Genomic DNA, 69,839 nt, shown 5'->3' with positions numbered 1-69,839 from the left:
AATTATGAAGCAGCCTGATGGCTATTACTGCCCTCCTCCCAACTCCTCTGCCACCCACTCATGATTCCCTGTGTCTAGGACACCCTGAGTCTACAACGGCTTATGCTGAACCGCAAAGGAACCATCATGTACCTTTTCAGAAATGTCCACTCATCCTTAAAGTCACAAATCAAGGAAGAGATGGCTTGCAGCTATGCAATTCAACTTGTGACACCAGCCAACCTTTATTCTGAAATGTTCCTGTTTTTCTACTACTTTCGTTGTTCACTGCTTCTGCTGGTTACGTATTCACTCAACTGTTGGGTAAACGACGTTCTGTTAGACCAGGAGGATATACTGATGAGTATTTCAAGGAACTTGCATTCTGTCACGTAACTTATTTCATAAGAAGAAGCAATAATAATTTTTAGTCATTAAAGTAAAAGAGAGAAACTTAGGTATAATATTGTGCTTAGTACTTGTTTTTGTCAGCTCTGTTTCTTCATCAACTTCTTAATTGGGAAAAAAATGGTCATCACAAAAATCTAATCTCAAATTTAGCCCTGAGTGTTGGATTTTTCCTTTTCTATCTAACTACATATCTCCACCTCTTCTTCTTCTCTCCATATGTCTATATCTTTATATATTTATCCTTAGATCTATATCCGTATAGATAAATAGATGTTTTCTATGTTTATATATCTATCTCCTTTTATCTATGTATATTAATACATGTAATTTCTTTTGAATGAGCTATATCTTTCACCTATGAGAAGTTGCTAATTAAGTCAGTAATTTTTCTAGTCATAATTTAAAATTATATGGGATTTGATACTTTTTAGAATGCCTTTATAATACATTATCTCATATAGCAATACGTGAACTGTGAACTTCCAGATGTTCAAGCTGGTTTTAGAAAAGGCAGAGGAACCAGAGATCAAATTGCCAACATCTGCTGGATCATTGAAAAAGCAAGAGAGTTCCAGAAAAACATCTATTTCTGCTTGATTGACTATCCCAAAGCTTTTGACTGTGTGGATCACAATATACTGTGGAAAATTCTGAAAGAGATGGGAATAGCAGACCATCTGACCTGCCTCTTGAGAAATCTGTATGCAGGTCAGGAAGCAACAGTTAGAACTGGACATGGAACAACAGACTGGTTTCAAATAGGAAAAGGAGTACGTCAAGGCTGTATATTGTCACCCTGCTTATTTAACTTATATGCAGAGTACATCATGAGAAACGCTGGACTGGAAGAAACACAAGCTGGAATCAAGATTGCCGGGAGAAATATCAATAACCTCAGATATGCAGATGACACCACCCTTATGGCAGAAAGTGAAGAGGAACTAAAAAGCCTCTTGATGAAAGTGAAAGTGGAGAGTGAAAAAGTTGGCTTAAAGCTCAACATTCAGAAAACAAAGATCATGGCATCTGGTCCCATCACTTCATGGGAAATAGATGGGGAAACAGTGGAAAAAGTGTCAGACTTTATTTTTGGGGGCTCCAAAATCACTGCAGATGGTGACTGCAGCCATGAAATTAAGACGCTTACTCCTTGGAAGGAAAGTTATGACCAACCTAGATAGCATATTCAAAAGCAGAGACATTACTTTACCAACAAAGGTCCGTCTAGTCAAGGCTATGGTTTTTCCAGTGGTCACGTATGGATGTGAGAGTTGGACTGTGAAGAAAGCTGAGTGCCGAAGACTTAATGCTTTTGAACTGTGGTGTTGGAGAAGACTCTTGAGAGTCCCTTGGACTGCAAGGAGATCCAACCAGTCCATTCTGAAGGAGATCAGCCCTGGGATTTCTTTGGAAGGAATGATGCTAAAGCTCAAACTCCAGTACTTTGGCCACCTCATGCGAAGAGTTGACTCATTGGAAAAGACTCTGATGCTGGGAGGGATTGGGGGCAGGAGGAGAAGTGGACAACAGAGGATGAGATGACTGGATGGCATCACTGACTTGATGGACGTGAGTCTGAGTGAACTCCGGGAGTTGGTGATGGACAGGGAGGCCTGGCGTGCTGCGATTCATGGGGTCGAAAAGAGTCGGACACGATTGAGCAACTGATCTGATCTGATCTGAAAGGTCTTACTAGGATGGAGATATTTGGACAAGTGATTTAAAGGAGGCAGAGAACAAGTCATAGTGGTATCTGGAAGAACAGTAGAAGGAATGAACAGTGTAGTGGCAAGGAAGCAGCATGTAGTTGGAACAGAGTGAAAAAGGGTTTCTTCAGGAGGTAAGATCTGAGAAGTCAAGTGTTGAGTGGGAAGGGACAGATGGAGGTGATGATGGTGGCCCTGGAGGTTATCATCAGAACTTTCACTTTTCTCTGGGTCATGTTGAGGTCCATGGGGTAGTTTAAGCAGAGGAGTAAGCATGCTTTATTGTCTGGCTTATTTTTAAAAAACATCATCTGGTAGATGCCTTGAGAGAAACCAGTGGACGGCATGGGTGGGCACAGGGGAACCTAGTTCTGAGGGTTTTGTAAATGGGGCGTATGTCCAATGAGCAGAGGACCTGTGGGATCAGGTTTTATATTCTAGTTGAGACTTTTCCTTCCACCAACTGTTGAGGCATCTTGGGACAATCACTTAGTGTTTCACTAGAAAGGGAAATGGGACCAAGTAGTTAGTATGCATTTGAGCCAGTTTCCTGTCACTCCCTATGACTGGTAGCCTACTAGGACCCCGAGTTTGGTTTTCTTTTCATGTCCTAATTCCAGAGTGTGTGCCTCTGCTCTCCCCACCTCTATCCTTTTTATTTTTCTGATGTGGACCATTTTAAAAGTTTTTATTGAATTTTTTTTACAGTATTGCTTCTGTTTTATGTTTTGGTTTTTTGGCTGAGAGGCATGTGGGATCCTAGATCCCCGACCAGGGATCGAACCCATACCCTTGGCATTGGAAGGCGAAGTCTTAATCACTGGACAGCCAGGGAAGTCCCCCGCCTCTTTCCTTACAGTCTCTTTACTATCCGTTCTCCTTTCCTGACCTTCCTCAGCACATGCAGGAGACCGGAGGCAATGGACAACAGTTTTGCTGGGTCTTGAGCTGTTCTGGAATTGTAGGTTGTAATGCACAGCCTATGTCTTTCATTAAAGAAATCAAAACGTAGTGTTGCTGCTGTTGTTGTTGTTCAGTTGCAGTTGTGTCTGACTTTGTGATCCCATGGACTGCAGCACGCCAGACTTCCCTGTCTTTCACTATCTCCCTGAGTTTGCTCAAAGTCATATCCATTGAGTTGATGATGCCATCCAACCATCTCATCACCTTCTCCTCCTACCCTCAATCTTTCCCAGCATCAGGGTCTTTTCCAATGAGTCCACACTTCACATCAGATGGCCAAAGTATTGGAGCTTCAGCTTCAGCACCAGTCCTTCCAATGAATATTTAGGGTTGATTTCCTTTAGAATTGACTGTCTAAGGGACTCTCAGGACTCTTCTCCAGCACCATAGTTCAAAAGCATCTATTCTTCTTGTAGAGATATTTTAAAAGTTTAAAATAAAAAAAGTCAACTTGAACAGCCTGCCTAATCAGTGAACTATTTAATATTACAAAATTTATGGTATACTGTATTAGTAGACGATAGACCACAGTGTCAGCAGGTAGGGGACTGCTGCTGGGACTTAGGTAGGCTATGTGCATACACATATCAGGTCTGTTTTGGTTTCATTTCATTTTAGCTATTTGCTTTGGTGTCTGCAAAACCCTGTGTGCACATTTTTATGAGCCTGGACAATTTACTGCCAAGCTTACTTGAATTCTAAAACGTTTCCAGTTTCTGAAAACCACAAATTATTTACCAAATAGGCAAGGAAATAGAGGTCATGAGTTCATTTCTTACATAATTTTAAACTTCCTTTCTGAGTCCTGACATCTCCCAGCAGGCAGAGTGATGTGTTTTTAAGCAGATTCAATAAGGGAGAGGAAAGAATGGGAAGTGATGAAAGTTGTTAACTGCTGTACTGCGCTATTTGTTTCTCTTGATGCTAAATGCCAAGAATCCAGGTTAGAATAGTGGAAGGGACATATGAAATAGCCCTCCCTTTCCAATTTTATTTTGTTCAGAAAGAGTTAAGTAGAAAGAGCTGACAAAACTTTTGGGATGTAAAATTATTAGTACTCTTTAAAATATTCATTTATTTATTTGGCTGCATCATGTCTTAGTTGCTGCAGGAGGGATTTTCATTGCGTCATGCGGACCTTCTGTTGTGGTGCAAGGACTCTAGTTGTGTGTAGGCTTTGGAACGCACGGGCTCAGTAGCTGTGGCACGAGCTTAATTGCCTTGAGGCATGTGGGATCTAAATTCCCAGAACCAGGGATCCAACCCATGCCCCCTGCAGTGCAAGATGGACTCTTAACCACTGGGCCACCAGAGAAGTCCTGGGATGTAAAATTATTTAAGATAAAAAGACAACTGTGGCTTTGTAGTAGAGCCTGAAGTCAGGTAGGTTTATTCCTCCAGCAATCCCTCTGCTGGGCATACACACTGAGGAAACCAGAAGGGAAAGAGACACGTGTACCCCAATGTTCATTGCAGCACTGTTTATAATAGCCAGGACATGGAAGCAACCTAGATGTCCATCAGCAGATGAATGGATAAGAAAGCTATGGTACATATACACAATGGAGTATTACTCAGCCATTAAAAAGAATACATTTGAATCAGTTCTAATGAGGTGGATGAAACTGGAGCCTATTATACAGAGTGAAGTAAGCCAGAAGGAAAAACATAAATACAGTATACTAACACATATATATGGAATTTAGAAAGATGGTAACAATAACCTGGTGTACGAGACAGCAAAAGAGACACTGATGTATAGAACAGTCTTATGGACTCTGTGGGAGAGGGAGAGGGTGGGAAGATTTGGGAGAATGGCATTGAAACATGTAAAATATCATGTAAGAAACGAGATGCCAGTCCAGGTTCGATGCACGATACTGGATGCTTGGGGCTAGTGCACTGGGACGGCCCAGAGGGATGGTATGGGGAGGGAGGAGGGAGGAGGGTTCACGATGGGGAACACATGTATACCTGTGGCGGATTCATTTCGATATTTGGCAAAACTAATACAATTATGTAAAGTTTAAAAATAAAATAAAATTAGAAAAAAAAAAAAAAAGACAAATGTTCCCCCCAAACAATAGGCTAACAATCATTAAAATGAAATTGAAGAGCAGTATAGAAAGTAAATCTTTCAAGCATCAATTGCTTTCAGTTTCTTCCAAGCTATTTCAAGAGTGACTATACAGAGTTCCTTGTGTGCTTGGGCTCGGTTGTGTCCCACTCTGTGACCCTGGGGACTGTAGCCTGCCAGGCTCCTCTGTCCACGGGGTTTTTCAGGCAAGAATACTGGAGCGGGTTGCCATTTCCTTCTCCAAGGAGTCTTCCCGACCCAGGGATAGAACCCGAGTCTCCTGTGTCTTCTGCATTGGCCAGCAGATTCTTTATGACTGAGCCGCCCATGCATAAGTAGCAAATACATTCAGCAGAAAAAAGAGTAATGATGAAAGAGCGATTCTATGAAATATAAGAGGAATAACTAATAACCTTAGGTCAAACGAGCAGGATTAAAAAGGAGGGACTGATAACTCCTGGGTGTCTAGTTTGGAAAGAAAATGGACTCAGTTGAATGAAGATACATATACTTGGTTTGAACGTTGAGGATTTCTTTATTTATGATAAATGGTACATGGGTCCACCCACAGGAACTAGGACAAAATGTCACTCTTCTGATTTTGAGAACCTTTCTCTTCCAAATTTTGATCTGGTTTTTTTTTTTTTTTTTTTTTCCTCTCAGGGGGAAAGGGAATGAGAGGGACTCAGGGATGATCGACATTTACCTTGGAGATTTCCATGTTTTGGGGGAAATAGCTTATAGACTGAGAGCAGAGACCTCTCCCGGGGATTCTACAAGTTGTGAATTGAGTGCCAGGAACTGAGAGACCAGATGTTTTCATGACACCAGCAGGATATAATTTAACCAAGGGATAGGATCCAGAAGGAAATTCAGTGACTGATACTGGGAAGCAAGATCCCAACTGAGCTTATTTACAATTTCAGATGCGAAGAGTGCTCCAGAAAGCACTGCACCAAGGATATTATGAGTTTTAAAATTTCTTTATGTTTATGATTTTAATTATCCCTGTTTCCCAAAGTGATCAGCAGAAACAATTTAGGAGGAAATGGATGTATCTGCTGGAAGGGAAGAGGACATTCTGGAGACTATATCCCATTTCACAGCCAAGCTTGTGGTTAGGAAGTGGATGATGATGGTGTTTAAAGAAGCGAGAGGGGCTGGCAGTTTCTAAATGAAAGAGAGGAGAACAGGCTTGGTCCAAGAAAAAAAAGATTCAGTGGGAATCCCACTTAAAATGGGATCAGGCTGATCCCATTGGGATCTACAAACGCCATACAAAATTGAGAAGTCAACAGCTAAGAATAAATGTTTATCTCTAAACAGAAAAAATGGACCTGAAGATATTGCACTGTCTGAAATGATTTACATAATGGAGGTTCAGGTGATGAATACATTCATTTTCATATACACATATGATCTATGTAAAGTTCATTTCACATCCATGATGATCTCTGTAAAGACTTTAGAATAATTCCAGGCACCTATTAAGAGCTCAATGAATGCTGATTCTTTACCTCTGAATCCACCCACAATTTGTGCCTGATTGTCTATTATTCTGGAATTGTAAATAATTTATGGCTCCCTTCAGGGGAAATGTGGAGTCTTAAACACTGGACCACCAGAGAAGTCCGAAGACTTTTCTTGAAAATGGTCTTATTTATCTTTATTATAGAGAAACTTCAAACAAATGGTTTCTATTATTTGTGTGTGTGTTCATGTTCAACTGCTCAGTTGTGTCTGATTCTCTGCAACTCCATGAACTGTAGCTGGCCAGCTTCCTCTATCCATGGAATTTTCCAGACAAGAATACTTGAGCATTCTCAAGTAAAAATACTATTGTTTTTGAAAAGCAGCTAAAATCTTCAGACAGTAAACACAATTTATGCATCTTTCATTTGCTCTTGTTTTAAAATTATGGAAGTTAATTTCCCTTTTAAAATTAACAGATAAAAAAATAATTTGCAGCACATTCCATTAAAATAAGGTCTGTGGCACAGTGGCCATCCAGCTTATTGGAATCAGGGAGAATTTATTGTCTTCAGCAGTTTGATTGTGATGTGCCTAGTTATGGCTTTCTTTATATTTATTTTGTTTGGGGTTAGCTGAGATTCTTGAATGGGAGGGTTCTTCTCTTTAAGAACTCTGGAAAATTCTTGACCATGTTTTCTTCATATATATTGCTTTCCTGCTTTATTCTCTCTTTATTCTTCTTCAGTGACCTCCAACAATAAGCACGTAAGGTTTTGCACTATGACCTACATATGACCCTTATGTGTATTTTTTGTTTTGTCTGTGCTTTAACCGAGTGTTTTATACTGATCTGTCTTTGGAAATCATTTAATAAACCTCCTGCTGTGCTGTTGAATTCATCCAATGAGGTCTTACTTTCAGATACTGTCTTTTTCAATCTTAAAATGATATTTTTATGGAGTCTAATTCTTTGATGGAATTCCACAGTCTTTCATCACTTTGGCCATCTTTTCTTCCAATTTCTTTGTATATTAACCATTATATTAAAGTCTTTGGATGCTTACTACAGTATCTATTTTTTTTTATTTGCATTTGCTTATGTTGTCTGTTCCCCTTGGTTATTGGTTACATTTTCCTGTCTCTTTTCAAGTTTGTTAGTGATTAGCAGATACTAAAAACAAACACAAGTGTCGAAGCTTTGTATGATGCTACTTCTGGCAGACAAAGTTAGGAGCTAATCCCCTCAACCCACAGGGACTGAGCTGGGTCAGCGATGCGAGTTTTCATAAGACTCATTCCACTTCCAGTTCTCCTTTCCCCCTTAAGCCCATCTCTCTTGCACTTTTGGTTGAGAGCGCTGAGAGACTGTAGAGGACTCTAGCATCTTGCTACACACTACTTCCAAATTTGTTCCTTGTTGTGGGGAGACTCGTCATGGATCTGAGCCAGGCCCCTTTTCTCAAGTGAGACTTTTTCTCCTAGTTTTTATGGGAATACTGGAGAATTAGTTTACCTTACAGAAGTTTGTAACGTTATGCTCAGCTCCAGAATTCAGCAAAGGTACTATGGGAAAAACTGGCCAGGCACTTAGGGATATTTTCGTTTCTGAATCCCTGTGGTCCCAAATTTGCATGCCCAAATCTTTACTGGTCTCTTTTTGTCATCCTACAGTTCTTCTGCATGCCAAGTTCTGGTCTTCAGACTGTAGTCAGAATTGCTAAATGACTCAAGGAAGAAAGCAACCTGTGAAAGACAGCTCACCCTGGAAACGCTCTTTGCTCTGCAGAATTTTTGTTTACTTAACTCCATTTCCACAGTCTGCTCTTTTTAAAGATGACTTCTTGAAAACAGTCTGTATTTCGGTTGGTATAGCAAGAATGTGTTTTGCTGCAGCCAACTGCAGGCTTCCCAGGTGGCGCTGGTGATAAAGAACCTGCCCACCAATGCAGGAGACATAAGAGATGTGGGTTTGATCTCTGGGTTGGGAAGATTCCCTGGAGGAGGGCTTGGCAACTCACTCAATATTCTTGCTTGAAGAATCCCAGGGACAGAGGAGCCCGGTGGGCTACAATCCATAAGGTTGTGCAGAGTTGGACACAACTGAAATGACTTAGCATGCACACACAACTGCATTCTGAGTCTGGAAGTCCTCTTGGGCAGCTATTTTGCTCTCATGTAATAGACTGTAAGAAGATCTTCATACGCTTTTCTAGGAGCTTCAGGTGAGACTGTAACCAAAAAAAAGTGTGAATGTATGTGACAGAGTTTAAAAATTAAATTTTATGCTAGAAGTTCACACAGAAGTCTATTTTCTGGCAATATACACTTCTTTAATCCAATAGCCAAATTTATCATTCATTTTCCTTAAAATATGGAAACTTTGTTAAGGTGAATACTGTATTAGTTAAGGAAATACTGTTTAATACTTGAGTCTTGCAGTTAATAGTGGGACCTTATAGGTCTTGGCATAAGACCTACTCACATAAATGTTTGACTATCATTTTTTTTTCCTGTATCGAGTAGACGGAGAACAGGGAGGACTGAGAGATATTTGGCTGTCCATGGAGCCTGTCCTGCAAGCTTCAGTGCAAGCACATGAGTGTGCTCAATCTTGTCTGACTCTTTGCAGTCCCATGGACTGTAGCCTGCCAGGCTCCTCTATCCATGAAATTTTCCAGGCAAGAATACTGGAATCAGTTGCCATTTCCTTCTCCAATAAGAGCTATCAATCTGGATGTGAATGCAGGAAGGTGTTGGGTCTGGGGAACGTCCACTGAGTCAGCAGACCAGTGTCTAAGAAAGTGGCTGGTCTTAGCTATGATGGCTGTGTTTATTACTTCAGTAGACGCTTTGGCACATCCTAAAGAAACATTCTTTTTGGAATCGAACTTCTGGAATCTTTTACTGAGCCACTCTGGCTTTCTTTCTGGTTTTTCTACCACCATGATATTCCAGCTCTGTTCTCTATGTAAATTTCCCCAGGCACATGGTTGCACCGTGACATTTTAAAACACTTACCAGATTTCATTTTATTTAATCCTTGCAATAAACTTATGTGGCGAGGCCTGGCTAAGTTCTACTTTATAGACAAGGAAATCATAACTTGAGAAATTAAGCACAATCAGTAACAGCAGAGATAAGATTTCAAATCAGGTCATTTTACTTCTTATTTTGTTTTTTTTTCTTTCCTCTATATCATTGTGTGAATCGATCCCAGTTCTGAGATGGCAGATGGCACAAGAGCAAAACAGTTCTTTACATCTGGTATATAGTTGAAAAGTGACGATTCTGCACAAATAAATATGAAGGGAATTTTTACCCTCTCCGATAACTTCCTTCCCAAGACCTGGCACTCTCCAAGCTTAGAAAATAGAAAGGGGGTTTATATAACTTAGCTCAAAGCAGAGACATTTATAGACTCACAGCGTCACGTAGCATGAGGTGAACATCGTTGAACGTCTGGAAGTTCTGATGGTCTTGGAGATGGCTTGACCTTGAATTGCATTAATGAGGTGCGAATTCTTCCTGCCTCTCCTTCAATTTCAGCTTCACCTGTGGACCGGATAACTTTTCTTCCTGCCTTGGTCCATCTAGAGGCAACTGAATGTCTGGATATCTAGGCTGAGGAAAGGATAAGAGGAACTCAGAGGAGTGAAAATTCTTTCTGGCCTGATAAACCAAAAGAAAGACAGTTAAGTGGGGGAGTTGAGAAGTGAGTGAAGAACTTCTAAGCTCACTGAGGAAAAGAATCATCTACAAGGGAACTCACTGGACACAATGCTGTCATTTGGTAATTTTGTGTCTTAAAAAAATTATAAAAATATTACCGGTTTTTATGATTTGACCCAATATTTTATAACTGCTTTTGCATTCTGCAATGATATTTTTTTACAATGTAAATGTACACATACAGAGTTTAAAAACACAATGCCCAGTTCCTGATATATATAAATACTTCCATCAGTAAATTTTTAGTCATGTCTCTATCTTCACTTGACAATGTGATATAAGCCAGAAGCTTGCTGCTGTGTGAAGATTACCCTGGGTGCCACAGCTACAATGCAGATGTCATTATGGAGATTGCAGTGATGAATTAAATAACACTAGTGTTTTGCCATACATAGAGCTTCCACTGGGCCAGCTCACATATTTCCTCATTCCACTTTCACTCTTTTCCTTATTTCTAACATCTGAAGTTCCTTTCTCTTTTGGGAGCACAGTTATTATTTTTTAAAAAATACATGTACTTATGTTTTAAACATGTCTTCTAGCAAAGGTGCTCTTTATTGGAAAGGCTTCCATGTTGCTGGAAGGAGGGGACATGCCAATTTGAAGTGAATAAAGTAGAGAGATTTCATAGATTAAAGATAAGCATGCAATGGCTTTCCCATAGGTAAGCTTTTCAAAATGTTTGTGTAGAAAGGAAAGAAAAGAATGAAATGCAAATAAGTTATTTTAAACTATTATTTTCAGGACTAAAGAAGAAGTCTTTAAAAAACATCATAAGCTGTTTGTCGGTGTTTTTAGTGGAAGTAATTTAGAGATGATTGGATATTGTTATTTTTAATTTGATTTTTTAGAACAAGAGTTTACCAAAATAGAAAGCTTTGTCTTTTCTTTTGCCCACAACTTTAAAAAGTAAACTGTGAGTCTTGGGTCAGCATCATTTTTCCTTTTTAGGTTCTTTTGCTTGCAAATCCATCCACCATCAAATTACATTGTGTCCTTCCTCTTTTGCCTACCTGTGGCTGAGTGTTTTATAAATAAATCCAAAGCCCTGTCTTCCTTTTGCCTGTTGCTCTGAGTAAACAGTAAGAAATCAGATGCCTGGGCCCAGTGATTTGATTTTATACAAGTGGATCTTGTTAGAACATTTCTTTACGCTTAGGATATCAGGAGATTTATTTGTAACCTTCCTCGCCAAGAGAAGAATGGTGGTATTTACTGTTTCTACTGTCTGTTGCTCTGTTGTCATTTCAAAGAATTTATTTGAATCTTGCCAAAATGACTGAATTAAGAAATGCTTAATTGACTGATCAAAAGAAAACAACTTGTTTAAATCATTCAGCTGTTTGGCCTGCACCAGTCCATACTTTCTATAATTATGCATTTTTTATTTGTTTTGTTCAATTTCTTGGCAATGCATAGACCCAGCTATTTTTTAATTTCTTTGCTAATTATATGATCCTTTGAACTCCAGTTAATCTATCTGTAAACTTAGATAAAAATTTATCATGTCTTCTTTTAAAAAAAAAAAAAAACACTCTATGTAAACAGAGGGTACTCAAGACCACTTGAGAAGTGGGGCAGAGATCTCAAAGGAACAGGCTCAACTGCCTCTAGAGAGACTGGATCCAACAACTTGTAGGGCTTCTGAGTAGGGCACACAGCTTTGGGAGCAAAGCTGAAATGCTCAAGGCAGTCGTCATGCAGCAGAACATCTTGCATGTCATTTTCTGCCCCTCTCTTACTTCTTCCTGGGCCCACCCCATGCAGTTCTCAGCCTCACCTCTAAATAAGTGCTGAAGACACCTTTTCATTGCTCTGTGTGTGTGTGTTAGTCGCTCAGTTGTATCCGACTCTGTGTGACCCTAGGGACCGTAGTCTGCCAGGCTCCTCTGTCCATGGAATTCTCCAGCCAAGAATACTGGAGTGGGTAGCCATTCCCTTTTCCACGGGATCTTCCCAACCCAGGGGATGAACCTGGGTCTCCTGCACTGCAGGCGGATTCTTTACTGTCTGAGCCACTAGGGGAGCCCTATTCACAGTCGAGGTATGCCAAAGTACACAGCTACTCAGGTTGTTCACATGTCTTGGTTTAGGCTTGGTCTCAGTTCTAGCCAACCTTGGTGTTAGTTATAGAAGGAAAGCTCCTTGGGAGGAAAGCTATGACAAACCTAGACAGTGTATTAAAAAGCAGAGACATCACTTTGCCAATAAAGGTCCATAAAGTCAAAGTCAAAATCACTTATGTCCCCAAGTGATTTAACAGTCATGTACTGATGTGACTCTGCATCAGGTGGTCAGTTGAAGGAGTAATGCTGAAGCTCATTGATACTGTGATTTCTGTCATTTAGTTCTCATGTGTCTTGGTGTTAATTTTTTTTTTTTTTTGGTTGCAAAATACTTTGGAACAATCCCTCTTTCCTCCTCTTTCCTCTTTCTCTTCTTTCAGAATTAGATGAGTTGGATGATGATAACTATAAAAATGCCATGAACGTATTTGTAGTCTTTTACCTGACGTGGGGTCGACTTCCTTGGGGAATCAAGGATTGGGTTAGAGATATAGTTGGAAGAGTGAGGAAGCAAGATTCCTCCGTTTTCCCAGTCTAGAGAAATTATGCTGCAGTCACATACCCTGAATGAAAAAGAAGTTTTTGCATTTCTATCATCTTTGAGATCTGATTACTAATGTAGTCATCTTTAAAGAATTCTGCTGTTTACAATAAAACTATAATCTCCCTCCTCTCTCTTGTGTTACACAGCTTCTGATTGCAAGTTTCTTCTTGGCATCTTTGAATTGTGCAGGGACAATTGCACTTTCCTTCCGCCCCATATATGCTTTATTCCTGATGATTCTCTTTACACCTTCTGCTACAGAAATGCTGAGCCTCTTGGTAGGGCACTTCTCTCAGTCAGTGAACATTTAGTAAAGAATGAAGACCTTCTATCCCACAAATCAGGAAGATGCTTTTTATAAAGCCACTGTATTTTTCAAAAAGCAGCTACAATTAGCTTTGGTGTTTGGCAGCAAAAAATGTCCCCAAGTGATTTAACATTGCTTACATTATATAGATATTCATTTACTGAAAGAAGACTTTGTGTAAGAGTGTGTGTTTGTTACTTCATACATACTGCTTGAGTACCTTCTGTGATGCCAGGTATGATGCTAGTTGACATACAGTTGAGAATAAGGCAACCTTGTTTCCTTCCCTCAACCAAGGATAAAATAGAATAAAATAGGCTTCACATTTTTCAAATCTATAATGATATGATTACCATATGATACTTACTGTATTTGATGAAAAGCAATAGAAAGTACATAGAACTTACAGTTTAACAGGGGAACTTTAGCTTAGGAATTAAGATACTCTTTTCTAAGAAAGTCAAGATGAGAGCTTAAGGACTGATAGGAACAGAAGAGATGAAATATGAAGCTGGGAGCTGGGAGGAGAAGTGAAGGAGAGGTGAGGTGAGGTGTATCATGAAGGTTGATAATGGAGAGAAAGGTCTTGATGCAGGGAGAATTGTTACCATGAGGGGCAATAACAAGGCAACTAGAAAAAGAAGAGGTTAAGGGTGGTATGTGTGTGATGGTGTGTGTATATATGTGTGCATGTGTTATTGTGGAAGTATCTCAAGTGTAGTTTCTGTTGTGTTGCTGTTCAGTTGCTAGGCCATGTCTGACTATTTGTGACCCCACTGACTGCAGCACGCCAGGCTTCTCTGCCCTTCAGTATCTCCCAGAGTTTGCTCAAATATATGTTCATTGAGTTGGTAATGCTATCTATCCATCTCATCCTCTGCCACCCCCTTCTCCTTTTGCCTTCAATCTTTCCTAGCATCAGGGTCTTTTCCAATGAGTTAGCTCCTCTCATCAAGTGGGCAAAGTATTGGAGCTTCAGCTTCTGCACCAGTCCTTCCAATGAATATTCAGGACTGATTTCCTTTAGGATTGACTTGTTCGATCTCTTTCCAGTCCAAGAGACTCTCAAGAGTCTTCTCCAGCACCCCAGTTCAAAAGCATCAGTTCTTCAGTGCTCAGTCTTCTTTATGGTCCAACTCTCACATCCGTATATAACTACTGGAAAACCACAGCTTTAACTATATGGACCTTTGTCGGCAAAGTGATGTTTCTGCTTTTTAATATGCTGTTTAGGTTTGTCATAGCTTTCCTTCCAAGTAGCTTTCCTTCTAGAAATAACACCAGAAAGAGATGTCTTTTTCATCATAGGGTATTGGAATGCAAAAGTAGGAAGTCAAGAGATACCTGGAGTAACAGACATATTTGGCCTTGGAGTACAAAATGAAATAGGCAAAGGCTACAGAGTTTTTTCAAGAGAACACACTGGTCATAGCAAACATCCTCTTCCAACAACACGAAAGATGACACTACACATGGATATTACCAAGTGGTCAATATCGAAATCAGTTTGATTATATTCTTTGTAGCCAAAGATAGAGAAGCTCTATATAGTCAGCAAAAACAAGACCTGGAGTTGGCCATGGAGCACTTTCTAGGTAAATGTGTAGAAAAAAGTGCTGCGGGTAGGGAAGTAGACTGGAAGGCTATTTTATTTAAAATTTTGAGAATGAGAATTTGTTTGTGTAATACTTCAGTTCAGTTCAGTTGCTCAGTCATGTCCAACTCTTTGCAACCCCATGGACTGCAGCATGCCAGGCCTCCGGTCCATCATCAGCTCCCAGAGTTTACTCAAATTCATGTCCATTGAGTCGGTGATGCCATCCAAATATCTCATCCTCTGTCATCTGCTTCTCTTCTCGCCTTCAATCTTTCCCAGCACCAGGGTCTTTTCAAATGAGTCAGCTATTCACATCAGGTGGTCAAAGTATTGGAGTTTCAGCTTCAACATCAGTCCTTCCAATGAATATTCAGGACTGATTTCCTTTAGGATGGACTGGTTGGATCTCCTTGCAGTCCAAGGGACTCTCAGGAGTCTTCTCCAACACCACAGTTCAAAAGCATCAATTCTTCGGTGCTCAGCTTTCTTCACAGTCCAACTCTCACATCTATATATGACTACTGGAAAAACCATAGGCTTGACTAGACAGACCTTTGTTGGTAAAGTAATGTCTCTACTTTTTAATATGCTGTCTAGGTTGGTCATAACTTTTCTTCCAAGGAGCAAACATCTTTTAATTTCATGGCTGCAATCACCATCTGCAGTGATTTTGAGCCCCCCAAAATAAAGTTTGCCACTGTTTCCACTCTTTCCTCATTTATTTCCCATGAAGTGATGGGACTGAATGCCATGATTAGTTTTCTGAATGTTGAGCTTTAAGCCAACTTTTTCACTCTCCACTTTCACTTTCATCAAGAGGCTCTTTAGTTCCTCTTCACTTTCTGCCATAAGGGTGGTGTCATCTGCATATCTGAGGTTATTGATATTTCTCCCAGCAATCTTGATTCCAGCTTGTGCTTCTTCCAGCCCAGCGTTTCTCATGATGTACTCTGCATATAAGTTAAATAAGCAGGGTGACAATATACAGCTTTGACGGACTCCTTTTCCTATTTGGAACCAGTCTGTTGTTCCATGTCCAGTTCTAACTGTTACTTCCTGACCTGAATACAGATTTCTCTGGAGGCAGGTCAGGTGGTCTGGTATTTCCATCTCTTGCAGAATTTTCCACAGATTATTGTGATCCACACAGTCAAAGGCTTTGGCACAGTCAATAAAGCAGAATCAAATGTTTTTCTGGAACTCTCTTGCTGTTTTGATAATCCAGCGGATGTTGGCAATTTGATCTCTGCTTCCTCTGCCTTTTCCAAAAACAGCTTGAACATCTGGAAGTTCACAGTTCACAAACTGCTGAAGCCTGGCTTGGAGAATTTTGAGCATTACTTTTCTAAGGTGTGAGATGAGTGCAATTGTGTGGTAGTTTGAGCATTCTTTGGCATTGCCTTTCTTTGGGATGGGAATGAGAACTGACCTTTTCCAGTCCTGTGGCCACTGCTAACTTAAAATATAAACACCAAATTTATATTTTTAAAAATTGCAAAAAAAAGTGAAAAATTAATTTCAAAGCACTGTATGATGTGTACTGTGGACTGAACTGTGTCCTTTCAAAATTTATGGGTTGAAGCTGTTGAGTAAAAACATATATTCACAACCTAAAAGTTCAGAGCTATGTTTTCTTCATGGGGAATTTTTGGGACTTCAAGCCCAAGAGGTAGCATCTTAAGTAACTCTGAGAGAACTGCTCCAAGAAGGTAGGGGGAGGGGTTGGATATACAGGAATTTTGCAACAAAGATCAGGTAGTAAGAATAAAAGATTCAGTTCAGTTCAGTTCAGTCACTTAGTCATGTCTGACTCTGTGCGACCCCAGAATCACAGCACGCCACTCCTCTCTGTCCATCAGCAACTCCCGGAGTTCACCCAAACTCAGGTCCATCGAGTCGATGATGCCATCCAGTCATCTCATCCTCTGTTGTCCCCTTCTCCTCCTGCCCCCAAATCCCTCCAAGCATCAGAGTTTTTTCCAGTGAGTCAACTCTTTGCATGATGTGGCCAAGGTATTGGAGTTTCAGCTTTAGCATCATTCCTTCCAAAGAACACCTAGGATTGATCTCCTTTAAAATGGACTGGTTGGATCTCCTTGCAGTCCAAGGGACTCTCAGGAGTCTTCTCCAACACCACAGTTCAAAAGCATCAATTCTTTGGCACTCAGCTTTCTTCACAGTCCAACTCTCACATCCATACATGACCACTGGAAAAACCATAGCCTTGACTAGACGGACCTTTGTTGGCAAAGTAAGTAATGTCCCTGCTTTTGAATATGCTATCCAGGTTGGTCATAACTTTCCTTCCAAGGAGTAGGCATCTTTTAATTTCATGGCTGCAGTCAACATCTGCAGTGATTTTGGAGCCCCCAAAAATAAAGTCTGACACTGTTTCCACTGTTTCCCCATCTATTTCCCCATCTATTTCCCATAAAGTGATGGGACCAGAAGCCATGATCTTCATTTTCTGAATGTTGAGCTTTAAGCCAACTTTTTCACTGTCCTCTTTCACTTTCATCAAGAGGCTTTTGAGTTCCTCTTCACTTTCTGCCATAAGGGTGGTGTCATCTGCATATCTGAGGTTATTGATATTTCTCCCAGCAATCTTGATTCCAGCTTGTGCTTCTTCCAGCCCAGTTTCTCATGATGTACTCTGCATATAAGTTAAATAATCAGGGTGAGATTACTATTAATTAAACAGATATCACAGATTAAGGAATTTAGTGCTTTTCTATGTATGGAATGATGCAAGAGCCTGAACTCACTGAAATGATTCCTTTGATATGCATCTCAGGTATCTGGGGCTAGTATCCTGAGTTTCCTCAGGGCTTACTGTAGGGAGGGCTGCTGTCTGATGGCAGATAGATGAGATAGATGGAAGGTATTTTTTTTCTCCTTCCTGAGCTACCTCAGGGCTCACCAGATCACTATCCATTTGTTACTGCTTCTCAGTGCTAAGTCACATCTGACTCTTTTCAACCCCATGGACTGCAGCATGCCAGGTTCCCCTGTCCTTCACTATCTCTCAGAGTTTTCTCAGACTCATGTCCATTTAGCTGGTAATGCCATCCAATCATCTCATCCTCAGTCACCCTCTTCCCTCTCTTCCTCCTGCCCTCAGTCTTTGCCAGCATCAGGGTCTTTTCCAATGAGTCAGTTCTTCCCATCAGGTGGCCAAAGTGTTGGAGCTTCAGCATCAGTCCTTCCAGTGAATATTCAGGACTGATTTCCTTTAGGATTGACTGGTTTGATCTCCTTGCAGTCCAAGGGAATCTCAAGAGTCTTCTCCAGAACCATAATTCAAAAGCATCAATTTTTTGGTGCTCAGGTTTCTTTATGGCGCAAATCTCAAATCTATACATGACTACTGGAAAAACTGTAGTTTTGGATATGTGGATCTTTGTTGGCAAAGTGATGTCTCTGCCTTTTAATATGCTGTCTAGGTTGGTCATAGCTTTTCTTCACCATCTGTGGTGGTTGTAATTGCTGATGACTGTGACATCCTGTGTTCAGTGTATGGAAGACAGTATTCCATTTATTAAAGCCCTAATCCACAATGTGACAGAATTTGGAAACAGGGTTTTTTGGAAGTAAATAAGATTAAATAAGGGCTTCCTTGGTCTCACACGCTAGTAAAGTAATGCTCAAAATTCTCCAAGCCAGGCTTCAGCAATACATGAACTGTGAAATTCCAGATGTTCAAGCTGGTTTTAGAAAAGGCAGAGGAACCAGAGATCAAATTGCCAACGTCTGCTGGATCATGGAAAAAGCAAGAGAAGTCCACAAAAACATCTATTTCTGCTTTATTGACTATGCCAAAGCCTTTGACTGTGTGGATCACAATAAACTGGAAAATTCTGAAAGAGATGGGAATACCAGACCACCTGACCTGCCTCTTGAGAAAACTATATGCAGGTCAGGAAGCAACAGTTAGAACTGGACAGGGAACAACAGACTGGTTCCAAATAGGAAAAGGAGTATGTCAAGGCTGTATATTGTCACCCTGCTTATTTAACTTCTATGCAGAGTACACCATGAGAAACGCTGGGCTGGAAGAAGCACAAGCTGGAATCAAGATTGCTGGGAGAAATATCAATAACCTCAGATATGCAGATGACACCACCCTTATGGCAGAAAGTGAAGAGGAACTCAAAAGCCTCTTGATGAAAGTGAAAGAGGACAGTGAAAAAGTTGGCTTAAAGCTCAACATTCAGAAAACAAAGATCATGGCATCTGGTCCCATCACTTCATGGGAAATAGATGGGGAAACAGTGGAAACAGTGTCAGACTTTATTTTTGGGGGCTCCAAAATCACTGCAGATGGTGATTGCAGCCATGAAATTAAAAGATGCCTACTCCTTGGGAGAAAAGTTATGACCAACCTGGATGGCGTATTCAAAAGCAGAGACATTACTTTGCCAACAAAGGTCCGTCTAGTCAAGGCTATGGTTTTTCCTGTGGTCATGTATGGATGTGAGAGTTGGACTGTGAGGAAAGCTGAGCACCGAAGAATTGATGCTTTTGAACTGTGGTGTTGGAGAAGACTCCTGAGAGTCCCTTGGACTGCAAGGAGATCCAACCAGTCCATTCTAAAGGAGATCAGCCCTGGGTGTTCTTTGGAAGGAATGATGCTAAAGCTGAAACTCCAGTACTTTGGCCACCTCATGTGAAGAGTTGACTCACTGGAAAAGACTCTGATGCTGGGAGGGATTGAGGGCAGGAGGAAAAGGGGATGACAGAGGATGAGATGGCTGGATAGCATCACTGACTCTATGGACCTGAGTTTGAGTGAACTCCAGCAGTTGGTAATGGACAGGGAGGCATGGCGAGCTGCGATTCATGGGGTTACAAAGAGTCGGACACGACTGAGAGACTGAACTGAATTGAACTGAACTGGTGGCTCAGAGGTTAAAGCATCTGCCTGGAATGCCGGAGACCTGGGTTTGATCCCTGTGTCAAAAAGATCCCCTGGAGAAGGAAATGGCAACCCACTCCAGTACTCTTGCCTGGAGAATCCCATGGAGGGAGGAGCCTGGTAGGCTGCAGTCCATGGGGTCGCGAAGAGTCAGACACAACTGAGCGACTTGACTCACTCAAGATAATTAAAGCACAAAGTTGGGGCCCTAATCCTGTACCAAAACAGGAATCTGAGTTCTTGTTCATGGAGTTGAAGAATGGAATCCATAAAAATGCAAAAACACTCACGGTAGCAAGGAATAGGATTTATTAGAGAGAAGGAAAGTACAAAGCTCTCAGCATAGACACTGAGAACGGGTAAAGAGTCCCTCAAACGTCGAGGATTACAGCAATTGTATATCTTTACCAGTATTAATCTATATTAATGAATCTTTTGTTAGCTCCTGTTCTTAAACCATGTTATTTCTAACTAGTCAGTTTTCTAATCAGTTTAAAGGTCAAGATGCTTAACTTAACATCTTTATTATCAGATCAGGTTCTCTTGATTATCAGATTAAGTCACCACTCTTTTTCATGCCCCCTGGCCATTTTGCAAGGTACCAGATGTAGGGATTTAAGATTAATAATCACCAGTTGTTTTTCCCTCAGGCATATGGAACAGAAATTAATTACTGCCCTTCCCTGGGTCTGAGTGCTGATAATCTATCAGACTAAGGACACATTCCAGGAATTTGGAACAAAGGATATAGTTTTAGGTTAATGGAACAAGATGTTTACAGAAAATAAGACTGAGGTCTCAGAGTTCTACACTGACTTCCTAGCAATTTCTACCTCAATATGACTGGTGTCCCTATAAGATGAGATACCAGAGTGTTCTTTCAATCTCTCTCCCTCTTTCTCTCTCTTCCCCATTATGTGAGGGAACAGCAAAAAATCAGGCACTTGCAGGCCAGGAAGAAGGCTCTTATTAGATATAAAATCACCCAGCACCTTGGTCTTCCCAACTTCCAGAAATCTGAGAAATTTCTCCTGTTTAGCTTACCCAGACTATGGTATTTTGTTATGGCATCTTGAGGAGACTAATACAGTATGGATGTAATTATGAACATAATTGTTTTTTTGAATGAGTAATTTCTGATAATAACCAGTTCTAATTGTGCTTCATATTTTTATTTGAATTGTGAGGATTTTACAATTAACACTTGACAGAAATGAGCAACAATAGCACTCAAGAAGCAGATGGAGTAGAACAATTTATAGACATTTTAAATTAATTTAAAATATACATTAATTAAATGATTATTTTTCTTGTATTGACTTTTTTTTTGGAACCAAACTGTGTAGCTTGTTGAATCTTGGTTCCCTGACCAGGGACTGAACCTTAGCCCTTGGCGGTGAGAGTGTGGGGTCTCAACCTCAGGACCACCAGGAAATTCCCTTAATATTTTTTGGATGGGGTCTTGAAAACACTGTTGGTGTTTTTCCTGCCCTAGATTACGTTTTGAGTCCAGAGGATAGTGCAAATTCTTACTTAGTGGACTCTGTTATACCTAAGGTTAATTCTGTACCAGACTGAACGTGTTTGTCACTCAGTCATATCTGACTGTGACCCCATGGACTGTAGCCTGCCAGGCTCCTCTGTCTATGGGATTCTCCAGGCAAGAATACTGGCGTGGGTTGCCATTTCCTTCTCCAGGGGAACTTCCTGACCCAGGGATCAAACTCCGGTCTCTTATATTACAGGCAGATTCTTTACTGTCCGAGCCAACAGAGAAGCCCAATTATGTACCAGGCAGTTACTAAAAGATCTTCTAGAGATGTTTTCCTTAGTCATCACCTCACTGGATAGCAAACACTACTGCATCTACATTTAAGAAAACTATTATACCTGTGGTGGATTCATTTTGATATATGGCAAAACCAATACAATATTGTAAAGTTAAAAAATAAAATAAAATAAATAAAAATAAAAAAGAAAACTATTATATCATACAAAAATTTTAAAATTTTCACAACATGCTGGGATATTATTTTTCACTAAAGTATTTTTTATCACTATTTTTAACAGGGAGAACTTGCTCCTAAGATTTTTTTCCAAGAGAACCAGAGACTAGTTCCTTTGATTTTTCCTTCTTATATCCTCCCTTCCAGAAGCTGTATATTTTGAGAATAGCCACTGAGTTACAACCAAAATAGCCCTAAATAAATACAAATACTTTCTAATGAATGGGCATTTCTGATATGATCTTAGATTTTACCATCAAATTGGATCAAATTGATTGGGCCAGGAATGCTATCAGGGTCCTGTAACTCAAATCTCAGATTTTATTCATGGATGCAAGTGTCCTGTAGTTATAGTGCCGTCTTCTTCTAAAATCTAAGCCAACACATGCAGACAGTGGTTAGACCAAGGGCCAGAGAAGAAATCTTGTCACTTTTTAGTGGGTTTTGTGGTTACCATTAAATACAATGCACACTTGTGTTGGGTTTCCCAGGTGGCACAGTGGTAGAATCTTCCTGCCAGTACAGGAGATGTAAGAGATGTGGGTTTGCTCCCTGGGTTGGGAAGATCCCCTGGAGAAGGATATAACTGCCCACTCCAGTGTTCTTGCCTGGAAAGTCCCATGGACAGAGGAACCTGGTAGGCTGCAGTCCCACAGAACTGCAAAGAGTTGTACACAACTGAGGCACTGAGCACTCATGAACTTGTGTTATTAATTGTGTTAAAATGCCTGCTGCTGCCGCTGCTAAGTCACTTCAGTCGTGTCTGACTCTGTGCGACCCCATAGACGGCAGCCCACCAGGCTCCCCCATCCCTGGGATTCTCCAGGCAAGAACACTGGAGTGGGTTGCCATTTCCTTCTCCAATGCATGAAAGTGAAAAGTGAAAGTGAAGTCGCTCAGTCGTGTCCGACTCTTAGCAACGCCATGGACTGCAGCCTACCAGGTTCCTTGTTCATGGGATTTTCCAGGCAAGAGTACCAGAGTGGGCTGCCATTGCCTTCTCCATTGTGCAAGATGAGGGTGTCCTAATGACTCGAAATCCTGCTCATGGCCAGAATGAGCTGTTTGTTTCCACAGCTATTTAATAGCTATCATTCATATTTGCTAAGAAAATAACATTTTTTCTGTCTCTTTGTGCATTTTTTTGATATTGATAAAGAGGTAGCTCTATTCATTTCACAAACTTTCACCGTGTACTTACTATGTGACTGACCTAATGGAAAATGCTGTTGATATTCAGATATAAGGCACAGTCCCTGTTCTCAAACAGATAATGATAACTATTCATTAAATAAAAGTGGCAAGGGTGGGCAAATAACCACAAGAGGGATTGGAGTCTAGAATGATGTATAGATCTCTGACTTTAGTTATTGAGCTGATAAGGGATATAATTGCTTTGAAAAAGACTATGTTGTCACCTATACAAAGAAAGCTGAGCTCCAAATAATTGATGCTTTTGAACTGTGGTGTTGGAGAAGACTCTTGAGAATCCCTTGGACTGCGAGGAAATCCAACCAGTCCATCCTCAAGGAAATCAGTCCTGAATGTTCATTGGAAGGACTGATGTTGAAGCTGAAACTCCAATACTTTGGCCACCTGATGCAAAGACCTGACTCACTGGAAAAGACCCTGATGATGGGAAAGATTGAAGGCGAGAGGAGAAGGGGACGACAGAGGATGAGATGGTTGGATGGCATCACCAACTCAATGCATGAGTCTGAGTGAGCTCCAGGAGTTGGTGATGGACAGGGAGGCCTGGCGTGCTGCAGTCCATGGGGTCGCAAAGAGTCGGACACGACTGAGCCACTGAACTGAACTGAACTGAACTGATGTTGTCACCTTATTTCTAAATAACGTCAGACTGGAAACCAGATAAAACGCCCTCAATTTTGGCTTCTTCAACATATTAATAAAATTATTAATGAGTGTATTAATTACATATTAACATATTAATGAAATGTTCTTTGTGATTCTGAGCAGGCGATTTGAAGACTGGATTCACTCTGGGCATTTTTACTGTTGTGATTAATAAGCTGTCTTCTGTCTCTGACTCGGGATTCTCGTGTCCATGAAAATTCTGACAGGCTAACTTGACTACTTGCAAGTAGGATGAATTCTCAAATGTTTCATAGTTCTTGATGGTTATCATATTTCAGATTTTTATCTTCTCATCCACAGACTCTACATTCTACTATCATCTATAAAATATTTCATTTTTTTGAGCATTAATAGGGTATAACTCTAAGTATTGGATCAAATAAGAAAAAAATTATTTACCTTTTTTTGTGATTTTTCTTGTGATTGCAAATGAATGCTATGTCAGTGATACTTCACATTTATTATATATCATAATTTAAATTTTTATTAGGAAATATTGGAGTGTAAGAGTACTTTCCAAAGCAATAGCTTTTGTGAAAATGTGAACATTAACAATTGTTTACAGACCATTTATTTTCAGTACACTTAAGTCTCATGTAAGCACCATAAATTAGTATTTTGCTTTCTTTTTGTTTTTATAATCAACTTTATGGAGGTATAATTTATATGTAATACAGACCACATCAATTTAAAGTGTACAAAATGAGTGTTGCCAGTTGAAAATGCCAGTAAGACCACCAACATTCAGGATGTAAGATATTTTTATCACCCCAAAGGATTCCTGGTATCCCTTTTAATCCCTTTGAAATGAATTTGATACCAGGAGAAAACCCTTTATAATGGGACTCTCCAGGAATAATTTCTACAGAGGAATTTTTGCCATCTTTTATCTCATGTTGCAATCATTTAAGAAATTAATATTTGACTTTTTAAAGATATTTTCTCTGACTTTTAGTTTTTCTTTTAGCAGTTCCTCCTTCTAGTCTTTTCCTCCCTTTCATATGTGCCTTGAAGTAGAAGAGTTGAGTAATATTCTCATGAACTCATATAAATGGAATAGTTAGCATGCATCTGAAACAAATAAAGATTAAATGGCCTTGCAGAAAAAAAAAATCACATTCAGGAAAAAGAAGATGGGTATTGGTTCACTAGAGTGTGGCAACTTATTTTGGAAGCAGTGAAAAATGGTAATTGTGTCATTAAGTGATGAATTATATATAAACTGTATACTTTGTTCACGTTCAGCACGATGCTTGATTTTAGGATTTTTTTCCTTTCTCAATAAATGATATGTTTATTTATTTATTTTTGGTTGTGCTAAATCTCATTTGTTGTGTGTGCACAGGCCTTTCTCTGGTTGTGTTAAGCAGCAGCTACTCTGTAGTTGCAATGTGTGGGCTTGCTTCAGCTTGTTGCAGAGAAAATGGAAGTCAGATAATAGGGATCAGAAACTCAGAGAAGAAATCCGGAGAACCAAGAGCCTGGAACCTCTGGGTTTGCAAAGAAAAGATCAATAATCCTGGCCAAAAGGAAAAAACAATCAGGCTGTCAGCATAGGGTTTGAGCTATGTGGTACCAGGTTATTTAATCAAAACTAAAGCTTGATTTCAAGGTATAAGTGCCACAGCATCATCTCTTTCCTGTGTGTGTGCAGAACTGATATGTGATTTCAAGAAAGCCTGAGCGTGCATTTTGTGGAAAGTTAAGTTTTCTCTGATGAGAGTGTGTGAGAAAAAGGAAGAAGCTATTTTCTGATACATAGTTCAAAACTGGAATATATCTGCAATTGTTTTTTAAAAACAGAGAGACTTTTAAAGTAGATGATAATGCTCAGGAATGAAAACAGTGAAATCTCTTCAAGCCATCAACCTTTTAGTTGAAGTTTAGAAATATCTGCCAGTTCATTTACTCATTAGTTCATGAACTTATTCACAAATATTTATGAAATATCTACTATATATAATGTCTTATAAAATATTAAAACTCTAATGACTAACCTCTATTATTTGTATGGTTAGATTTTTAATAGTGAAGAGTCAATTATTAATAATAGCAATTAATATTGGAATGACAGTTTAGGCAAGTTCAAGTCATAGGGAATTATGAAACTTATCAGAAAACACTGATGACAATGGAGGGAAATAAAATAAGATCATGAAAACCTGAAGTGGTGAAATATTGATTTGAGAACATATTATTTGAACCATTTAGCTATGATAGTGGCAGTTGGACATATGCCTGGAAACTGTGATTGATTGTGTAATGACAAAGAAATTGGTCAAAGCCCCTACACGGAGTGAAAAATTGATTTGGTAGCTTCCTCTACATTTGCTATTTGAGATAATTTTAGCAGGGGATGCCAGAATAAAACATTTATTTAAATTTATTATTTGAGATAATTTTAGTATGGAATACCAGAGTAAAGGCTTTCTGGGTAGCTCAAATGGTAGTCTGCCTGCAATGTGGGAGACCTGGGTTCGATCCCTGGGTCAGGAAGATCCCCTGGAGAAGGGAATGGCAACCCATTCCAGTATTCTTGCCTGGAGAATCCCATGGACAGAGGAGCCTGGCGGGCTACAGTCTGTGGGGTTGCAAAGAGCTGGACACGACTGAGTGGCTAACACTTTCATGTTCACCAGAGTAAAGGCATCTTTTGGGATACTGGCTCAAGTCATCGGCCAGAAATAAAGTCTAAAAGGTTCTCCTCACTTCCAGTTTGTGACTTGTGGTTTGTTGAGCCAATCATTGTATTTTCCTGAAAGAATGATTATTTTTATTTAGTTCTGTTTTAAACACAGTAAAAGTATGTGTCTTTTACTGTGTGCATGGAAATACAGCATGAGATGCATTGGGGTGGGAGGGAATAAACAAAGGACTCAGGAATCCTCCTCTATAAACTCAGCAAAACTGTTTTCGGTCGACAATGATTTTAAATTACAAATTATTCTGAGGACGTTTTGTGTTTTTCTCCTTGACCAAACTCTAGCTATAAATTATTTTAATCAGATTAAGGGTCTTGAAAGGAGTCAAGGTAGGGGTTTAGAAGGAGAAATTGTATTTATTTTGGTAAAGATGAGGGATTTGGGGCAGCTAGTGGCAAGATGATGATATTGGCAAAGGAAGAAACCATAGTTAAGAAGCAAGACAAGGAGAAGGTTTCAGAAAGGGAAGTGAGAGGAGGATTGCTGAGTTTGCTTTGGAATTGACGGTACCAACATTGCCTCTTCTTCCAAGTTAATTATCAGAACTCTTTGTGTTATAAATTTCAGCATCCTTCAATTTGACCCTGTATACCTGAAGTAGGTAATTCAGTACAGTTTGAATTGATGAGTTGGTGAGGGTTGCATCTGCTTTTCTATTGTTTTCTATTCACAATAGCAGCTGCTAAGGTATTTTATTTTTTCCTCGCTTGCTGTAGGTATAACAAGATATACCTTTAACTTATCAAATACTACTTTAAATTAACATTTACTACCATATGTGTAAGATTAAAATATTATAATTGTATAATTCCATTTACTATTCTTTCTAGGTATTTTTCACATTACCAATGTTTTATTTTGCTTTATATTTTAGCATTCACAACACAGCAAAAGTTTTTTCTACTTTAAATGGTCAGTTGACTTTTAAAGAAATTAAAAAAATCATTTTTCCTATTTATTGGAATGTTTACCTTTTCTTATGTCTTTTATTTCTTCCTATTGAACTGCTTTCCCACTTAATGATACTTCGTTCAGTCTATAGAATTTCCTTTAGCATTTCTTGGAGAGAAATTTTCCCTATAATAAATTTTCTCAGCTTCATTTGAAAATGACTTTGGTTTGCTTTCTTTTGTTGAAGGGTATAGTTATTGGTGAAAAATTGAGAGATTTTCCATTTAGAATTTTAAAGATATTATTCTATTATCTTCCATCTTCCATCATTTCTTGTGAGAAGTCAGTCATAATTCTTATTGAAGTTCCCCTGAATGTGATGTGTTGTTTTTTCCCTTCAGTTCCTTTTAATATATATATGTATACTTTTATTTTTTTATTTTATTTTATTTTTATACTGGATGCTTGGGGCTGGTGCACTGAGATGACCCAGAGGGATGGTACGGGGAGGGAGAAGGGAGTGGGGTTCAGGATGGGGAACATGTGTATACCTGTGGCAGATTCATGTTGATGTATGGCAAAACCAAGACAATATTGTAAAGTAATTAACCTCCAATTAAAATAAATACATTTATTTAAAAAAATAATATATTTTTAAAATCACTGGTTTTCACTAGCTTGAAAATGAGGTGCCTAGATGTGTTTATCTTTGTGTTTGTCCTGCTTGAGGTTCATATTTCTGGGAAGGGTTTGTGGATACCTTTTTAAAAAAATCAGTTTGAAAATGTTTTAGGTATTTTACTTTTAAATATTTCTTCTGCCTTGCTCTCATCTCTTTCTGGGACTTCAGTTATACATATGTCAGATCATAAAATATGGTACTACAATATCATATACTATATTATTGTGTATTTCCTTTCCTTAATTTTTATCTTTGAGTTAATTAACTGGCTCTTTCTCCTGTAGGTCTAGCCTGAAGTTGTCACTTTAATGAATATTTTATTTCCAGTACTGTATTTTTAATATGCAATTTCCATTTGGTTCTTTTTAAATTTTTTTCTTTTTTTGTTTCAACTGCTGAGATTTCACATCTGTCCTTCTATTTTCTCCACCTTTTCCTCTAAATTCTAGCAGAATTTTATTAGCTGCTTCAAAATATTTGTTAAGTTCAACATCTAAGTTATATGCAGATCTGATTCTTTTGATTAATTTTTTTGTTTTTGGTGATATTTATATATTTTTGTATGCCTATTAATTTTTGATTAGATACAGAATATTTTGGATAGTAAACCTGGATTATGCTATCTTTTTCTAAAAAGTATTAAATTTTATCTGAACAGCTATTAATTTCCTAGCTTAATCCCTTGATTTTTTGGAGTCTTGATTCTAGGGTTTGTGTGTAGGTTCTTGTTTTGGTTTTTGCCCTTATTCTCATGCCATAGGTTTTAGTCATGATATGTGTTTCTTAATCCTAAACTGTTGCCCTTCTAGAGTTTCAATGAAAAGCAAAAGTATCTGTCAAGCTCTGCCAGGTCAGACTTGAACTACAAATTCTCTCCACTACTAAGCAGCTGCTGATATAGATTTTGTTTACTTATTTATTTTTTCAGGTCTTAATCCTTTCACAGGTCTTAATCCTTTCAGCTGCTGCTTTCAGCTGGGTTCCTCAGATTCTCACCAAAACCATGTACAGTTTAGGTATAAGCCAAAGATTTGAGGAAAATTTCTATGCAAGTTTTAGAGTATTTCCTCTGTGACTCCCTCCTTTCTGAAACTTTTCTTCCAATTTACTCTCTGCCAGCAGCCCTAAACTCCAAAATTTGCGTTCTCTTCCCAATAGGGTATTTTTTATTGGTTGGTTTTTATTCTCTCCCCAGAATTTCTCTGAGAAGCAGCGATTAGAGTGATCCAGTTACAAGACGAGGAGTGTAAAAAAAGTGGTCTCCTCAGGTGGTGCTGGTGGTAAGGAACCCGCCTGTCAATTCAGGAGACAGACGACACCTGGGTTCAATCCCCGAGTTGGGAAGATCCCCTGGAGGAGGGTGTGGGTAACCCATTCTGACATTCTTGCTTGGAGAATCCCATGGACGGAGGAGCCTGGCAGGCTATGGTGCACAGGGCCGCACAGAGTTGGATATGACTGAAACAACGACTTAGCACATGTGAACTAAAAGCGAGGAGACAGACATGGAACAGATTCTGCCTCCAGAAGGAACCAACCCTGCTGACCTCCTGATGTGGGGCTTTTGCCTTCCTGAACCATGAAAGAATAAATCTCTGTCATTTTAATTAAAAAATAAAACAAAAACCCACACAAAAGACACTGGGCTGTGCCATGGTTCCTGTGATACTGACTAAACCTTAAAAACAAGCCAGTTCCTATTATGTTTTCTTTCTAAACAATTATAGAATGGAAAGATGTTACATGTCTTTAATATTTTGATATCTTGGTATTTAATAGTGAAATAAATTATTCTTAATTATTTAAAATTAGTTTTTCAGAAGCCAGTCTATTACTAAGGGTTTAGTGGCAGTTAGCTATATGATCATACTATTTATGAATATACTTGAAGTGAGGTAAAGTGTTAGTTGATCAGTCACGTCCAACTCTTTTAAACCCCATGGAATAAAGCCTGCCTCTGTCCGTGGAATTTTCCAGGCAAGCATACTGGAGAGGATTGCCATTCCCTTTTCCAGGGAATCTTCCTGGCCCAAGGATCAAATTTGGGTCTCCTGCACCGTAAGCAGATTCTTTACCATCTGAGCCACCAAAAAAGTTTTATGAATATACGTAATACTTTTCTTTAGCCTCTAGTAAGAATTTTCTATTTGTTCACTTGTTTTGCATTTGAGAACAGATACATTTCCAAGATCTATTGGGGTATTTTTAATTTTTGTTAATCAATGTAAAGGAAATAGACAATAATTAGAATAAAAGCTAACTTTCCCATCTGCAATAACTTGCTGATGATTTCTGACCTATTGTATCTTGGGACTACATGATGAGCAGCACATTGTGAAAGATAATAGGTTGAAATGGAGAGTCTGGGGACTTCAGTTTCAGATATTAACCTGGTTTGTGTGACTTGATAGAGCCTCTTAACTTCTTTGGCCCTCAGTTTTCTACTCTATAAAATTTATAACTAAGGCTCTTTTGGCCCCCAAAAGTGATTCAATTTAGTAACTATCTAAAGAGTCACATCTAATCCTTTGTGTCAGGAGGGAACCAAACATGTCTTTGTTGGGAAATCTCATGACACCCACCATGTTTTCACCTGGCAAGTAATTCTGGCACAGTTATCACCCACACCCAAACCTTTCTTTCCAGAATGGTAACACTGTGATTTGCTTTAGTCAGGGTTGTTATTCTTACTGGGGGAGCTATGACTGGGATAAAAAAGGTAATTAAGCCTACCAAGAAAGGCTGATTTTGTTGGCTGGCTATAAGCCTAGGATTTAGGAACAATAGATGGGACAATGATGTGGTGTTTGGGAGCTGTTTTGCTTTGATCTGGGTATCATTCATAGGTTGAGCACAAAGCTATTTTCACTGATAGTTAAACATTTGGCAGTTGCTGATCAGTAACAATGAACTAGATGTCCTACTGAAATACCATGGCTCAGTAGGCAGAACATTGATTGAATTAGAATGTAAAAATATTTGTATCTAAATGTGTCTATTTTGCTATTGATTGGCCTTGTGAATGTGTTTTTATCCTTCAGTATCTTGGTATATGTGTGATGTGTACCTGTATTGGTTTGCTCAGGGATGTAGATGCAGGAGATAGCATAGCTTTGAAAAGATGAGTTTGAAATATGATAACTTATAATATGTAGAGGATTAACCTAAAGAGGTGGTCAAAATTTTTTTTAAAAATTCAGAAAACAGAAATGATAAACAATATGAGAAAGCTGAATCACAGTATATATATATATGTAGAGATAGTTGGGAAAAATTATTTGATATGTTTGAGAGCCCTATCTTAAGAAAAACAATATAACAAAAGATAATGTGAAAATGTAACAAAGGATAGTTAATGCATAGATTTGCTAGTATATTATATATTGCTTTACTTTTACAATCTTTGGATAATTTTAGTTACACAAGTTCAGTTCTCTGGTTTGTTAATCCATGTTGCCAGTTTCTAAGCTAAATTCAAGGCCATATTCTTAACATGTTTTCCAACATATAAGAATTTTGCACAGTCCACTTCTATTTTTCTAACTCCATTTGGGATAAGTGCATGTACTCTGGTAGGAATCTGTTTTCATTGTGTGTGTGTGTGTGTGTGTGAGAGAGAGAGAGAGAGGGAAGATAATTTGATCATTAATTATTAGGCAACTATTTTCATGTACCTTCATTTAAGAACAAATATACAGGTTAAATGTAAATTAGCTGATACTGGGAATAAGATGGCTAGACAGTGATAATTCCTGAATCCTTCTAATCAGGCATATTTAAGGGTATTATGAGGAATAATCCTGTTTATAGTTTTTCATGAAATAGGAGAATCTGTTTTAGCAATAAGCTAAACTAATATTCTCTTTTCTTGCTTACTTGCTATAAGGGCTCAAGTTTAAACCCCCTGTTCTAGAATGCTTTCCTCTGATTGTCATCAATACGCCTAGTTCCAGTTTTATTTATTTCCTGTCACCACCTCTATTTGGGAGATGTTACGGTTCACTGCCTCTCATTCTGCTCTCAGTGCCTGAGTATTCTGCCCTGGGTCTCTGCCATACTGAAGTATAGAAGCATATTACATACCTTTTTTCCCCCAGGAAGAGTAAGTTCTTAAGCTTTCATTAAAACACATCCTTTCCTTGGGTAAAAACTTTAACTGGATAATGTTTTCATTGCAAGGCTGGTGTCAGGCACATTTGACCTGTGCAATTTCACCAGGCCCCATGATTGGAAGGACTCTGTCCTTGGTTCCATTCTATACTGTCTTACAGATTTAATGATTTTTTAATAAGAAGCCCCATATTTTAATCTTTAACTACTTTCTGAAAATTATGCACAGTAATATCAGTCTTGTATCAAAATGGCATTAATCTGATATGCATAAGGTCATAGGATCACTTTAATTATATCCATTCCACGAGAGGTGGGAACTCAAAGCTTTGCTCATTGTATGGATCATTAATGGTTTACATAAATGTTGTGCTTCATCTAAAGATTTTAAGCATTCACTCCTCTTCCCCACAATGGGACACAAACTGCCAATAGTAAGGACCTTCTCATACCAGTAAAATAAATGATAAAAACTCTGATACCAATGCCTTTACTTCATGATAATAAAATCTGAAAGAAGTCTTATGAAAGTCAACGATTTTGTCAATCAGTTCACTTTAGTCACTCAGTTGTGTCCGACTCTTTGCAACCCCATGAATCACAGCACGCCAGGCCTCCCTGTCCATCACCAACTCCCCGAGTTCACTCAGACTCACGTCCATTGAGTCGGTGATGCCATCCAGCCATCTCTTCCTCTGTCATCCCCTTCTCCTCCTGCCCCCAATCCCTCCCAGCATCAGATTCTTTTCCAATAAGTCAACTCTTCGCATGAGGTGGCCAAAGTACTGGAGTTTCAGCTTTAGCATCACTCCCTTGAAAGAAATCCCAGGGCTGATCTCCTTCAGAATGGACTGGTTGGATCTCCTTGCAGTCCAAGGGACTCTCAAGAGTCTTCCCAACACCACAGTTCAAAAGCATCAGTTCTTCGGTGCTCAGCTTTCTTCACAGTCCAACTCTCACATCCATACATGACCACTGGAAAAACCATAGCCTTGACTAAATGGACCTTTGTTGGCAAAGTAATGTCTCTGCTTTTGAATATGCTGTCTAGGTTGGTCATAACTTTTCTTCCAAGGAGTAAGCGTCTTTTAATTTCATGGCTGCAGTCACCATATGCAGTGATTTTGGAGCCCAGAAAAATAAAGTCTGACACTGTTTCCACTGTTTCCCCGTCTAATTGCCATGAAGTGATGGGACCAGATGCCATGATCTTTGTTTTCTGAATGTTGAGCTTTAAGCCAACTTTTTCACTCTCCACTTTCACTTTCATCAAGAGGCTTTTTAGTTCCTCTTCACTTTTTGCCATAAGGGTGGTGTCATATGCATATCTGAGGTTACTGATATTTCTCCCGGCAATCTTGATTCTGATGTACTCTGTATATAAGTTAAATGAGCAGGGTGACAATATACAGCCTTGACATACTCCTTTTCCTATTTGGAACCAGTCTGTTGTTCCATGTCTAGTTCTAACTCTTGCTTCCTGACCTGCATATAGGTTTCTCAAGAGGCAGGTCAGGTGGTCTGGTATTCCCATCTCTTTCAGAATTTTCCACAGTTTATTGTGATCCACGCAGTCAAAGGCTTTGGCATAGTCAATAAAGCAGAAATAGATGTTTTCACGGAACTCTCTTGCTTTTTCGATGATCCAGCGGATGTTGGCAATTTGATCTCTGGTTCCTCTGCCTTTTCTAAAACCAGCTTGAACATCTGGAAGTTCACGGTTCATGTATTGCTGAAGCCTGGCTTGGAGAATTTTGAGCATTACTTCACTAGTTCGTGAGATGAGTGCAATTGTGTGGTAGTTTGAGCATTCTTTGGCATTGCCTTTCTTTGGGATTGGAATGAAAACTGACCTTTTCTTGTCCTGTGGCCACTGCTGAATTTTCCAAATTTGCTGGCATATTGAGTGCAGCACTTTCACAGCATCATCTTTCAGGATTTGGAATAGCTCAAATGGAATTCCATCACCTCCACTAGCTTTGTTCGTAGTGATGCTTTCTAAGGCCCACTTGACTTTACATTCCAAGATATCTGGCTCTAGGCCAGTGATCACACCACCGTGATTATCTTGGTCGTGAAGATCTTTTTTGTACAGTTCTTCGGTGTATTCTTGCCATCTCTTCTTAATATCTTCTGCTTCTGTTAGGTCCGTAACATTTCTGTCCTTTATCGAGCCCATCTTTGCATGAAATGTCCCCTTGGTATCTCTAATTTTCTTGAAGAGATCTCTAGTCTTTCCCATTCTGTTGTTTTCCTCTATTTCTTTGCATTGATTGCTGACGAAGGCTTTCTTATCTCTTCTTGCTATTCTTTGGAACTCTGCATTCAGATGCTTATATCTTTTCTTTTCTCCTTTCCTTTTCACTTCTCTTCTTTTCACAGCTATTTGTAAGGCCTCCCCAGACAGCCATTTTGCTTTTTTGCATTTCTTTTCCACGGGGATGGTCTTGATCCCTGTCTCCTGTACAATGTCACGAACCTTCATCCATAGTTCACCAGGCACTCAATCTATCAGATCTAGTCCCTTAAATCTATTTCTCACTTCCACTGTATAATCATAAGGGATTTTTTGTCAATAGGTGTACTAATTTACTTCAATTTTAATACTATGTCAGATAGTGGACTAGCTATAATAGAAATCTCTTAGGAAAATGAAAAACATGCATCATATTTTAGTTTTAGAAGACTGCTGGAAGAAATCATAATATACTGAATAGTGGTATTAGAGTTATTTGAAGAAACAGAACCAAAGGATACATATACATATATTAAAAATTTATTATAGGAAATAGCTCACATGATTATAAAGGCTTAGAATTTCCTGAAATGCTATCTGCAAGTTGGAGAACCAAGAAAGTGTGCTGTATAAGAAAACTAAGTCAAAAAGCTAAAAATAGGGAAAGCAAAGGTATAACCAAGAATCTGAGGTCAAAAGATTAAAAACCTGGTAAGACACAACTGATGTGAGTACTGCAGTCTGTAGACTGAACACAATCTATCTGTGATGTTTGAAAAAAAGAGAATATGGAAGTTCTAGCTCAAGAGAAGAGAATAATTTAGTCATCCTATTTTTGGTCTAGTAGGGCCATGAACAGATTGAATGATGCTCACTAAAGTAATGAAGGTTGATCTACTGTCTTCTGTCTATAGACAAAAATACTTTCCAAAAACAAAGCTACAGACAAACTCAGAAATACTATATACCACCTGACTGACAATTCTTTAATTAAGTCAAGTTGACAAAACAAAAAGTTAATAAGCACAGTGCTTAAAACATCAATAACTTAGAAAATTTTAGATGAAAAGAGGTCTAGATCAAGGTATCACAGAGGTTGCAGCCTCAGAATCTCAAACAAATGACTAAGAACAAAGGCATCCATTACAGAGGGACATGACTCCAACAGCTAGGGGGTCCTGCATAGAAGACATAGAGGTGTCTGGGATTCATCATTGGACAGAGCCAAGGTCACGCCAGGACACGGGGAGAAGTTGGTCAGGTGCATCAAAGGAAAGAGCCACAAACCCTGCTCCAACCTTGATCTGGGATGTTCCAGACTCCAGAAGTGTGAGAAAATACGCTGGCGTGGGTGATGCCATCCATGATGTGAGGTCTTGCAGAAGAAAGGCAAGTATAGTGAGGAAGTTGACTCTAGAAAGAAGGTGGTTATATGATCCTAAGGGGCATGTATTCTTGTCCTGATTTTTAAGTTCTTGACTTTGGCCCAAAAGAGGCGACAGTGAGGGGCCCACAGGACAACCTGCTCCCAGAGGAATTTGCATTTGAAACTGATGGAAGTAAACAGCCACAATTCCCGACATGGTATTGGGAAGAAAGGTCAATGAATCATGCTTGATACCTCCAGACACAAGATAAGGAAGTCAGTCATCAGATCAAGATCAGAACAGCAAACAGAATTTCAGAGGCATGACTACAAAGGGAAAGGAACCGACCATGAAATGGTCAGAGATCTCAGCCAGTCTTTGCTCCAATGGGCTGGTGGGCCTACCATGCCCCAGGTCAGGCTAAGAGACCAGTCTCTTAACGCTCAGGCTTTCTTTCACCCTGTTCCTTTTCCCTACGTGAGCAGGACTAACCATGTCTGCACTCAAAGGAAGTGAGTCATCAGGCCAGGTCCGGAAGGGCGGGTTGAACTCCAAAGGCATACTTACCATTGGAAAGGAACCAATGGGGAAATGGCCACAGATCTCAGCCGTCCCAGGATAGGGACACCGGGAAGAAACTTAAGCCCTGGCGACCCTGAAAACCTCTACCGAGGGCAGGGATGTGGGCGGAAGATTGGACCAGGCGGAGCAGAGAGCAGGTGGAGGTCAGAAACAGACCATTCCTTCCCGGCGTGGCTGTACTGGGGGATGCGTACCTCGACTCGGGAGGCTTTGTGAATCTCCATGAAATAGCTCTCAGGGAGGGCGATTCCTCATGGAAGTGATGGACCTTGCAGGAAGAGGATGTGTAGAGGTGGCTTCTTCCCGAAGTGAACGTCTGTACCTCACCAACCCCCACCACAGCCACCCTACTTCTGGGTTGGATGACTTGATGAGGATGGTAGGGGAAGGCTCGCCTGGGCAGGGAGTGGATTTGTGTGGCTGGCGTTGGGGAATACGAGGGAGAGAAGCAAGAGGGTGTTGAGAGGGGAAAGGAGTGCGAGGGGATCTGATTGCTTTTGCCTCTAGGCAAATTGAAGAGCATTTCCAAACGAAGGTGGAAGCCTCCCCCGTAGGCCCGCCGACCTATTTTCATATCTGTGCCTTGGGGGAGAGGATGGTCTGGGGCCACCCTGAAGTGGCAAGAAAGTCTCCCAGAGTAGTGAACTCTCTGGGCTTTCTGGATTAGCCATCACCCCACAAGACAGCCAGCCTGTTCTGAGGAGCAGCGGAGAGAGGACTTGGGCTCTTGGGCTGGCTCCTGGAAGGCTTTCAAAAGGCAGCTTTGAGAGAACAGGTCGTCTGAGGACATGTCTACATTTCCATTGTGGCTCAAGATGAACGGTTCAGAAACTGAGGCAGGAAGAATCCTGCGAGACTGCCAGCAGTCTGCCCCAGCATGCGGCCCTGGGAGGTAGACCTTGGCCCCGCCCCTTGCCTGGGGCAGTAGGAGGAGCCTCCCCCCCCCCCTCCGCTGCGCGGGGGATACTGAGCCTTCATCTGACTTCCGGGTGGGCGTGGCTTCAGGCCTAGCCTTATATAAAGGGGCTGGTCCCAGGCCCCTTTCAGGCGGATCCTGCCTCTGAGGGGATTGCTGCTGAGTGTGTTTCTCTGCCTCGGACTCTGCATCAGGAAGGGCACAGGGCTCTAGCTTTCTGAGCTAAGGTCTTTGACCCAGCGCCGGGATGGACAAGGCCAGGGCGTGGCTCCCGGACCAAGGTCCGAACTTGGATGTGTCGCGGGAGGCACCAGGCGTGCCACTGGGACCGGAACCCAGCAACCCAGGCCGAATCTTGCCGCGGGACCCAGCCCAGAACGCCAGGAAAGCCTCTGACGAGGAAGGCGGTGAGCTGGTGCATCAGGACTGCCCACAGCCAAGGGCAGGTGAAGAGGCGGACTCTTCCTCACGTTCCCCTGTGGCCAAGAGACGGAAAGTGGACACCGAGGGCAAGAGAGGCAGGCAACGGGAAGTGGGTGAAGAGGAGGCCCAGAAGATGAGAACCCTCGTGGCTGCTATGAGCAAGGAGCAGCTGAACCGTTACGAAGTGTTTCGCCGCTCAGCCTTCCCCAAATCCACCATCAAACATCTGATCCAGGCCGTGGCCGGCACGCCGGTATCCCAGAACGTGGTCATTGCCATGTCTGGAATGGCCAAGGTCTTCGTCGGGGAGGTGGTGGAAGAGGCCTTAGACGTGTGTGAGAAGTGGGGCGAGAAGCCCCCACTCCAACCCAAGCATCTGAGGGAGGCTGTTCGCAGGCTACGCGAAAAGGGGCAGATGCCCAGCACTAAGCACAAGATCCTCTTCTTCTAGACCTGAGCCCGGAAGGGCCTGTTCCTGAGCAACCTGGCCCTCCGGCTGACCAGCCTCTTAACCCTCAGGCTTTATTTCACTGTGTTCCCCATACGGCACCCCTGCCCCATCTCCGAGGCAGCTCCTGCATCCCGTGGACATTGCCACCAGGATGGGACATAACCAGGATGGATCAACTGCCTCAAAGGGGAGAGAAGACATCCAGCACAACTTGAGCTATTCCTTTGAAAAGACCAGTAACACGCAGAAACATCTCTCACCCGGAGGCATATTGGGGAGAGACCCGAGACCCAGAGTCTAATTCTTTGAGAGACACGACCTGCCAGAACTCACCTGTGAGAACAGACCCCTGAAATGGCGCCTGCCTGTCTACCGGAGAAGCTGAATCCATACACTGTAACCACGCCTGATCGGGAACACCAGGCTCTGGTGGATTCACTTAGGGAATTCTAGCAAAGCCATCCAGCTGACATAAGAGCACCTCTGTGATATGCTGTCCAGGAGCCGGAAGCCCAGGGAATTCTTTCAAAGTCACTACGGGAGTGAAGCCTTGGTGTTCCTCGGCAGAGGCAAGGCCTTCCCGGAGGACACCAGACGACGATCTCTCACGCGGAGAGACGCCAGTGCGCTTCAGTGCCTTTCAGCCAACCACGTCTGGCCGTGGGCAAGACGAAGCCTAGGCCTCTGGAAGTAATGGGTTGTTTCCCAGGCGCCTGGGGCTGGCTCGGCCTTCAAAGGCCAGGGGATGGGATCCCCGAGCCATCCGCGGTCCCGGAAGGAAACCTCACAGAATCCTTCCATGGGTGGGGTGAAGGTGGGAGTGAGGGTCGGGGTGAGATCCCAGCCTTTGACCAAGTCACCCACTCACCAACTCCTGATCACATTTGGGCAGGTGGGGCCAGGCGACTGGATCAGGACCCTCTTGCAAAGAACCAGAGCTAAGAGCCTTGTACCAGAAAGGTGAGGAAGCAGTGAAGCGCTCCCAGGTAGATCCAGGAAGAGGCAAGCCTCTGTCCTGTCCACACGCGGTTGCTCCATTGGGCCGGAGGGCCTACCTCATGCCCCAGGTCATTTCAAGTCAAGAGACGGAGTCCAGGAGTTCAGATCTGGAAGAAAGCCTCCTGTCTTTGGGGGATGGCTGATCAGAAAGTCAGGGCCCCATGGACCTTCATTCCCCTGGCCTCTTCATTCCCATGGGGACCCTTCTACCCTGAGTTTCTCTCAAATGGGGTGTGGGCCCACAGGGCATGCTGTGCATACAGGACTCCTACCTCGAATCTGCTTTCCAAAGTGCTGGAAGTCAGCAGCAACCAAACGCCCCTCCAAGGGATGGGGATGAAAGGTGAATGGATCATGTGTGGCAACTGCTTAAGCAGGACTAGTACCGTCCGCCCTCAAAGGAAGTGAGTAATCAGGCCAAGTCCGGAAGGGCGGGTTGAACTCCAAAGGCATACTTACCACGGGAAAAGAACCAACGGGGAAATGGCCACAGATCTCAGCCGTCGCAGGATAGGGACACTGGGGAGAGACTTAAGCCCTGGTGACCCTGAAAACCTCTACCGAGGCCAGGGATTCAGACGGAGGAAGGGTGGACCACGCAGAGCAGAGAGCAGGTGGAGAGGCAGGAGGAGAGTAGGCCCGCCGACCTATTTTCATGCCTGTGCCTTGCGGGAGAGGATGGTCTGGGGCCACCCTGAAGTGGCAAGAAAGTCTCCCAGAGTAGTGAACTCTCTGGGCTTTCTGGATTAGCCATCACCCCACAAGACAGCCAGCCTGTTCTGAGGAGCAGCGGAGAGAGGACTTGGGCTCTTGGGCTGGCTCCTGGAAGGCTTTCAAAAGGCAGCTTTGAGAGAACAGGTCTTCTGAGGACATGTCTACATTTCCATTGTGGCTCAAGATGAACGGTTCAGAAACTGAGGCAGGAAGAATCCTGCGAGACTGCCAGCAGTCTGCCCCAGCATGCGGCCCTGGGAGGTAGACCTTGGCCCCGCCCCTTGCCTGGGGCAGTAGGAGGAGCCTCCCCCCCCCCCCTCCGCTGCGCGGGGGATACTGAGCCTTCATCTGACTTCCGGGTGGGCGTGGCTTCAGGCCTAGCCTTATATAAAGGGGCTGGTCCCAGGCCCCTTTCAGGCGGATCCTGCCTCTGAGGGGATTGCTGCTGAGTGTGTTTCTCTGCCTCGGACTCTGCATCAGGAAGGGCACAGGGCTCTAGCTTTCTGAGCTAAGGTCTTTGACCCAGCGCCGGGATGGACAAGGCCAGGGCGTGGCTCCCGGACCAAGGTCCGAACTTGGATGTGTCGCGGGAGGCACCAGGCGTGCCACTGGGACCGGAACCCAGCAACCCAGGCCGAATCTTGCCGCGGGACCCAGCCCAGAACGCCAGGAAAGCCTCTGACGAGGAAGGCGGTGAGCTGGTGCATCAGGACTGCCCACAGCCAAGGGCAGGTGAAGAGGCGGACTCTTCCTCACGTTCCCCTGTGGCCAAGAGACGGAAAGTGGACACCGAGGGCAAGAGAGGCAGGCAACGGGAAGTGGGTGAAGAGGAGGCCCAGAAGATGAGAACCCTCGTGGCTGCTATGAGCAAGGAGCAGCTGAACCGTTACGAAGTGTTTCGCCGCTCAGCCTTCCCCAAATCCACCATCAAACATCTGATCCAGGCCGTGGCCGGCACGCCGGTATCCCAGAACGTGGTCATTGCCATGTCTGGAATGGCCAAGGTCTTCGTCGGGGAGGTGGTGGAAGAGGCCTTAGACGTGTGTGAGAAGTGGGGCGAGAAGCCCCCACTCCAACCCAAGCATCTGAGGGAGGCTGTTCGCAGGCTACGCGAAAAGGGGCAGATGCCCAGCACTAAGCACAAGATCCTCTTCTTCTAGACCTGAGCCCGGAAGGGCCTGTTCCTGAGCAACCTGGCCCTCCGGCTGACCAGCCTCTTAACCCTCAGGCTTTATTTCACTGTGTTCCCCATACGGCACCCCTGCCCCATCTCCGAGGCAGCTCCTGCATCCCGTGGACATTGCCACCAGGATGGGACATAACCAGGATGGATCAACTGCCTCAAAGGGGAGAGAAGACATCCAGCACAACTTGAGCTATTCCTTTGAAAAGACCAGTAACACGCAGAAACATCTCTCACCCGGAGGCATATTGGGGAGAGACCCGAGACCCAGAGTCTAATTCTTTGAGAGACACGACCTGCCAGAACTCACCTGTGAGAACAGACCCCTGAAATGGCGCCTGCCTGTCTACCGGAGAAGCTGAATCCATACACTGTAACCACGCCTGATCGGGAACACCAGGCTCTGGTGGATTCACTTAGGGAATTCTAGCAAAGCCATCCAGCTGACATAAGAGCACCTCTGTGATATGCTGTCCAGGAGCCGGAAGCCCAGGGAATTCTTTCAAAGTCACTACGGGAGTGAAGCCTTGGTGTTCCTCGGCAGAGGCAAGGCCTTCCCGGAGGACACCAGACGACGATCTCTCACGCGGAGAGACGCCAGTGCGCTTCAGTGCCTTTCAGCCAACCACGTCTGGCCGTGGGCAAGACGAAGCCTAGGCCTCTGGAAGTAATGGGTTGTTTCCCAGGCGCCTGGGGCTGGCTCGGCCTTCAAAGGCCAGGGGATGGGATCCCCGAGCCATCCGCGGTCCCGGAAGGAAACCTCACAGAATCCTTCCATGGGTGGGGTGAAGGTGGGAGTGAGGGTCGGGGTGAGATCCCAGCCTTTGACCAAGTCACCCACTCACCAACTCCTGATCACATTTGGGCAGGTGGGGCCAGGCGACTGGATCAGGACCCTCTTGCAAAGAACCAGAGCTAAGAGCCTTGTACCAGAAAGGTGAGGAAGCAGTGAAGCGCTCCCAGGTAGATCCAGGAAGAGGCAAGCCTCTGTCCTGTCCACACGCGGTTGCTCCATTGGGCCGGAGGGCCTACCTCATGCCCCAGGTCATTTCAAGTCAAGAGACGGAGTCCAGGAGTTCAGATCTGGAAGAAAGCCTCCTGTCTTTGGGGGATGGCTGATCAGAAAGTCAGGGCCCCATGGACCTTCATTCCCCTGGCCTCTTCATTCCCATGGGGACCCTTCTACCCTGAGTTTCTCTCAAATGGGGTGTGGGCCCACAGGGCATGCTGTGCATACAGGACTCCTACCTCGAATCTGCTTTCCAAAGTGCTGGAAGTCAGCAGCAACCAAACGCCCCTCCAAGGGATGGGGATGAAAGGTGAATGGATCATGTGTGGCAACTGCTTAAGCAGGACTAGTACCGTCCGCCCTCAAAGGAAGTGAGTAATCAGGCCAAGTCCGGAAGGGCGGGTTGAACTCCAAAGGCATACTTACCACGGGAAAAGAACCAACGGGGAAATGGCCACAGATCTCAGCCGTCGCAGGATAGGGACACTGGGGAGAGACTTAAGCCCTGGTGACCCTGAAAACCTCTACCGAGGCCAGGGATTCAGACGGAGGAAGGGTGGACCACGCAGAGCAGAGAGCAGGTGGAGAGGCAGGAGGAGAGTAGGCCCGCCGACCTATTTTCATGCCTGTGCCTTGCGGGAGAGGATGGTCTGGGGCCACCCTGAAGTGGCAAGAAAGTCTCCCAGAGTAGTGAACTCTCTGGGCTTTCTGGATTAGCCATCACCCCACAAGACAGCCAGCCTGTTCTGAGGAGCAGCGGAGAGAGGACTTGGGCTCTTGGGCTGGCTCCTGGAAGGCTTTCAAAAGGCAGCTTTGAGAGAACAGGTCTTCTGAGGACATGTCTACATTTCCATTGTGGCTCAAGATGAACGGTTCAGAAACTGAGGCAGGAAGAATCCTGCGAGACTGCCAGCAGTCTGCCCCAGCATGCGGCCCTGGGAGGTAGACCTTGGCCCCGCCCCTTGCCTGGGGCAGTAGGAGGAGCCTCCCCCCCCCCCCTCCGCTGCGCGGGGGATACTGAGCCTTCATCTGACTTCCGGGTGGGCGTGGCTTCAGGCCTAGCCTTATATAAAGGGGCTGGTCCCAGGCCCCTTTCAGGCGGATCCTGCCTCTGAGGGGATTGCTGCTGAGTGTGTTTCTCTGCCTCGGACTCTGCATCAGGAAGGGCACAGGGCTCTAGCTTTCTGAGCTAAGGTCTTTGACCCAGCGCCGGGATGGACAAGGCCAGGGCGTGGCTCCCGGACCAAGGTCCGAACTTGGATGTGTCGCGGGAGGCACCAGGCGTGCCACTGGGACCGGAACCCAGCAACCCAGGCCGAATCTTGCCGCGGGACCCAGCCCAGAACGCCAGGAAAGCCTCTGACGAGGAAGGCGGTGAGCTGGTGCATCAGGACTGCCCACAGCCAAGGGCAGGTGAAGAGGCGGACTCTTCCTCACGTTCCCCTGTGGCCAAGAGACGGAAAGTGGACACCGAGGGCAAGAGAGGCAGGCAACGGGAAGTGGGTGAAGAGGAGGCCCAGAAGATGAGAACCCTCGTGGCTGCTATGAGCAAGGAGCAGCTGAACCGTTACGAAGTGTTTCGCCGCTCAGCCTTCCCCAAATCCACCATCAAACATCTGATCCAGGCCGTGGCCGGCACGCCGGTATCCCAGAACGTGGTCATTGCCATGTCTGGAATGGCCAAGGTCTTCGTCGGGGAGGTGGTGGAAGAGGCCTTAGACGTGTGTGAGAAGTGGGGCGAGAAGCCCCCACTCCAACCCAAGCATCTGAGGGAGGCTGTTCGCAGGCTACGCGAAAAGGGGCAGATGCCCAGCACTAAGCACAAGATCCTCTTCTTCTAGACCTGAGCCCGGAAGGGCCTGTTCCTGAGCAACCTGGCCCTCCGGCTGACCAGCCTCTTAACCCTCAGGCTTTATTTCACTGTGTTCCCCATACGGCACCCCTGCCCCATCTCCGAGGCAGCTCCTGCATCCCGTGGACATTGCCACCAGGATGGGACATAACCAGGATGGATCAACTGCCTCAAAGGGGAGAGAAGACATCCAGCACAACTTGAGCTATTCCTTTGAAAAGACCAGTAACACGCAGAAACATCTCTCACCCGGAGGCATATTGGGGAGAGACCCGAGACCCAGAGTCTAATTCTTTGAGAGACACGACCTGCCAGAACTCACCTGTGAGAACAGACCCCTGAAATGGCGCCTGCCTGTCTACCGGAGAAGCTGAATCCATACACTGTAACCACGCCTGATCGGGAACACCAGGCTCTGGTGGATTCACTTAGGGAATTCTAGCAAAGCCATCCAGCTGACATAAGAGCACCTCTGTGATATGCTGTCCAGGAGCCAGAAGCCCAGGGAATTCTTTCAAAGTCACTACGGGAGTGAAGCCTTGGTGTTCCTCGGCAGAGGCAAGGCCTTCCCGGAGGACACCAGACGACGATCTCTCACGCGGAGAGACGCCAGTGCGCTTCAGTGCCTTTCAGCCAACCACGTCTGGCCGTGGGCAAGACGAAGCCTAGGCCTCTGGAAGTAATGGGTTGTTTCCCAGGCGCCTGGGGCTGGCTCGGCCTTCAAAGGCCAGGGGATGGGATCCCCGAGCCATCCGCGGTCCCGGAAGGAAACCTCACAGAATCCTTCCATGGGTGGGGTGAAGGTGGGAGTGAGGGTCGGGGTGAGATCCCAGCCTTTGACCAAGTCACCCACTCACCAACTCCTGATCACATTTGGGCAGGTGGGGCCAGGCGACTGGATCAGGACCCTCTTGCAAAGAACCAGAGCTAAGAGCCTTGTACCAGAAAGGTGAGGAAGCAGTGAAGCGCTCCCAGGTAGATCCAGGAAGAGGCAAGCCTCTGTCCTGTCCACACGCGGTTGCTCCATTGGGCCGGAGGGCCTACCTCATGCCCCAGGTCATTTCAAGTCAAGAGACGGAGTCCAGGAGTTCAGATCTGGAAGAAAGCCTCCTGTCTTTGGGGGATGGCTGATCAGAAAGTCAGGGCCCCATGGACCTTCATTCCCCTGGCCTCTTCATTCCCATGGGGACCCTTCTACCCTGAGTTTCTCTCAAATGGGGTGTGGGCCCACAGGGCATGCTGTGCATACAGGACTCCTACCTCGAATCTGCTTTCCAAAGTGCTGGAAGTCAGCAGCAACCAAACGCCCCTCCAAGGGATGGGGATGAAAGGTGAATGGATCATGTGTGGCAACTGCTTAAGCAGGACTAGTACCGTCCGCCCTCAAAGGAAGTGAGTAATCAGGCCAAGTCCGGAAGGGCGGGTTGAACTCCAAAGGCATACTTACCACGGGAAAAGAACCAACGGGGAAATGGCCACAGATCTCAGCCGTCGCAGGATAGGGACACTGGGGAGAGACTTAAGCCCTGGTGACCCTGAAAACCTCTACCGAGGCCAGGGATTCAGACGGAGGAAGGGTGGACCACGCAGAGCAGAGAGCAGGTGGAGAGGCAGGAGGAGAGTAGGCCCGCCGACCTATTTTCATGCCTGTGCCTTGCGGGAGAGGATGGTCTGGGGCCACCCTGAAGTGGCAAGAAAGTCTCCCAGAGTAGTGAACTCTCTGGGCTTTCTGGATTAGCCATCACCCCACAAGACAGCCAGCCTGTTCTGAGGAGCAGCGGAGAGAGGACTTGGGCTCTTGGGCTGGCTCCTGGAAGGCTTTCAAAAGGCAGCTTTGAGAGAACAGGTCTTCTGAGGACATGTCTACATTTCCATTGTGGCTCAAGATGAACGGTTCAGAAACTGAGGCAGGAAGAATCCTGCGAGACTGCCAGCAGTCTGCCCCAGCATGCGGCCCTGGGAGGTAGACCTTGGCCCCGCCCCTTGCCTGGGGCAGTAGGAGGAGCCTCCCCCCCCCCCCCTCCGCTGCGCGGGGGATACTGAGCCTTCATCTGACTTCCGGGTGGGCGTGGCTTCAGGCCTAGCCTTATATAAAGGGGCTGGTCCCAGGCCCCTTTCAGGCGGATCCTGCCTCTGAGGGGATTGCTGCTGAGTGTGTTTCTCTGCCTCGGACTCTGCATCAGGAAGGGCACAGGGCTCTAGCTTTCTGAGCTAAGGTCTTTGACCCAGCGCCGGGATGGACAAGGCCAGGGCGTGGCTCCCGGACCAAGGTCCGAACTTGGATGTGTCGCGGGAGGCACCAGGCGTGCCACTGGGACCGGAACCCAGCAACCCAGGCCGAATCTTGCCGCGGGACCCAGCCCAGAACGCCAGGAAAGCCTCTGACGAGGAAGGCGGTGAGCTGGTGCATCAGGACTGCCCACAGCCAAGGGCAGGTGAAGAGGCGGACTCTTCCTCACGTTCCCCTGTGGCCAAGAGACGGAAAGTGGACACCGAGGGCAAGAGAGGCAGGCAACGGGAAGTGGGTGAAGAGGAGGCCCAGAAGATGAGAACCCTCGTGGCTGCTATGAGCAAGGAGCAGCTGAACCGTTACGAAGTGTTTCGCCGCTCAGCCTTCCCCAAATCCACCATCAAACATCTGATCCAGGCCGTGGCCGGCACGCCGGTATCCCAGAACGTGGTCATTGCCATGTCTGGAATGGCCAAGGTCTTCGTCGGGGAGGTGGTGGAAGAGGCCTTAGACGTGTGTGAGAAGTGGGGCGAGAAGCCCCCACTCCAACCCAAGCATCTGAGGGAGGCTGTTCGCAGGCTACGCGAAAAGGGGCAGATGCCCAGCACTAAGCACAAGATCCTCTTCTTCTAGACCTGAGCCCGGAAGGGCCTGTTCCTGAGCAACCTGGCCCTCCGGCTGACCAGCCTCTTAACCCTCAGGCTTTATTTCACTGTGTTCCCCATACGGCACCCCTGCCCCATCTCCGAGGCAGCTCCTGCATCCCGTGGACATTGCCACCAGGATGGGACATAACCAGGATGGATCAACTGCCTCAAAGGGGAGAGAAGACATCCAGCACAACTTGAGCTATTCCTTTGAAAAGACCAGTAACACGCAGAAACATCTCTCACCCGGAGGCATATTGGGGAGAGACCCGAGACCCAGAGTCTAATTCTTTGAGAGACACGACCTGCCAGAACTCACCTGTGAGAACAGACCCCTGAAATGGCGCCTGCCTGTCTACCGGAGAAGCTGAATCCATACACTGTAACCACGCCTGATCGGGAACACCAGGCTCTGGTGGATTCACTTAGGGAATTCTAGCAAAGCCATCCAGCTGACATAAGAGCACCTCTGTGATATGCTGTCCAGGAGCCAGAAGCCCAGGGAATTCTTTCAAAGTCACTACGGGAGTGAAGCCTTGGTGTTCCTCGGCAGAGGCAAGGCCTTCCCGGAGGACACCAGACGACGATCTCTCACGCGGAGAGACGCCAGTGCGCTTCAGTGCCTTTCAGCCAACCACGTCTGGCCGTGGGCAAGACGAAGCCTAGGCCTCTGGAAGTAATGGTTGTTTCCCAGGCGCCTGGGGCTGGCTCGGCCTTCAAAGGCCAGGGGATGGGATCCCCGAGCCATCCGCGGTCCCGGAAGGAAACCTCACAGAATCCTTCCATGGGTGGGGTGAAGGTGGGAGTGAGGGTCGGGGTGAGATCCCAGCCTTTGACCAAGTCACCCACTCACCAACTCCTGATCACATTTGGGCAGGTGGGGCCAGGCGACTGGATCAGGACCCTCTTGCAAAGAACCAGAGCTAAGAGCCTTGTACCAGAAAGGTGAGGAAGCAGTGAAGCGCTCCCAGGTAGATCCAGGAAGAGGCAAGCCTCTGTCCTGTCCACACGCGGTTGCTCCATTGGGCCGGAGGGCCTACCTCATGCCCCAGGTCATTTCAAGTCAAGAGACGGAGTCCAGGAGTTCAGATCTGGAAGAAAGCCTCCTGTCTTTGGGGGATGGCTGATCAGAAAGTCAGGGCCCCATGGACCTTCATTCCCCTGGCCTCTTCATTCCCATGGGGACCCTTCTACCCTGAGTTTCTCTCAAATGGGGTGTGGGCCCACAGGGCATGCTGTGCATACAGGACTCCTACCTCGAATCTGCTTTCCAAAGTGCTGGAAGTCAGCAGCAACCAAACGCCCCTCCAAGGGATGGGGATGAAAGGTGAATGGATCATGTGTGGCAACTGCTTAAGCAGGACTAGTACCGTCCGCCCTCAAAGGAAGTGAGTAATCAGGCCAAGTCCGGAAGGGCGGGTTGAACTCCAAAGGCATACTTACCACGGGAAAAGAACCAACGGGGAAATGGCCACAGATCTCAGCCGTCGCAGGATAGGGACACTGGGGAGAGACTTAAGCCCTGGTGACCCTGAAAACCTCTACCGAGGCCAGGGATTCAGACGGAGGAAGGGTGGACCACGCAGAGCAGAGAGCAGGTGGAGAGGCAGGAGGAGAGTAGGCCCGCCGACCTATTTTCATGCCTGTGCCTTGCGGGAGAGGATGGTCTGGGGCCACCCTGAAGTGGCAAGAAAGTCTCCCAGAGTAGTGAACTCTCTGGGCTTTCTGGATTAGCCATCACCCCACAAGACAGCCAGCCTGTTCTGAGGAGCAGCGGAGAGAGGACTTGGGCTCTTGGGCTGGCTCCTGGAAGGCTTTCAAAAGGCAGCTTTGAGAGAACAGGTCTTCTGAGGACATGTCTACATTTCCATTGTGGCTCAAGATGAACGGTTCAGAAACTGAGGCAGGAAGAATCCTGCGAGACTGCCAGCAGTCTGCCCCAGCATGCGGCCCTGGGAGGTAGACCTTGGCCCCGCCCCTTGCCTGGGGCAGTAGGAGGAGCCTCCCCCCCCCCCCCCTCCGCTGCGCGGGGGATACTGAGCCTTCATCTGACTTCCGGGTGGGCGTGGCTTCAGGCCTAGCCTTATATAAAGGGGCTGGTCCCAGGCCCCTTTCAGGCGGATCCTGCCTCTGAGGGGATTGCTGCTGAGTGTGTTTCTCTGCCTCGGACTCTGCATCAGGAAGGGCACAGGGCTCTAGCTTTCTGAGCTAAGGTCTTTGACCCAGCGCCGGGATGGACAAGGCCAGGGCGTGGCTCCCGGACCAAGGTCCGAACTTGGATGTGTCGCGGGAGGCACCAGGCGTGCCACTGGGACCGGAACCCAGCAACCCAGGCCGAATCTTGCCGCGGGACCCAGCCCAGAACGCCAGGAAAGCCTCTGACGAGGAAGGCGGTGAGCTGGTGCATCAGGACTGCCCACAGCCAAGGGCAGGTGAAGAGGCGGACTCTTCCTCACGTTCCCCTGTGGCCAAGAGACGGAAAGTGGACACCGAGGGCAAGAGAGGCAGGCAACGGGAAGTGGGTGAAGAGGAGGCCCAGAAGATGAGAACCCTCGTGGCTGCTATGAGCAAGGAGCAGCTGAACCGTTACGAAGTGTTTCGCCGCTCAGCCTTCCCCAAATCCACCATCAAACATCTGATCCAGGCCGTGGCCGGCACGCCGGTATCCCAGAACGTGGTCATTGCCATGTCTGGAATGGCCAAGGTCTTCGTCGGGGAGGTGGTGGAAGAGGCCTTAGACGTGTGTGAGAAGTGGGGCGAGAAGCCCCCACTCCAACCCAAGCATCTGAGGGAGGCTGTTCGCAGGCTACGCGAAAAGGGGCAGATGCCCAGCACTAAGCACAAGATCCTCTTCTTCTAGACCTGAGCCCGGAAGGGCCTGTTCCTGAGCAACCTGGCCCTCCGGCTGACCAGCCTCTTAACCCTCAGGCTTTATTTCACTGTGTTCCCCATACGGCACCCCTGCCCCATCTCCGAGGCAGCTCCTGCATCCCGTGGACATTGCCACCAGGATGGGACATAACCAGGATGGATCAACTGCCTCAAAGGGGAGAGAAGACATCCAGCACAACTTGAGCTATTCCTTTGAAAAGACCAGTAACACGCAGAAACATCTCTCACCCGGAGGCATATTGGGGAGAGACCCGAGACCCAGAGTCTAATTCTTTGAGAGACACGACCTGCCAGAACTCACCTGTGAGAACAGACCCCTGAAATGGCGCCTGCCTGTCTACCGGAGAAGCTGAATCCATACACTGTAACCACGCCTGATCGGGAACACCAGGCTCTGGTGGATTCACTTAGGGAATTCTAGCAAAGCCATCCAGCTGACATAAGAGCACCTCTGTGATATGCTGTCCAGGAGCCAGAAGCCCAGGGAATTCTTTCAAAGTCACTACGGGAGTGAAGCCTTGGTGTTCCTCGGCAGAGGCAAGGCCTTCCCGGAGGACACCAGACGACGATCTCTCACGCGGAGAGACGCCAGTGCGCTTCAGTGCCTTTCAGCCAACCACGTCTGGCCGTGGGCAAGACGAAGCCTAGGCCTCTGGAAGTAATGGGTTGTTTCCCAGGCGCCTGGGGCTGGCTCGGCCTTCAAAGGCCAGGGGATGGGATCCCCGAGCCATCCGCGGTCCCGGAAGGAAACCTCACAGAATCCTTCCATGGGTGGGGTGAAGGTGGGAGTGAGGGTCGGGGTGAGATCCCAGCCTTTGACCAAGTCACCCACTCACCAACTCCTGATCACATTTGGGCAGGTGGGGCCAGGCGACTGGATCAGGACCCTCTTGCAAAGAACCAGAGCTAAGAGCCTTGTACCAGAAAGGTGAGGAAGCAGTGAAGCGCTCCCAGGTAGATCCAGGAAGAGGCAAGCCTCTGTCCTGTCCACACGCGGTTGCTCCATTGGGCCGGAGGGCCTACCTCATGCCCCAGGTCATTTCAAGTCAAGAGACGGAGTCCAGGAGTTCAGATCTGGAAGAAAGCCTCCTGTCTTTGGGGGATGGCTGATCAGAAAGTCAGGGCCCCATGGACCTTCATTCCCCTGGCCTCTTCATTCCCATGGGGACCCTTCTACCCTGAGTTTCTCTCAAATGGGGTGTGGGCCCACAGGGCATGCTGTGCATACAGGACTCCTACCTCGAATCTGCTTTCCAAAGTGCTGGAAGTCAGCAGCAACCAAACGCCCCTCCAAGGGATGGGGATGAAAGGTGAATGGATCATGTGTGGCAACTGCTTAAGCAGGACTAGTACCGTCCGCCCTCAAAGGAAGTGAGTAATCAGGCCAAGTCCGGAAGGGCGGGTTGAACTCCAAAGGCATACTTACCACGGGAAAAGAACCAACGGGGAAATGGCCACAGATCTCAGCCGTCGCAGGATAGGGACACTGGGGAGAGACTTAAGCCCTGGTGACCCTGAAAACCTCTACCGAGGCCAGGGATTCAGACGGAGGAAGGGTGGACCACGCAGAGCAGAGAGCAGGTGGAGAGGCAGGAGGAGAGTAGGCCCGCCGACCTATTTTCATGCCTGTGCCTTGCGGGAGAGGATGGTCTGGGGCCACCCTGAAGTGGCAAGAAAGTCTCCCAGAGTAGTGAACTCTCTGGGCTTTCTGGATTAGCCATCACCCCACAAGACAGCCAGCCTGTTCTGAGGAGCAGCGGAGAGAGGACTTGGGCTCTTGGGCTGGCTCCTGGAAGGCTTTCAAAAGGCAGCTTTGAGAGAACAGGTCTTCTGAGGACATGTCTACATTTCCATTGTGGCTCAAGATGAACGGTTCAGAAACTGAGGCAGGAAGAATCCTGCGAGACTGCCAGCAGTCTGCCCCAGCATGCGGCCCTGGGAGGTAGACCTTGGCCCCGCCCCTTGCCTGGGGCAGTAGGAGGAGCCTCCCCCCCCCCCCTCCGCTGCGCGGGGGATACTGAGCCTTCATCTGACTTCCGGGTGGGCGTGGCTTCAGGCCTAGCCTTATATAAAGGGGCTGGTCCCAGGCCCCTTTCAGGCGGATCCTGCCTCTGAGGGGATTGCTGCTGAGTGTGTTTCTCTGCCTCGGACTCTGCATCAGGAAGGGCACAGGGCTCTAGCTTTCTGAGCTAAGGTCTTTGACCCAGCGCCGGGATGGACAAGGCCAGGGCGTGGCTCCCGGACCAAGGTCCGAACTTGGATGTGTCGCGGGAGGCACCAGGCGTGCCACTGGGACCGGAACCCAGCAACCCAGGCCGAATCTTGCCGCGGGACCCAGCCCAGAACGCCAGGAAAGCCTCTGACGAGGAAGGCGGTGAGCTGGTGCATCAGGACTGCCCACAGCCAAGGGCAGGTGAAGAGGCGGACTCTTCCTCACGTTCCCCTGTGGCCAAGAGACGGAAAGTGGACACCGAGGGCAAGAGAGGCAGGCAACGGGAAGTGGGTGAAGAGGAGGCCCAGAAGATGAGAACCCTCGTGGCTGCTATGAGCAAGGAGCAGCTGAACCGTTACGAAGTGTTTCGCCGCTCAGCCTTCCCCAAATCCACCATCAAACATCTGATCCAGGCCGTGGCCGGCACGCCGGTATCCCAGAACGTGGTCATTGCCATGTCTGGAATGGCCAAGGTCTTCGTCGGGGAGGTGGTGGAAGAGGCCTTAGACGTGTGTGAGAAGTGGGGCGAGAAGCCCCCACTCCAACCCAAGCATCTGAGGGAGGCTGTTCGCAGGCTACGCGAAAAGGGGCAGATGCCCAGCACTAAGCACAAGATCCTCTTCTTCTAGACCTGAGCCCGGAAGGGCCTGTTCCTGAGCAACCTGGCCCTCCGGCTGACCAGCCTCTTAACCCTCAGGCTTTATTTCACTGTGTTCCCCATACGGCACCCCTGCCCCATCTCCGAGGCAGCTCCTGCATCCCGTGGACATTGCCACCAGGATGGGACATAACCAGGATGGATCAACTGCCTCAAAGGGGAGAGAAGACATCCAGCACAACTTGAGCTATTCCTTTGAAAAGACCAGTAACACGCAGAAACATCTCTCACCCGGAGGCATATTGGGGAGAGACCCGAGACCCAGAGTCTAATTCTTTGAGAGACACGACCTGCCAGAACTCACCTGTGAGAACAGACCCCTGAAATGGCGCCTGCCTGTCTACCGGAGAAGCTGAATCCATACACTGTAACCACGCCTGATCGGGAACACCAGGCTCTGGTGGATTCACTTAGGGAATTCTAGCAAAGCCATCCAGCTGACATAAGAGCACCTCTGTGATATGCTGTCCAGGAGCCGGAAGCCCAGGGAATTCTTTCAAAGTCACTACGGGAGTGAAGCCTTGGTGTTCCTCGGCAGAGGCAAGGCCTTCCCGGAGGACACCAGACGACGATCTCTCACGCGGAGAGACGCCAGTGCGCTTCAGTGCCTTTCAGCCAACCACGTCTGGCCGTGGGCAAGACGAAGCCTAGGCCTCTGGAAGTAATGGGTTGTTTCCCAGGCGCCTGGGGCTGGCTCGGCCTTCAAAGGCCAGGGGATGGGATCCCCGAGCCATCCGCGGTCCCGGAAGGAAACCTCACAGAATCCTTCCATGGGTGGGGTGAAGGTGGGAGTGAGGGTCGGGGTGAGATCCCAGCCTTTGACCAAGTCACCCACTCACCAACTCCTGATCACATTTGGGCAGGTGGGGCCAGGCGACTGGATCAGGACCCTCTTGCAAAGAACCAGAGCTAAGAGCCTTGTACCAGAAAGGTGAGGAAGCAGTGAAGCGCTCCCAGGTAGATCCAGGAAGAGGCAAGCCTCTGTCCTGTCCACACGCGGTTGCTCCATTGGGCCGGAGGGCCTACCTCATGCCCCAGGTCATTTCAAGTCAAGAGACGGAGTCCAGGAGTTCAGATCTGGAAGAAAGCCTCCTGTCTTTGGGGGATGGCTGATCAGAAAGTCAGGGCCCCATGGACCTTCATTCCCCTGGCCTCTTCATTCCCATGGGGACCCTTCTACCCTGAGTTTCTCTCAAATGGGGTGTGGGCCCACAGGGCATGCTGTGCATACAGGACTCCTACCTCGAATCTGCTTTCCAAAGTGCTGGAAGTCAGCAGCAACCAAACGCCCCTCCAAGGGATGGGGATGAAAGGTGAATGGATCATGTGTGGCAACTGCTTAAGCAGGACTAGTACCGTCCGCCCTCAAAGGAAGTGAGTAATCAGGCCAAGTCCGGAAGGGCGGGTTGAACTCCAAAGGCATACTTACCACGGGAAAAGAACCAACGGGGAAATGGCCACAGATCTCAGCCGTCGCAGGATAGGGACACTGGGGAGAGACTTAAGCCCTGGTGACCCTGAAAACCTCTACCGAGGCCAGGGATTCAGACGGAGGAAGGGTGGACCACGCAGAGCAGAGAGCAGGTGGAGAGGCAGGAGGAGAGTAGGCCCGCCGACCTATTTTCATGCCTGTGCCTTGCGGGAGAGGATGGTCTGGGGCCACCCTGAAGTGGCAAGAAAGTCTCCCAGAGTAGTGAACTCTCTGGGCTTTCTGGATTAGCCATCACCCCACAAGACAGCCAGCCTGTTCTGAGGAGCAGCGGAGAGAGGACTTGGGCTCTTGGGCTGGCTCCTGGAAGGCTTTCAAAAGGCAGCTTTGAGAGAACAGGTCTTCTGAGGACATGTCTACATTTCCATTGTGGCTCAAGATGAACGGTTCAGAAACTGAGGCAGGAAGAATCCTGCGAGACTGCCAGCAGTCTGCCCCAGCATGCGGCCCTGGGAGGTAGACCTTGGCCCCGCCCCTTGCCTGGGGCAGTAGGAGGAGCCTCCCCCCCCCCCCTCCGCTGCGCGGGGGATACTGAGCCTTCATCTGACTTCCGGGTGGGCGTGGCTTCAGGCCTAGCCTTATATAAAGGGGCTGGTCCCAGGCCCCTTTCAGGCGGATCCTGCCTCTGAGGGGATTGCTGCTGAGTGTGTTTCTCTGCCTCGGACTCTGCATCAGGAAGGGCACAGGGCTCTAGCTTTCTGAGCTAAGGTCTTTGACCCAGCGCCGGGATGGACAAGGCCAGGGCGTGGCTCCCGGACCAAGGTCCGAACTTGGATGTGTCGCGGGAGGCACCAGGCGTGCCACTGGGACCGGAACCCAGCAACCCAGGCCGAATCTTGCCGCGGGACCCAGCCCAGAACGCCAGGAAAGCCTCTGACGAGGAAGGCGGTGAGCTGGTGCATCAGGACTGCCCACAGCCAAGGGCAGGTGAAGAGGCGGACTCTTCCTCACGTTCCCCTGTGGCCAAGAGACGGAAAGTGGACACCGAGGGCAAGAGAGGCAGGCAACGGGAAGTGGGTGAAGAGGAGGCCCAGAAGATGAGAACCCTCGTGGCTGCTATGAGCAAGGAGCAGCTGAACCGTTACGAAGTGTTTCGCCGCTCAGCCTTCCCCAAATCCACCATCAAACATCTGATCCAGGCCGTGGCCGGCACGCCGGTATCCCAGAACGTGGTCATTGCCATGTCTGGAATGGCCAAGGTCTTCGTCGGGGAGGTGGTGGAAGAGGCCTTAGACGTGTGTGAGAAGTGGGGCGAGAAGCCCCCACTCCAACCCAAGCATCTGAGGGAGGCTGTTCGCAGGCTACGCGAAAAGGGGCAGATGCCCAGCACTAAGCACAAGATCCTCTTCTTCTAGACCTGAGCCCGGAAGGGCCTGTTCCTGAGCAACCTGGCCCTCCGGCTGACCAGCCTCTTAACCCTCAGGCTTTATTTCACTGTGTTCCCCATACGGCACCCCTGCCCCATCTCCGAGGCAGCTCCTGCATCCCGTGGACATTGCCACCAGGATGGGACATAACCAGGATGGATCAACTGCCTCAAAGGGGAGAGAAGACATCCAGCACAACTTGAGCTATTCCTTTGAAAAGACCAGTAACACGCAGAAACATCTCTCACCCGGAGGCATATTGGGGAGAGACCCGAGACCCAGAGTCTAATTCTTTGAGAGACACGACCTGCCAGAACTCACCTGTGAGAACAGACCCCTGAAATGGCGCCTGCCTGTCTACCGGAGAAGCTGAATCCATACACTGTAACCACGCCTGATCGGGAACACCAGGCTCTGGTGGATTCACTTAGGGAATTCTAGCAAAGCCATCCAGCTGACATAAGAGCACCTCTGTGATATGCTGTCCAGGAGCCAGAAGCCCAGGGAATTCTTTCAAAGTCACTACGGGAGTGAAGCCTTGGTGTTCCTCGGCAGAGGCAAGGCCTTCCCGGAGGACACCAGACGACGATCTCTCACGCGGAGAGACGCCAGTGCGCTTCAGTGCCTTTCAGCCAACCACGTCTGGCCGTGGGCAAGACGAAGCCTAGGCCTCTGGAAGTAATGGGTTGTTTCCCAGGCGCCTGGGGCTGGCTCGGCCTTCAAAGGCCAGGGGATGGGATCCCCGAGCCATCCGCGGTCCCGGAAGGAAACCTCACAGAATCCTTCCATGGGTGGGGTGAAGGTGGGAGTGAGGGTCGGGGTGAGATCCCAGCCTTTGACCAAGTCACCCACTCACCAACTCCTGATCACATTTGGGCAGGTGGGGCCAGGCGACTGGATCAGGACCCTCTTGCAAAGAACCAGAGCTAAGAGCCTTGTACCAGAAAGGTGAGGAAGCAGTGAAGCGCTCCCAGGTAGATCCAGGAAGAGGCAAGCCTCTGTCCTGTCCACACGCGGTTGCTCCATTGGGCCGGAGGGCCTACCTCATGCCCCAGGTCATTTCAAGTCAAGAGACGGAGTCCAGGAGTTCAGATCTGGAAGAAAGCCTCCTGTCTTTGGGGGATGGCTGATCAGAAAGTCAGGGCCCCATGGACCTTCATTCCCCTGGCCTCTTCATTCCCATGGGGACCCTTCTACCCTGAGTTTCTCTCAAATGGGGTGTGGGCCCACAGGGCATGCTGTGCATACAGGACTCCTACCTCGAATCTGCTTTCCAAAGTGCTGGAAGTCAGCAGCAACCAAACGCCCCTCCAAGGGATGGGGATGAAAGGTGAATGGATCATGTGTGGCAACTGCTTAAGCAGGACTAGTACCGTCCGCCCTCAAAGGAAGTGAGTAATCAGGCCAAGTCCGGAAGGGCGGGTTGAACTCCAAAGGCATACTTACCACGGGAAAAGAACCAACGGGGAAATGGCCACAGATCTCAGCCGTCGCAGGATAGGGACACTGGGGAGAGACTTAAGCCCTGGTGACCCTGAAAACCTCTACCGAGGCCAGGGATTCAGACGGAGGAAGGGTGGACCACGCAGAGCAGAGAGCAGGTGGAGAGGCAGGAGGAGAGTAGGCCCGCCGACCTATTTTCATGCCTGTGCCTTGCGGGAGAGGATGGTCTGGGGCCACCCTGAAGTGGCAAGAAAGTCTCCCAGAGTAGTGAACTCTCTGGGCTTTCTGGATTAGCCATCACCCCACAAGACAGCCAGCCTGTTCTGAGGAGCAGCGGAGAGAGGACTTGGGCTCTTGGGCTGGCTCCTGGAAGGCTTTCAAAAGGCAGCTTTGAGAGAACAGGTCTTCTGAGGACATGTCTACATTTCCATTGTGGCTCAAGATGAACGGTTCAGAAACTGAGGCAGGAAGAATCCTGCGAGACTGCCAGCAGTCTGCCCCAGCATGCGGCCCTGGGAGGTAGACCTTGGCCCCGCCCCTTGCCTGGGGCAGTAGGAGGAGCCTCCCCCCCCCCCCTCCGCTGCGCGGGGGATACTGAGCCTTCATCTGACTTCCGGGTGGGCGTGGCTTCAGGCCTAGCCTTATATAAAGGGGCTGGTCCCAGGCCCCTTTCAGGCGGATCCTGCCTCTGAGGGGATTGCTGCTGAGTGTGTTTCTCTGCCTCGGACTCTGCATCAGGAAGGGCACAGGGCTCTAGCTTTCTGAGCTAAGGTCTTTGACCCAGCGCCGGGATGGACAAGGCCAGGGCGTGGCTCCCGGACCAAGGTCCGAACTTGGATGTGTCGCGGGAGGCACCAGGCGTGCCACTGGGACCGGAACCCAGCAACCCAGGCCGAATCTTGCCGCGGGACCCAGCCCAGAACGCCAGGAAAGCCTCTGACGAGGAAGGCGGTGAGCTGGTGCATCAGGACTGCCCACAGCCAAGGGCAGGTGAAGAGGCGGACTCTTCCTCACGTTCCCCTGTGGCCAAGAGACGGAAAGTGGACACCGAGGGCAAGAGAGGCAGGCAACGGGAAGTGGGTGAAGAGGAGGCCCAGAAGATGAGAACCCTCGTGGCTGCTATGAGCAAGGAGCAGCTGAACCGTTACGAAGTGTTTCGCCGCTCAGCCTTCCCCAAATCCACCATCAAACATCTGATCCAGGCCGTGGCCGGCACGCCGGTATCCCAGAACGTGGTCATTGCCATGTCTGGAATGGCCAAGGTCTTCGTCGGGGAGGTGGTGGAAGAGGCCTTAGACGTGTGTGAGAAGTGGGGCGAGAAGCCCCCACTCCAACCCAAGCATCTGAGGGAGGCTGTTCGCAGGCTACGCGAAAAGGGGCAGATGCCCAGCACTAAGCACAAGATCCTCTTCTTCTAGACCTGAGCCCGGAAGGGCCTGTTCCTGAGCAACCTGGCCCTCCGGCTGACCAGCCTCTTAACCCTCAGGCTTTATTTCACTGTGTTCCCCATACGGCACCCCTGCCCCATCTCCGAGGCAGCTCCTGCATCCCGTGGACATTGCCACCAGGATGGGACATAACCAGGATGGATCAACTGCCTCAAAGGGGAGAGAAGACATCCAGCACAACTTGAGCTATTCCTTTGAAAAGACCAGTAACACGCAGAAACATCTCTCACCCGGAGGCATATTGGGGAGAGACCCGAGACCCAGAGTCTAATTCTTTGAGAGACACGACCTGCCAGAACTCACCTGTGAGAACAGACCCCTGAAATGGCGCCTGCCTGTCTACCGGAGAAGCTGAATCCATACACTGTAACCACGCCTGATCGGGAACACCAGGCTCTGGTGGATTCACTTAGGGAATTCTAGCAAAGCCATCCAGCTGACATAAGAGCACCTCTGTGATATGCTGTCCAGGAGCCGGAAGCCCAGGGAATTCTTTCAAAGTCACTACGGGAGTGAAGCCTTGGTGTTCCTCGGCAGAGGCAAGGCCTTCCCGGAGGACACCAGACGACGATCTCTCACGCGGAGAGACGCCAGTGCGCTTCAGTGCCTTTCAGCCAACCACGTCTGGCCGTGGGCAAGACGAAGCCTAGGCCTCTGGAAGTAATGGGTTGTTTCCCAGGCGCCTGGGGCTGGCTCGGCCTTCAAAGGCCAGGGGATGGGATCCCCGAGCCATCCGCGGTCCCGGAAGGAAACCTCACAGAATCCTTCCATGGGTGGGGTGAAGGTGGGAGTGAGGGTCGGGGTGAGATCCCAGCCTTTGACCAAGTCACCCACTCACCAACTCCTGATCACATTTGGGCAGGTGGGGCCAGGCGACTGGATCAGGACCCTCTTGCAAAGAACCAGAGCTAAGAGCCTTGTACCAGAAAGGTGAGGAAGCAGTGAAGCGCTCCCAGGTAGATCCAGGAAGAGGCAAGCCTCTGTCCTGTCCACACGCGGTTGCTCCATTGGGCCGGAGGGCCTACCTCATGCCCCAGGTCATTTCAAGTCAAGAGACGGAGTCCAGGAGTTCAGATCTGGAAGAAAGCCTCCTGTCTTTGGGGGATGGCTGATCAGAAAGTCAGGGCCCCATGGACCTTCATTCCCCTGGCCTCTTCATTCCCATGGGGACCCTTCTACCCTGAGTTTCTCTCAAATGGGGTGTGGGCCCACAGGGCATGCTGTGCATACAGGACTCCTACCTCGAATCTGCTTTCCAAAGTGCTGGAAGTCAGCAGCAACCAAACGCCCCTCCAAGGGATGGGGATGAAAGGTGAATGGATCATGTGTGGCAACTGCTTAAGCAGGACTAGTACCGTCCGCCCTCAAAGGAAGTGAGTAATCAGGCCAAGTCCGGAAGGGCGGGTTGAACTCCAAAGGCATACTTACCACGGGAAAAGAACCAACGGGGAAATGGCCACAGATCTCAGCCGTCGCAGGATAGGGACACTGGGGAGAGACTTAAGCCCTGGTGACCCTGAAAACCTCTACCGAGGCCAGGGATTCAGACGGAGGAAGGGTGGACCACGCAGAGCAGAGAGCAGGTGGAGAGGCAGGAGGAGAGTAGGCCCGCCGACCTATTTTCATGCCTGTGCCTTGCGGGAGAGGATGGTCTGGGGCCACCCTGAAGTGGCAAGAAAGTCTCCCAGAGTAGTGAACTCTCTGGGCTTTCTGGATTAGCCATCACCCCACAAGACAGCCAGCCTGTTCTGAGGAGCAGCGGAGAGAGGATTTGGGCTTTTGGGCTGCCTGCTGGAAAGCTTTCAAAAGGCAGCTTTGAGAGACAGGTCTTCTGAGGACACGTCTAGATTTCCATCGTGGCCTAAGTTGAAGGGTTCAGAAACTTGGCAGACTGCTGGGGCTGGCCCCCTGCCGCCCAGGGCGGTACACCCCGGCTCCGCCCCTTGCCTGGGGCAGTGGGAGGGGCCTATTCCCCCACTGTGCAGGGTTGGCTGAGGAGTTTAGCCGACTTTCAGGCAGGCGTGGCTTCAGGGCCCCAGACCCTCATATACAGGGGCTGGGCCCAGGCATGTCTTAGGCGGATCCTTCTTTTGCGGATGCTGAGGCTGAGGGTGTTTCTTTCCCACTGATTTTGCCTCAGGGAGGACCCAGAGCCAGAGCTTTCTGAGCTAGGGGACTTGGTACCAGCGCTGGGATGGAGAAGGCCAGTGTGTCTGGGAAGAACCAGGCGTACCCCCAGGCTCGGACCCCAGCTACCCAGACCGTATCCTGCTGCAGGACTCAACCCAGGAAGCCAGGGAGTCTTCTGACGAAGAAGGTGGGGAGCTCAGGCGTCAGGACTACCCGCAGCCAAGAGCAGGTGAAAAGGCGGACTCCTCCTCATGTCCTCTGCGGCCAAGAGACAAAAAGTGGACACTGAGGGCAAGAAAGCCAGGCAATGGGAAGTGGACGAAGAGGAGGCCCAGAAGATGAGAACTGTCGTGTTTGTTATGAGGGAGCAGCTGAACTGTTACGAAGTGTGTTGCCGCTCAGGCTTCCCCAAGGCCACTATCCAACATCTGAACCAGGCAGTGGCTGGCACGCCGGTGTCCCGATTTTAATCATAGCCATGTCCGGAATGGCCAAGGTCTTCATCAGGGAGGTGGTGGAAGAGGCCCTGTTCCTGTTTGAGAAGTGAAGCAAGACGCCCCCACTCCAACCCAAGCATCTGAGGGAGCCGCAGGCTCGGCGAAAAGATGCAGATGCCCAGCACCAAGCACAAGAAGGTCCTCTTCTTCTAGGCCTGAGTCCGGAAGGGCCTATTTCCGAGGAACCAGGCCCCTGGCTCACCAGCCTCTTAACCCTCAGGCTTTCATTCCACCCATGTCTCCCACTTCTCATCCATCCCTGAGGCAATTTCCATACCCAGTAACCTTTAGTTTGCCCAAAGAATGAAACAGTGTGTGTGCTCACAGGAGAAACTATGAGCACACCTAGGTTCGGTGCTAGAATGTTCCAAATTTTGGAATCATTTGTTACCTGATGCATCCTGGGGCATCAGGAAGAAAGATCATTAAACCAGGGAGTGGTATGTCCTGACCGGGTTTTAGGAGACAAGTAGTGTGGGCCCTCGGAGGAAATGAGTCGTCTGGTCAAGGTGAGATCTGCTTGTTAAGCTCCAAAGGCAAACGTTCAAAGGTAACTAAACCAGTCTGTGGTTGCAGACACCCCATTGCTGTCCCTGGCAAACTTGCATGTTAGTCATGTTCACAGCCTGAACAATCCTTTTTCATGGTTGCCTGCATGACCATTTCATCAGAATTATTGTGCTCTCATCTTTTTCTGAGTTGCATGGAAAATGACCTATGTAGAGAGTCTTGTTTTAGATGGTGAAGACACTTTGTAGCTCTATTTTTCCTCATGGAAGTACAATATAATATAGAACAGTAGAAAGTCCTCTAACGTTAGTGCTTAGTTGGAACTGAATGGTGCTCAGAACCATGGCTTTTCACATAGTTTGCCTTGGATGGAGGAGGCAGTTGAACTGAACTGGGCTTTGCTTTTTTTCTCTGCAACATTTGTGCTACCACATTAGTTCTACCTATTTGCTGAATATAATCCAAATAATAAAGAGATATGAATGAGTATATGATATAGGGAATAGAAAGCAGACTCAATGGGAGCAAGGAAAGACCTTTATACTGGTGTTTCAAAGACTGAGACTGGCATGAAGAGTCACTATCTTCCTTAATATAGTGGCCAAGAAAAAGTACATATTTCTTTTAGCTCTGGAAGTGCAAATTACCAAATTCCTTTTGTGCAGATTTTAAAACATGAAGTTGATTATTATTATTATTTTCTGATGTAATCCATACAGCTTGCATCTACTCAAACAAATGTTTTAGACCATTAATATTTATCTCTTGCCTACAAATCTGTCCTTATTTGAATAAACATCTGTTGATTATTTGCCAAGACTAATAACTTCAGATATGCAGATGACACCACCCTTATGGCAGAAAGTGAAGAGGAACTAAAAAGCCTCTTGATGAAAGTGAAAGTGGAGAATGAAAACGTTGGCTTAAAGCTCAACATTCAGAAGAGGAAGATCATGGCATCTGATCCCATCACTTCATGGGAAATAGAAAAACAGTGGAAACAGTGTCAGACTTTATTTTTTGGGACTCCAAAATCACTGCAGATGGTGATTGCAGCCATGAAATTAAAAGACGCTTACTCCTTGCAAGAAAGGTTATGACCAACCTAGATGGCATATTGAAAAGCAGAGACATTACTTTGCCAACAAAGGTCTGTCTAGTCAAGGCTATGGTTTTTCCAGTGGTCATGTATGGATGTGAGAGTTGGACTGTGAGGAAAGCTGGGCGCTGAAGAATTGATGCTTTTGAATTGTGGTGTTGGGGAAGACTCTTGAGAGTCCCTTGGACTGCAAGGAGATCCAACCAGTCCAATCTGAAGGAGATCAGCCCTGGGATTTCTTTGGAAGGAATGATGCTAAAGCTGAAACTCCAGTACTTTGGCCACCTCATGTGAAGAGTTGACTCATTGGAAAAGACTCTGATGCTGGGAGGCATTGGGGGCAGGAGGAGAAGTGGACAACAGAGGATGAGATGACTGGATGGCATCACTGACTTGATGGATGTGAGTCTGAGTGAACTCTGGGAGTTGGTGATGGACAGGGAGGCCTGGCGTGCTGTGATTCATGGGGTGGCAAAGAGTCGGACATGACTGAGCAACTGAACTGAACTGAACTGAAGCACTGAGAATACAATATAAATAAAATATGGTTAAATAATGATTTACTATATTCAAGTAGCATGTAAAAGATAAATTGCATATTTGATTTTGTGGGTGAAGTCAGAAGAGTCAAAGACTGAAAGGTAGAGAAAGGGGAGATAATACAAAAGAATGTTCCAGTAAAGAGAAAGAGAGCATATATAGTCATAGCATAGTGTGTGGGAGTGGTCAAACCAGTCAATTTTAAGGGAAACCAACCCTGAATACTCATTGGAGGAACTGCTGCTGAAGCTCCAGTATTTTCATCACCTGATGGAAACAATCCACTCATTGGAAAAGACCCTGATGCTAGGAAAGATTGAAGGCAGAAGGAGAAGAGGGCATCAGAGGATGAGAAGACTGGATGGCATCACTGATGCAATGGACATTAACTTGGGAAAGCTTCAGGAGATGGTGAGGGACAGGAGGGCCTGGTGTGCTGCAGTCCATGGGGTTGCAAAGAAACATGACCGGGCAATTGAACAACAACAAGAGGTGATGAGCTTGGATGAACCCTCGTTATTTCAGCCTTAACAACCTCTCCAACCTCTGTCATCTGCTACAGTTCCCTCAAATGCAGGCATTTTTTCAGTCTCAGGAGTCTTCTCACTTTGAAGCATTCATATATGCTGCATTTCTGTCTGAAAAGTTTATTTCACCTGACTCTTCTTTCTTGCCTTTGTCCACACATAATCATGCTTGGAAATCTGCTTCCTCTCATTTCCCAGATTAAGTTCAATTCAGAAAGACCTTCCTTACACCTCTGACCTACTTAAAAACTGTGGGCTTCCACTTGTTATCCTTATTTTAATTTTTTTTGCATGATATTTGTCACAACTTAGAAGTATATAAATGATTTATAATGCACATAATCTATCATTATTTTTGTTATCTTGGTTTTTGCTTTCCTCGTTGACTTAAAATTCCCAATCAAGTTCCTAGAATGTTTTTAGTCTCCTCAGTGTATTTCAGAATTCTATTAGTATTACTCTCTTCAGATTCTGGTGCCCAGAGGAGAAATCAAGTTTAAGTATGAAATTTAGGATTATGTTTATAAAGATAAAATTTTAAATCCAGGAGAAGGGGCGAAATCACCTAGGAAGAAAATAAAAGGGTCAAGAGAACTCATGACATAGCTTGAGATCATGTAGGCTCTAGTGGGAGATGGGTGAGGTCCAGCTTGGATATTAACTGGCTAACAAGCCAGGATGTCTTAACCTGATTTGATTTCTTCTCTGTGATCTAGACTAGCACATCAAAAACTCTTATCTAATAATCACGTCTGCTTGTCAAAAAGGTACCTCAATATCCATGTGTCCGAAGCTCAATTCCTGGTCTTCTCACCAAATAAATTTTTTCCTCCCTATGTGTCCTTCTTACCACACAGTCACTATGCCAGTCAGAAATGTGGGTTATTTTTGACTCCTCTTTTTCTGTCATCTCTATTCATACATTCAGTTCAGTTCAGTTCAGTTGCTCAGTCGTGTCCAACTCTTTGCGACCCCATGAATTGCAGCACACCAGACCTCCCTGTCCATCACCAACTCCTGGAGTTCACTCAAACTGACATCCATTGAGTCGGTGATGCCATCCAGTCATCTCATCCTCTGTCGTCCCCTTCTCCTGCCCCCGATCCCTCCCAGTATCAGAGTCTTTTCCAATGAACCAAATGTGATAGCATTTTGAAGCCTGTATAAAAAGTATCTGACAGAGAAATTATTTAGTTTGGATAACCAGGTCTGTCTTTCCTGAAGAAATAGTTTTTGACCTGAAGTTGAAAGCATTATTTTCCTCATTTGAGTGGAAGAATGGGGAAGAAGGAAAGTGTCTCTAGAGAACCAAACAGTAGCCTTGAGTAACATGCATAGTTGAGAGAAGGGGACCTCAACATGACTACAACACAGGGAACAAGAAAAGGGTGTTATATGGGAGGAGGTGGAGAAATTCTGATTGTAAAAATTCTGATTTTAAATACAATAGGGCACAAGTGAAGCATTCTAAGCTGAGGGATGACTAAATTCAGTTAAAAATGTGCAATATCATGTTGGCTACTCTGTGGACTAGGATGCAGGTGGCATATAAAAAGAGCTGTGGGAAAGCTACCTGGAAACTGAATGCACCCCTGTGATAAATGATTGTGGTTTGGACTGAGGTCCTCGCTATGGCAACAGAGACAAGTGGATAGATTCAGATGTGAGTGGTTAAGTTGACCAGCAATTCAACATTTTGCTTTATCTGACATGTTTGCTTGGGCTTCCCACTACTTCCATTGTCTCCTGCTGCTTCTAGTTGGCCAGAGGTCCTGCTATTGCACTTGCACACTGAATGTCTTTTCTCCCCTCCATTGTATATTTTATTTTTTAAACTCTTTTTATTTTATATTTGTGTATAGCCAATTAACAATGTTGTGATGGTTTCAGGTGAACAGGGAAGGGACTTTGCCATACACATACATGTATCCATTCTCCCCCAAACTCCCCTCCCATCCAGGCTGCCACATGACATTGAGCAGAGTTCCATGTGCTCTACAGTAGGTACTTGTTTGTTACCCATTTGTACTCTGAATGTCTTTAACATATTTACCTTGGTCTATACTTTGAACCTTTCCTTGGTGTAATCTCAATCTCTTTACTCAGTCTCAAGCTGCAAATATTTCTCAATATTTCTACCAACTGTTTAAATAATTATTTTCAGATATATTTTTTCTTGAACTCTGTACCTTGATTATTCTCTCACTTTTCTCTGCATCTTTCCCTATTCTTTACACATATACAAGATGCTATTTAAGACCTACATCAAAGTTCATCATTACTGTAAAATTATTCTGAATTTTTTTTTTTTTTACACCAAATGACCTTTTCTTCCCCTAAAATCACCAATAAGATTGGGTGAATTATTACCTGTTCACTCTCAGTACCATATACCACCCTTTCTTGGTTGTGTTCTGTATCTCAGAGCTGGTCCTTTCCAGTGTGTTTGCCAATCTGCCTTGGCAAATGGCTTCCCTCCATGTGAGGCTAATGGAAGGCAATGGAGGAAGACTGTAAAATGAGAGAAAATAGAAAGTCAGTTATAGATCCTAATATGCTTGTCTGAGTTGCTAGCATTGGAGAAGACCTTACTGCTTCTAAAAGAGATATAGGAGAACCATCATCTTGAATTTGGTATCTCACATTCACAGAGAAGACAAATTGGGCACTAGAACCATAATCTTGAGTATACAGCAAAGACCACTATCTGGAAAGACGATTGTGGTCAGCCCAAAGTTGACCCAATGCCCAATCAATTAGCCTAGACAGCACCATCTAGTCCATAGCACATAGGTATTTCAATTTGTTAATATGGACAGAAGTTGTTTGTTTTTTTCCAAAAATATGAAAAAGATTACTATTTTTATTAAAACTCAGTCCCTAAAATGTTATGTTTGTTGTATCAGGTTCACCACCTGGAAACAGACTTACTGAGTACTTGTTCTTTGGCTCCAGTGTCTTACTTTCTTTTTATTCCCTTGGATTCTCTCCCACATGCTTCAGGTGATGACTTCTTTGGGATTCTAACTTCCTCTTGGAAGCGCATCCTTCATGGTCTTGGACCTACTAGGCATCTTTTACATAGGATTAGTTCTCTTCAGGCAAAAGGCCACTGGGCCATGGTGATATCATCACAGCATCTCAGTGTCCTTCATGACCTAGAGAGCGTAGTGGCCAATGTTAACCTCTGACACGGCTCACCTTTCCCTGTAACATGGTGATTGCAGCGATGAAATTAAAAGATGCCTACTCCTTGGAAGAAAAGTTATGACCAACCTAGATGGCATATTCAAAAGCAGAGACATTACTTTGCCAAAAAAGGTCCATCTAGTCTAGGCTATGGTTTTTCCAGTGGTCATGTATGGATGTGAGAGTTGGACTGTCTCTGTCCAACTGATAGGTCAAACTGTGAGAGTTTGACCTATCAGTTTAGTTCAGCCGCTCAGTCATGTCCAACTCTTTACCACCCCATGAATCCCAGCACACCAGGCCTCCCTGTCCATTATCAATTGCTGGAGTTTACTCAAACTCATGTCCATTGAGTCGGTGATGCCATCCAGCCATCTCATCCTCTGTCATCCCCTTCTCCTCCTTCCTCAATCCCTTCCAGCATCAGAGTCTTTTCCAGTGAGTCAACTCTTTGCATGATGTGGCCAAAGTATTGGAGTTTCAACATTAGCATCAGTCCTTCCAATGCATACTCAGGACTGATCTCCTTTAGAATGGACTGGTTGGATCTCCTTGCAGTCCAAGGGACTCTCAAGAGTCTTCTCCAACACCACAGTTCAAAAGCACCAATTCTTCAGCGCTCAGCTTTCTTCACAGTCCAACTCTCACATCCATACATGACCACTGGAAAAACCATAGCCTGGACTAGACGGACCTTTGTTGGCAAAGTAATGTCTCTGCTTTTCAATATGTCATCTAGGTTGGTCATAACTTTTCTTCCAAGGAGTAGGCATCTTTTAATTTCATGGCTGCAATCACCATCTGCAGTGATTTTGGAGCCCCCCAAAATAAATTCTGACACTCTTTCCACTGTTTTCCCACCTATTTCCCATGAAGTGATGGGACCGGATGCATGATCTTCGTTTTCTGAATGCTGAGCTTTAAGCCAACTTTTTCACTGTCCTCTTTCACTTTCATCAAGAGGCTTTTTAGTTGCTCTTCAATTTCTGCCATAAGGGTGGTGTTATCTGCATATCTGAGGTTATTGATATTTCTCCCAGCAATCTTGATTCCAGCTTGTGCTTCTTCCAGCCCAACATTTCTCATGATGTACGCTGCATAGAAGTTAAATAAGCAGGGTGACAATATACAGCCTTGACGGACTCCTTTTCCTATTTGGAACCAGTCTGTTGTTCCATTTCCAGTTCTAACTGTTGCTTCCTGACTGGCATATAAGTTTCTAAAGAGGCAAGTCAGGTGGTCTGGTATTCCCATCTTTTTCAGAATTTTCCACAGTTTTTTGTGATCCACACAGTCAAAGGCTTTGGCGTAGTCAATAAAGCAGAAATAGAAGTTTTTCTGGAACTCTCTTGCTTTTTCCATGATCCAGTGGATGTTGGCAATTTGATCTCTGGTTCCTCTGCCTTTTCTAAAACCAGCTTGAACATCAGAAAGTTCACGGTTCACATATTGCTGAAGCCTGGCTTGGAGAATTTTGAGCATTACTTCATTAGTTCGTGAGATGAGTGCAATTGTGTGGTAGTCTGAGCATTCTTTGGCATTGCCTTTCTTTGGGATTGGAATGAAAATTGACCTTTTCTTGTCCTGTGGCCACTGCTGAGTTTTCCAAATTTGCTGGCATATTGAGTGCAGCACTTTCACAGCATCATCTTTCAGGATTTGGAATAGCTTAACTGGAATTCCATCACCTCCACTAGCTTTGTTCCTAGTGATGCTTTCTAAGGCCCACTTGACTTCACATTCCAGGATGTCTGGCCCCAGGAGAGTGATCACACCATCATGATTATCTTTGTCATGAAGATCTTTTTTGTACCGTTCTTCTGTGTATTCTTGCCATCTCTTCTTAATATCTTCTGCTTCTGTTAGGTTCATGCCATTTCTGTCCTTTATCGAGCCCATCTTTGCATAAAATGTTCCCTTGGTATCTCTAATTTTCTTGAAGAGATCTCTAGTCTTTCCCATTCTGTTGTTTTCCTCTATTTCTTTGCATTGATATCTGAGGAAGGCTTTCTGATCTCTCCTTGCTATTTTTTGGAACTCTGCATTCAGAGGCTTATATCTTTTCTTTTCTCCTTTCCTTTTCACTTCTCTTCTTTTCACAGCTATTTGTAAGGCCTCCCCAGACAGCCATTTTGCCTTTTTGCATTTATTTTCCATGGGGATGGTCTTGATCCCTGTCTCCTGTACAGTGTCATGAACCTCCATCCATAGTTCATGGTGTTGCAAGAGGGCATCAGAGGGCAGACACACTGAAACAATAGTCACAGAAAACTAATCAATCTAATCACACTAGGACCACAGCCTTGTCTAACTCAATGAAACTAAGCCATGCAGTGTGGGGCCACCAAGATGGGTGGGTCATGGTGGAGAGGTCTGACAGAATGTGGTCCACTGGAGAAGGGAATGGCAAACCACTTCAGTATTCTTGCCTTGAGAACTCCATGAACAGTATGAAAAGGCAAAATGATAGGATACTGAAAGAGGAACTCCCCAGGTCAGTAGGTGTCCAATATGCTACTGGAGATCAGTGGAGAAATAACTCCAGAAAGAGTGAAGGGATGGAGCCAAAGCCAAAACAATACCCAGCTGTGGATGTGACTGGTGATAGAAGCAAGATCCGATGCTGTAAAGAGCAATATTGCATAGGAACCTGGAATGCCAGATCCATGAATCAAGGCAAATTGGAAATGGTTAAACAAGAGATGGCAAGAGTGAATGTCGACATTCTAGGAATCAGTGAACTGAAATGGACTGGAATGGGTGAATTTAACTCAGATGACCATTATATCTACTACTGCAGGTAGGAATCCCTTAGAAGAAATGAAGTAGCCATCATGAGCAACAAGAGTCCAAAATGCAGTACTTGGATGCAACCTCAAAAGCTACAGAATGATCTCTGTTGGTTTCCAAGGCAAACCATTCAATATCACAGTAATCCAAGTCTATGCCCCAACCAGTAACGCTGAAGTAGCTGAAGTTGAACGGTTCTATGAAGACCTACAAGACATTGTAGAACTAACACCCAAAAAAGATGTCCTTTTCATTATAGGGGACTGGAATGCAAAAGTAGGAAGTCAAGAAACACCTGGAGTAACAGGCAAATTTGGCATTGGAATACCCAATGAAGCAGGGCAAAGGCTAACAGAGTTTTGCCAAGAGAACGCACTGGTCATAACAAATACACTCTTCCAAC

The 69,839-nt window shown here is 46.2% G+C and overlaps 8 protein-coding genes across 8 annotated transcripts; all 8 read left to right on the top strand.

Annotated features, from left to right (window-relative positions):
- Positions 1 to 34,860: 34,860 nt before the first annotated feature.
- Positions 34,861 to 38,019, top strand: LOC132343248 (transcription initiation factor TFIID subunit 11-like). Its single transcript, XM_059878910.1, has one exon. The coding sequence runs from the start codon at positions 37,385 to 37,387 to the stop codon at positions 38,009 to 38,011; it is 627 nt and encodes a 208-aa protein (XP_059734893.1). The 5' UTR covers positions 34,861 to 37,384; the 3' UTR covers positions 38,012 to 38,019.
- A 183-nt stretch (positions 38,020 to 38,202) lies between these two features.
- On the top strand, positions 38,203 to 42,893 carry LOC132343247 (transcription initiation factor TFIID subunit 11-like). The gene has a single exon (XM_059878908.1). The coding sequence runs from the start codon at positions 40,258 to 40,260 to the stop codon at positions 40,882 to 40,884; it is 627 nt and encodes a 208-aa protein (XP_059734891.1). The 5' UTR covers positions 38,203 to 40,257; the 3' UTR covers positions 40,885 to 42,893.
- Positions 42,894 to 42,917: 24 nt separating this feature from the next.
- Positions 42,918 to 45,763, top strand: LOC112442961 (transcription initiation factor TFIID subunit 11-like). The gene has a single exon (XM_059878909.1). The coding sequence runs from the start codon at positions 43,131 to 43,133 to the stop codon at positions 43,755 to 43,757; it is 627 nt and encodes a 208-aa protein (XP_059734892.1). The 5' UTR covers positions 42,918 to 43,130; the 3' UTR covers positions 43,758 to 45,763.
- Positions 45,764 to 45,794: 31 nt separating this feature from the next.
- Positions 45,795 to 47,317, top strand: LOC112442960 (transcription initiation factor TFIID subunit 11). Its single transcript, XM_059878911.1, has one exon. It carries the CDS (start codon positions 46,005 to 46,007, stop codon positions 46,629 to 46,631), a length of 627 nt encoding a protein of 208 aa, XP_059734894.1. The 5' UTR covers positions 45,795 to 46,004; the 3' UTR covers positions 46,632 to 47,317.
- A 19-nt stretch (positions 47,318 to 47,336) lies between these two features.
- Positions 47,337 to 51,514, top strand: LOC112442959 (transcription initiation factor TFIID subunit 11-like). Its single transcript, XM_059878907.1, has one exon. It carries the CDS (start codon positions 48,879 to 48,881, stop codon positions 49,503 to 49,505), a length of 627 nt encoding a protein of 208 aa, XP_059734890.1. The 5' UTR covers positions 47,337 to 48,878; the 3' UTR covers positions 49,506 to 51,514.
- Positions 51,515 to 51,538: 24 nt separating this feature from the next.
- Positions 51,539 to 54,387, top strand: LOC112442958 (transcription initiation factor TFIID subunit 11-like). Its single transcript, XM_059878904.1, has one exon. It carries the CDS (start codon positions 51,752 to 51,754, stop codon positions 52,376 to 52,378), a length of 627 nt encoding a protein of 208 aa, XP_059734887.1. The 5' UTR covers positions 51,539 to 51,751; the 3' UTR covers positions 52,379 to 54,387.
- Positions 54,388 to 54,411: 24 nt separating this feature from the next.
- On the top strand, positions 54,412 to 57,260 carry LOC112442957 (transcription initiation factor TFIID subunit 11-like). The gene has a single exon (XM_059878905.1). It carries the CDS (start codon positions 54,625 to 54,627, stop codon positions 55,249 to 55,251), a length of 627 nt encoding a protein of 208 aa, XP_059734888.1. The 5' UTR covers positions 54,412 to 54,624; the 3' UTR covers positions 55,252 to 57,260.
- A 25-nt stretch (positions 57,261 to 57,285) lies between these two features.
- On the top strand, positions 57,286 to 61,186 carry LOC112442956 (transcription initiation factor TFIID subunit 11-like). Its single transcript, XM_059878906.1, has one exon. It carries the CDS (start codon positions 57,498 to 57,500, stop codon positions 58,122 to 58,124), a length of 627 nt encoding a protein of 208 aa, XP_059734889.1. The 5' UTR covers positions 57,286 to 57,497; the 3' UTR covers positions 58,125 to 61,186.
- Positions 61,187 to 69,839: the final 8,653 nt, after the last annotated feature.

This window comes from Bos taurus, chromosome 20, assembly GCF_002263795.3.
Source record: "Bos taurus isolate L1 Dominette 01449 registration number 42190680 breed Hereford chromosome 20, ARS-UCD2.0, whole genome shotgun sequence".
Taxonomy (NCBI): Eukaryota; Metazoa; Chordata; class Mammalia; order Artiodactyla; family Bovidae; genus Bos; species Bos taurus.
Note: the sequence above shows the minus strand (reverse complement) of the source record. Positions and strands in the feature narration are given on the sequence as shown.

Excerpts from the sequence above, each read along its gene's own strand:
- LOC112442956 (XM_059878906.1), top strand. The coding sequence starts at position 57,498 with ATGGACAAGGCCAGGGCGTGGCTCCCGGACCAAGGTCCGAACTTGGAT.
- LOC132343248 (XM_059878910.1), top strand. The coding sequence starts at position 37,385 with ATGGACAAGGCCAGGGCGTGGCTCCCGGACCAAGGTCCGAACTTGGAT.
- LOC112442960 (XM_059878911.1), top strand. The coding sequence starts at position 46,005 with ATGGACAAGGCCAGGGCGTGGCTCCCGGACCAAGGTCCGAACTTGGAT.
- LOC132343247 (XM_059878908.1), top strand. The coding sequence starts at position 40,258 with ATGGACAAGGCCAGGGCGTGGCTCCCGGACCAAGGTCCGAACTTGGAT.
- LOC112442958 (XM_059878904.1), top strand. The coding sequence starts at position 51,752 with ATGGACAAGGCCAGGGCGTGGCTCCCGGACCAAGGTCCGAACTTGGAT.
- LOC112442959 (XM_059878907.1), top strand. The coding sequence starts at position 48,879 with ATGGACAAGGCCAGGGCGTGGCTCCCGGACCAAGGTCCGAACTTGGAT.
- LOC112442961 (XM_059878909.1), top strand. The coding sequence starts at position 43,131 with ATGGACAAGGCCAGGGCGTGGCTCCCGGACCAAGGTCCGAACTTGGAT.
- LOC112442957 (XM_059878905.1), top strand. The coding sequence starts at position 54,625 with ATGGACAAGGCCAGGGCGTGGCTCCCGGACCAAGGTCCGAACTTGGAT.